The sequence below is a fragment of the Phasianus colchicus genome, chromosome 5 (genome assembly GCF_987193195.1).
Source record: "Phasianus colchicus chromosome 5, bPhaCol1.hap1.1, whole genome shotgun sequence".
In the NCBI taxonomy this organism is placed as follows: domain Eukaryota; kingdom Metazoa; phylum Chordata; class Aves; order Galliformes; family Phasianidae; genus Phasianus; species Phasianus colchicus.
The window spans coordinates 48318009-48390097 of record NC_143440.1 but is presented as its reverse complement, the minus strand read 5'-3'; the positions used below and the strand labels follow the sequence as shown (position 1 = coordinate 48390097).

The 72089-nt window shown below is 37.9% G+C and overlaps 2 long non-coding RNA genes across 2 annotated transcripts; both read right to left on the bottom strand.

The window, feature by feature from the left end:
* Nucleotides 1-25149: 25149 nt before the first annotated feature.
* LOC149917914 (uncharacterized) lies at nt 25150-27188 on the bottom strand. The gene is made up of 3 exons (XR_016467343.1): nt 26979-27188; nt 26804-26899; nt 25150-25374 (listed from the first exon to the last, which is right to left on the bottom strand). It is a non-coding gene; the product is annotated as an uncharacterized LOC149917914 (long non-coding RNA).
* Nucleotides 27189-61852: 34664 nt separating this feature from the next.
* On the bottom strand, nt 61853-68924 carry LOC116228777 (uncharacterized). Its single transcript, XR_004166863.2, has 2 exons — nt 66565-68924; nt 61853-62104 (listed from the first exon to the last, which is right to left on the bottom strand). It is a non-coding gene; the product is annotated as an uncharacterized LOC116228777 (long non-coding RNA).
* Between the last annotated feature and the right edge of the window lie 3165 nt (nt 68925-72089).

The window sequence follows — 72089 nt, the reverse complement described above, 5'->3', positions numbered from 1 at the left end:
TCTGTTTCTTTCAGTGAACTGATTTTAATACAGCTTTTGACTGTGCAGGCAGGTTTGCAAGTAGGTTTATAAGTACTTACAAGCACAAAAAATGAATGTATTTATTGAGGTCACTATGACATGTCAAAAGAGGGAGATCAAAATTCTTTTGAGAGGACTTAGATATGTATTATTATTAAATAATTAAAAATTACTAAATGATTCATGCTTTGTTTTGCTTTCTTCATTCAATGTTTAACAGGTAGGATTTTCTGTTACTTGATTAAAGATATCTACATTTCCTGTGAGTGCACAGTCAGAATTACTGTATAGTATTATCAAATAAAAGATTGGTTAAAATAGGCCCTTTGCAGCTACTCTCTGAACATACCTAATTTTTACCACTGAGATCTTCATTTTGTTTTTTCAGGTAGCTTAGATAAGTAATCTTTTCACTGTACTAGCAATAGCTGTTCTATAACTACCCTCATTTGAGTTTAGTAACTTTTGGTGTATGATTGATCACATGCTATTCGTTTTTTCTTTTTCATCGATGCCTAAATCTTTTATCGTTGGAAGATGAAGCCTTCCCATTAACTGTAATTGCTGCTGGATCACACTTCTGGAAGAAACTAATAGAGTGTAATATAATTCATACCCAAATGTGTTCACTGAGAATTATGCCAGCTCCTGTGAATAGCACCCATTCCTGGTACTAGGTGTTTTTAAAAAAGCTCCTAAAATACAATATTGTCTCACAAGTACAGTATAATACCAACCATATGAGAAATCTTCCAAGAAGAATCTCAAGTTTCATTTTTTTTTCCTTCAAGATTATTATTTATAGCAATATTTGTATAGATAGCCAAGAAAAATAGGAAAAAGACTACCTTAGAAATCAGCAAATGAAAAAAAAAAAAGTGATTTCCATTTATTATAACAATCTTTAAGAGAATGAACTTACACTTTATAGTTGTGTTGAGATAACAGTATGTGCAGTTGACTACTTATACATTAAAGATATGTTTAGAAAAAAAAAAAAGGATAGAACAGTTGTCTACGTAGGTAGCCAGAAAAATAACAGACAAGTCCATAAACAAAATGCAGTTGTACAAATATGAATAGAGAAAAAGGAAAATACACTCTCTTTCCAGATACTTGTTTGGTATAAAAATGCTACACTCTCGTATTTATCAAGGTGACTTAATAAAAAACCCAAAGAGGAATTATTTTGCAAACTAGATAAAATAATCTACTTTTCTTGTTTAATGATACAGAATTCGGGTTTTTAATTTTCTTTTTTTTCTTCCCCAAGAGGACTAGCACAAAGGCCATGTTTTTAGTGCTGCACTAACATATGTGTAGCAAGCATGGAAAATGCCATGTAAATAATCATACGACAAGAATGCTTTCCCACAGTAAACTTGGACTCCCTGCTGTATGCTTGTATTTAACTGAGTTCATTCTAGACATAGTTTTTTTTTAAAGCAACAATACTAGGGAATGGACACTTAACAGGCAGGGCAGACCTTAGAACTGGCTACCCCTCAGGACAGGGGTACTGAAATGGGAGAGCTTTGGTCAGGAAATGCCATTGCCACTTCATTACCTATTATATAATTTATCTAAGCAGGGCTGGTCAGTAAGATAGGCCACATAGAGAAAAATAATATCCTGACATGAGCAAAATGCTTTAGCATGTACCTGATCAAAATAAACAAGTGGAAGAGAAATAAGAGATCTGCTCTCCTTAATTCTACTAACCACAGACTACAAAATGGCAGCAATTATGACCTTTTCATTGCATTTCTAAAGTGCAGAGGCTTGCGTTCAAGACAGTTGGATGAAAGCACAGTGAAGTCCCTTCACCTTAGGTGCTCAGAAGGCAACCAGGCAGACAAACAAGATAGGACACAATTTTTTCCAGCCTGCCACACTGTCTCATTCTGCAAATGAGAGTGGGCCTTGGCCCTGGCACCAACACAACCCCATGTCTAGCAGCGGCCCAGCATCTGTACCCTTACAAAGTCTCAGTGTATGGCACCTGTCTCAGATACAGTATCTATAGGAGTCCCTGCTAATCTGGCTCTCCTTCATTCCCACTTGTTACAGTTGGTGTTTTACAGCTGGAAAGATTATTATGAAAATAGGAAAAGAAACAATCAAGGAAGGAATGCTCACTTGTATCTGAAGATCTAGGTTAACAGGAAAGACTCCACAGAGGAGGAATCTCCAGAATGAGATCCTTCGACCCCAGCAGTCAGCCCTTTAAATGGGGTCTTTCAGTCACACAGGTGAATTGCCTTCACCTGTGCTCCTACGGCTGACTCGGTCCTTTCCTCAGGTGATCAATCAGTGTTCAGACCGTGACTCAACAATTCTCATACATCACTCTGCTCAGTTCCTAGTTATGTGGACTGTTTACTTAATGCCATAATTTATCTTAGATGATTAATTATTTAAACACCTCTCTCCTAAATGCATTATTAGCCCTATATTGCAGATAGTGAAAATTATATAGATTAAGTGGTTTGCCCATATCCATAGGAAAAATGTGTACTGATTGGGATCAGATCCCATCAAATACACGGGGTTGGCTTCAAACATAAAATGTGTAGTCCACTCAAATAAATCTGTAATGACAACATTTTAACTTCATTCTGATATCCATTTTTTTGTGTGTTTCTCATTCAACTAACATTTCCTTCAGTATTGGTTGGAAGGGGAAAACTGTAAATTTCATCTAAGAACATGATATTAGTGAGCCATGTGAAAAAAATCAGAAGGCATCATTACTCAGGAAAGATAGTAGCTAGAGTAACTAGAGTTTTCATGACTTACCCAAGGGAGTCTGTGGCATTGGTGGAAAAATGGACCCAGAATTTCTGAATCCTAGTCAAGTTCTATAACCACAAGATGACTCTAGGACTAACTGTAACCTTCAACTGCCCCTGCCCAAGAATTCAGCCAGGCGCCTCTGAGTCAATGAGAAGAAGTTTATTTCTCTTGATGAAGTACAGATAAATCTCTGGGTGAGTCAGTAGGAACCATTTAGTTTTTCTCCAGTGAAACATAACCTGGCATATAACGTATTGCATTGCTTTCTCTTCCAGAGCAGTTTTCTTCCTTTTCCAGGGGTCTATGAGTTTTTGAAGCTCCATCCAATCTTGAAAGCATACAGGGAAACTGGTTCCCCATTGATACAAGATGGAGATGAACTTTCCTTAGAGAATGAATATGTGTTCTGTTTCTTTCTGATAGTCATTTTTCCAGAATTGAGAATACATAAAGATATTTTTAGGAAACCGCAGCATATGCCAAATACTTGCCTGAGTGCTTTATGACCTTATGGTGAGGCCTTTTTAAGGGGCAAAACATTAGCATAGAATAGTGGCAGGATTCTGTTGGAAAAATATTTTCAAAAATACATGGTTAATTATTGTTTCACTAGAGAGCAAAGCAACACATCCCTAATAAGAACAATATTCCTGGGAGTTTGGGGGAGGAAGGGGAAATACACACATGCTCACATTAAGAAGCTTAATAATTTTCCAGGAATGGAATTTGCAGTTATTGTCCACATAGAAAATTTACTAATCTATAATTTTAGTCCTGAAATAAACTAAGGCGATTCAATCCCAGTAGAACCAAGTACTTCAGCAAATTCCTCGACTTGAACTCATAAATACTCCCATCAATTAAATATAATGCTAATTTGAGTCAAATAAGCAGGACTGAAAACAGGGCAATCAAACTGAAAATAGAAGACATGAAAAAGGCACTAGAAGGACTAGAAGGAAATCCTGATCTTAATATACAGCTTTAAAGTTAGCTAAGAATCTTCATTGAGTCTTCTTCCTTTCTTTCTGGGAGGAAAAAAAAAAAAAAAAGCTGCCTTTGGGCATGAAAGGATTGAAATTAAATCAAATTCTTTCATGGTCAAGGTACAAAAAAAAAATACTCCAAGCTTTTTCCATCTTTAGATTCATTTCCTTTGTAGAAAGAATTGGAGGAATAGGAGTATTTACTAAAAATTTCTTGATAAAATCTTATGGATTGAAATTATTTTCCCTTCAATTTTATACGCATTAGTGCTTCTGAATATGCAGGATCTGTGTAAGGCATATCTTTGAATACATAAGGCATTGCCAGGCTTAATAAAAAAAGGTGGTAGGCGCCCATTCTATAAGTGTTACGGGATGATACCAGACAAAATCCAGGCATTCCTTATGGATTATACAATAAGAACTATTTGCTGTAAATCTCTTTCCATGCGTAGCATGGTGGGAAAAGTAACATCTAAAAGGTTGTTTCCAATAACCTTAAAAATTAATATGGGAATCTTCATGGAAAAGCTGTGGGAAGGAAAGGAGAAAGAAAAGTGGAAAAGGAAAAAGAAATAAAGCAAATTTTTCTGTTCTCCCATCCAGAAGCATTGTTTCAGTTAAAGACTTAAGCACTTGCTCAACTTTCACTGCATTTGTGTTTCTATTAAATTCAAAAACTGCTGAATAAAAGAGCTTGTTTCCACAACTTTGATTTCTGATGCATTGTAAGAAAGAAAAATATTGAAATTCAGGTTTGTCTGGTACACCATTAGTCTCATATTGCAAGGCCACTGTGCCTTTAATTAATAAAAGATTGTGTTACCAAAGTTAAGAATGAAAATTTTAGCTTTTTTTATTTAACTCTCATGTAACACCTGATAACTTCTAACGGGAATACTTAAGATGCAATCAATTCACATAATAGTCACAGATTCAAGAGAGAAAACAAATATTTGATGACTATGAAATATTCTTCCCAAAGCATATTTGCAATATTTTTAATAACAGTAAGTTTTCATGAATAATCAATCAACATTAAAGACAACAGGACAGATTCAGTGCATACTTAATCTATAAAATAATATACTCAAGTGACCAGAAGCAATTGAATTTTCACCAGCGCTTTGCATAGGAAACACTAATGTAGTATATCTAAGGTTACTTAAATACAGTGCTTTGGTATTTCCTCTGTTTAGTGTAGGTTCTACGTGCATCCATATGGGGCTCATCAAAATCTACTGTGGAGCAACTGATCCACATTTTGGCTGAATACAAGAGCAACTGAACTTTTCCTGTGATGCCATAAAATGAAATGAGTAATTTTACAGTCAAAAGTAATTTACAGTCTGTAGATTTAAGCCTTGTTTATATACATAGTGACTGCAGTTTAATTAAACTGGTGCCAACCTCCATTTGGACGTCCTTCTGTTTTAGTTGGTTTAGTTTAAGCCTATTTTAAGCGACTTACAAATAATCCAAAATATGACTGTCCACACAGAGCTTTCCATACTATCCTAATAAAAGAATTTAAAGTCAGATTTTTAATTGATACCAGTACAGTTCAACAGATTGCCAAATCTCACATACAGAAGAGACTATATGAGATGCTCCAAAGGCTGAAGGCCCACCTGATATCTATTAGTGCTAAGTGGAACACAATAATTTAGAAGCAAGTGCTAAAAGGAATACAGATGGAAGATATTAAGTGAAACTAACAGTAATTACAAAGACTAATAATGAGAAAAGAAAATGCCAATTGAGGTTGAACCAAACTTGTGTGTTTTCTGAATGCTGGTCGCTTTAAGCCAAATCCCAAATAACTACAGGTAGGCATGTAGGGGTATCTCCTCTACATTTATGTCACTGCCTTCCATGTTGATAGAACAAAATTTGGAAGGAGTATTCTAAAATGGAAACATCAGGTGTTAGGATGAGTCTTTACTAGGGTCCCTGCTTTGTTATCACTGTTTAGCACTGAAACAGCACCTGCTCATAGAAGAAGAGAAAGTCTTTACAGAGAAGAAACTTCTGTTCCTTGCAAACTTGCAGTTCCTTTGGGGCAGAATGGAAGACAGATATTTATAGCAGGCAATAAAGACCATGCATAAAGGCTGTCTGGGACAGGCCAAATATGTTTTATCAAATCAAATTACCTTGGATTTCCCTGAGAAATCTTAACTCTGGCTTTGCTTACTATATTGGCACAAATTCTTCATCCCAGTGGTAATAATATTATTGTACATATGGCTGCACAGGAAGCTACTGAATGGTTCCTGTGGTCTATTACTTCTTGTGAGTTCATTCACTTCCTTCATCCCACCATTGCTATCTGTAGGAGCAGGATGCCAGCAGATGATGTCAGAATTTTCCAGAAATCTAAGGACTGGTGTACTCTCTACTTCTATCTAATCCAAATTGCTGTCAGATAGCAAATGCTCTAATTTCAGTGGACATTAGGGAAAGTTGTAGTGGCTCATAACCTAGCAGAAAAAGGCTACTGAGGACTTAGATGAATTCTAGTGGTTTTTACAGAGAATGATCAAATCAGAGTATGATCTTTTTGTCCTGATAATTTATGATAAAGGATAAATCCTCTACATTACTTCTGTCCCACGGGCATATACATTTTATTTTAAGTGATAGCAATTAAGAAGTTGAAGAGTTGTAATGCTTAAGATCATCATTTATGCACTAAGAAGTCCTCAGCATACCTTGCTTCATAGAGGCACAAAATGTGAAGGCATCAGAGACTGCATGAGGAAAGCACAAACACATGTACCTTCAATCATCCACACTGACACAATTTATTAAATATCTGCATAAATTAAAAGATGTACTTAACAATAATTCTTAGATGTTTTCCTTGAAACACTTTATGAGCAGAAATGTGGAACACAATGTTGATATCATATATATACATTACTAAAGACACCAAAAGCATCTCTAAAGGTACTGCTGTGTAATAACGGAAAGGACATGTTGACTAATTAGGTTTGAAAGTTGTTGACCAGACAAGTGTTTTTCTAGTGGAGGTACCTAAACAAAGTTGTTGATTAGCTTTAAAAATTGAGAATCCTGTTGAGGTATGTATGAAATCAGACCCTGACAGTATCTTCCTTGCCCTAATGTAATTTATATATTTGGTAGCATGGGCCACTGGGGAATAGTTGCTTAAAGCATATTCTTTCTGGAAGCAAAGAAAAAAAACAAAAAACAAAAAACTCAGGCTTTGCTAGTACTTGATTTTCTTTCCCAGGCAACAAAGAAAGAGGATCAAATCCTACCATTATATTGACCTTAACAATAAATATGCCAGAGTATTCATATATTGTTTTCATGTAATGAATAACAGAGAATCCTGCTTTAAATAGATAAACAGGTAATGGTTAGGACTCTCTCCTATAGAAAGTCATATGTTATACAAGCACAGTCATAAAATATGTTGCAGTTTATATTTTAATCAAGACTAACGTTAGGACATATGCACTCCTTTGTCAAGACTGCTTCTTTCTGTCTGCAGGCAATGGCATTTTTACACTTGAAAGAAAAGGAGCAAAATGGATATTGAGGAAAGTTTGTTGCCTATATTTTTCTTTCAGGCACACTTAGTACATGCAACACACTGTGCTGCAAATCTAAAATGTATTGTATGTTAAAGCAGGACTGAACCAAAGTCCAGTTAATATATGACAACATAATGAAGTCTGGAAATTCTAGATGCTTATGCATAGGTTCAAGTCCATTTCTACAAACAGCTTAGGTAATCTAAAGAAAGGACATTTATTAGAGTCCAGATTTGAGAGAAGTTATTTTATTGCACTGGAAAAGGAGATGATCTAATTTGTGTCTGGCTCAAACTCTGCTGTGCATGTGTCCAGTTTTTATGGTAGTGATGCACATCTTCTCAACCACGCAGATGCCTGCTTAGATAGAAACCAGGATTCCTTAGGATTAAACTATGATTTTTTTCTTCAGCCACAACAGCAGTGAAATTGCTGATTCCTTCCAAATCCAGCATCAGAGAAGTGAAAGCCTAGAGGCAATATTTTAAGAATGCAAGGTGAGATTTTTTTTTTTTTTTTTTCCACAGGAATATTGAATGGTGGGTGGAAATGATTTTACTTCAGAGGATTTGCATTTGTGGTTCTCAGTGTGTCCTAAAACAACTAGCAACATCCAGGAAAAATAGGTGGGTACGCTGTCAATCAAGCTGACTCATCCTGGTCTGTTGTTTTCCATGCTTCCCTCTTTCAATTTGCAATGCAAGATTTGGGGGTAGAGGTGTGGTTAGACGATTTGCCTGCTTTGTGTTTGTCCATTGCTCATGACCTGGACAGTGATGTCTCCCAGGTGCTGCTTCAGTGTTATCTCTGTTGACATCAAGGGTGGCAACTGTGATGCTATAGGCAGGTGATTAAAATAACACAAAAGAACAAAAATGGTGTGGAGCTGAGTCATTTTCACTCTTGATTTGAATGAGAATACTACAAGTAACCAATGAAACTATCAGCCTGCGGGCTTTAAATGCACAAAAGGGAAAGTTTGTTTTCACAAAGCACAATAATTAAATTGTGAAACTTATTGTCATTTCAAGGAAAGCTAGTTAAAAGTAAAAAGGCAGTTAAGAACAGATTAGACAAATTTATGGATGATAGGACCGTTTGTGTCTATTAAGCTCAGTGGGGCTGATGCAAAACCAGGCTCATCTAATTCCTCAGATTATGTCTGTGAGAAACTGAGCAGGAATACCTGGGGGAAGATACCTTTGTATCAACTCTGTTCTTATTTTCTTCTGTCTGTATCCTCTACTCACCAATGCTGTAGACAGAAGAGCAATCCTAATGAACTAGTATTCAGACTGCAACGTGAATAGACATAGCACTCCAGGTGTGGCCTTACACTCACTGAATGGAGGGGAAGGATGCCCTCTCTTGACCTGTTGGCTTGCTAAACATTTATGGAGAACAAACAGTGGATGTGAGCACAGAGGTAGCAACAGAGGCAGTGGGTCACCTCTACTGATGCAGATTTTTACAAATGTGGCATGCAGGCTTTTGTTCATTGCTGGCAAAAATGCATGGCTAATGGTGGTGATTATGTTGAGAGACAGTGTTTTGTAACTGAGAACTTGCTTTATCAAACGATGTTATTGTGCTTCTTGTATCTGTTGTAGTTTCCATGGAAAGAAATAGGAGGCATTACTTTCAGACTAACCTATGTAAATACCTAAAGGAGAACATACACTGTTTTAACATTCTGGTTGGCTCGTTGTTTCCATGTGATCAGAAGTGGTGATAAAATAAACATGTATATATAGTGTGGTGCAGCCCTAAGTCATCAGTTCAGCTACAGGATGCATACAGAATGGTGCACAAATGCAAAAATACCTCCGATACTGCCCAGAGCATCATTTTAGGGATACAGTGATCTTAGGGATCTTTACATACATTGAATTCTTGGCCCCTCTGAAAAGTCTGCCAGCAAGGCTGACAATTACTGTCAACTGTGGTTGATATTTGAAGTTGGCCAGTAATTTAATTGCTGGCTAATAGGTGCAACTTGGAAGTCTGGGAACTTTGCGGTCTCATAACTCTCTTTCGTCCCCATTCTAGCCCTGCCATTTCACTGGGTTGTTTCATCAAGGGAAGTAATTATAAAAGCTGATAGCAGTTTTCTCTAAGTTGTTGGCAGGGAGCCAGCATTATGCTGCAGAGGTGCGGTGCACTGCATCAAGTGGTTGCACTGAGTGACGCTCTGTAATGATGTGATGTGGCTATGTGATTAAATACTGGCTTCCTGCCGAATCATTCTCCCTGGGAAACAATTGTCACTGCACTTAGCATCTCTCCCCATTTGAGAGCAACATGCCTTGCTTTCACCAGAAGAGAAAGGCTTTTATTGCTAAGGTTGAAAACCTGATGTCTTCAACTGGTGCCTTCTTCAGATAAACTCTTCCTGAAGTCAACGGCATGAATGTCTGGTCTCAGAAAGTTTTATTTTCATCAGGATATGAGTAAAAATTATGAAGAAAAGCTACATCAGGGAAACAAAATCTGTGCTCTTTCCTCGTCCATCCGCTCATTTCCCTCTCCCAGCCAACTTATCCTTTCCATGCTCCATAGTCCACAGACTAACTCCACCAATTTCTGAGGAGGGGAAAAAGCCCCTTTTTAAGACTTGCCTCAATGTTTGCTGTGACTCAAAGGAACCATCCACATTAGCTCCAAATAACCGCACAAAGTATGAAGAAAAGCTCATCCTTTGATAAAGGATAAAATTCCTGGACAGAGATGACAGAATGCCAAAATAAAACTAGAGGTCATCTGCTTATCTTATACTGCCTTGTAAAGACCACCAGAAGCAGAGGGCTCCTTTGAGTTCTTAAGAAGACCACATACACATATAAGATAAATTCAAAACTCTGGCAATTTCCTAATTAAACTCCACTGACCTTTAACCTTAAGGACCAAAAAAGCTACTCTAGGTTCCCAGAACATGGTGGTAACACATCTCTTATGCTTACAGATAGAGTTCTGAATCAGGGACAGAAAAGAGGGGTCATCTCTCTCATACAGCTAGCACCATCTAGTGACAGTTACTGAAGGGACCTCCAGCAGGCTACATCATCAGGAACTGCAGTATCCCTAAGTGGCCCTTTGTGACACTAAGAGAAATGCAGAAGTTTCAAAAAAGAGATTCTTTTTTTTTCTGCCTGTTGTGTCCTACCCGTTTCAAAATAAATTTCACGTGCATGGTTTTATTCAAACCTGCAGTCTTAAGATTCATATATGATCAATGAAACCTATCCACAAGCGTGCAGTTGACTTGTGACTCTAATGTTGGTTGGAAGGTCAAAATGACAATGCACATGCTCACATGTTGAGCGGTGTGACCAGTCCTGGAGGCACTGGTAGACGTGCATGAATGTACAATACAAAGACAAGGTCTGAAAACCTCCAAGACACAATGCAATCACATGTTTATGGACAAGTCCATAAACATGCACAAAATAGTACTCCATCAGTGGGACACCCATGTGCTTTTAGGATACTGTACTCTCTGCGAACAGTTAAATATATAATGCGGTTTACTTATATGAACACACAAGATTTCCTATCCTCACTGAAGAGTAGCTCATTTCAAGGGATACCCAGGATCATATTACTGTTGCCTTTCAAGATTATAGGTGCAGGAGATGTTGAGTTAAAGTTTTTGTTGGCTAGTTCTTTGTTTTCTCCTTGTAGTATTCTCCTAAATATTCTTTACTAAACTTGCCAGGATATTGATAAAAAACAATTTCAAGTGCTGAAAGCAATGCTTTCCTAAAACTTCCATCACAAACACGGCTTCTCTAAGGTAAACAGATACAGCTCTTCTGAGACTGCTTGAAAAAGTGTCCCCACAACATCTTAGAGTTATTTTCTTTCCATCCTACTACTTCAGGAATTGAAAGAAACATCTTTTCCGTTCATTAAAAATGTCTGGATCCTAACGTTTCCCTCACATTCATGACTAAATGAAAGGCATATATTTTATTACTGCAAGCTTCATATTTACAATATCTGAAAGAAATCTTAATAAGCAGCAAATATTTATACTGCATAAATTCATTTCACTTTTTCTTACTCTACCACATTTCAGACATATTCATTACCTATGTCAAAATAAACCTGGTTTTTAAACCTACTTGTTAAAAAACCCTCAACTGAAGTTAAATGGTTTAATGATCCCAGATGATTATCTGACTTTAGGATCCTTTATTTGGGAATAAAATACTCACTACGAAGGGTTCATCACCTTCTTCGTCAGACATATATTTTTTCAAGTAGGTCCTGAATAAATGATTATGTGATTTATTTCAAAGTTCCCTTTTGAGATTGTACTGTAGTTTTTATATGAGAAATATGCCAAATATGTATCATCTGAATGGGAGGATGCCCTAATACAACTTAGGGCAGATATGATTTGAAATGCCCCAGAAGCATTAAGATCAGTTTTTACATCCCACATTCAGTCTGCTCGTAGAGTATGGCACATGAGGAATCTCATCCAGTTCTCCCCAAAGCATCTCATTTGAAACAGGTGTTCATTCATTTCTAGTGCAAAATATCTTATACTTCCTCTAAATTTTGTATACTTATGTTTTCTGCTGAATGAGCAATCCATCCAGAAAAGGAACCTCAAGACTGAAGATCAGAATAACTATTTACAGAAATGTAACGCATTCTGAATTGCTCTAATTTTCTGTCGTAAAAAGATACTTAGAGGCAGGGAAAACCTTAATTTGTCTTTATCTTTTTAACTCCACTTTGCTTGATATTAGACCTTTGCAAGTATATGCAGAGATGACTCAAGGCTAAAAATGAGGTGAGCATCCAGTTCTAATATCTGCTCATGTCAATGTATTTCCCTGTCATGCATCTGCATCACTCCATGCATTACACATGAGGGCTGTTGTTCTCTTTGAGGCAAAAAAATTACCCCTGGCTCCAAGCATTTGAACCAGGTGTAAAAAAAAAAAAAAAAAAAAAAAAAAAAGGAAAAAAGAAAAAGAAAAATAGACAGAGAAAATGATATTATTCTTGACACTGGACCAGAATAAATTCATTTCCTATTGATTTATTTATCCAGAAGCTTGATCTTCCATATTAATTTCTCATACAAAAATGAGAACTAGTATGCCTCATTTGCAATTAAAAAAAAAAGAAAGAAATTAAAGTATTAATCAAAATCAGATAAATGAGGCAAAAAGCTCAACCCTGCCCTTGTGCCTAACTAATTATTTTGAACAGCTCTGGTCTGTTCACCTCTGTGCTGAGTTGGTAATGTAACCCCCTTTGGTCGATTCAAGATCTCTAGCAACACCTATGGGAGAGTCTTTAATTAATCCTCTGTTACTGTTGTAATTGCATTATCCTGAGGGAAAGCCTGACTAGCCAGGAATATTATTTTAAACATATACTGTAAACAACATATGTCCTCAGGAGAGTTCAGTTAATACAACCATTTTGACCCTTTCACTGCTGGGTGCTTAACAGTTTATTTTCATAACCACTAGAAAGGTCTTTTTTCGTTTCATGTGGGGTTATTTAGACTTCATTCTAAAAAACTGCATAGTGCAATTACATATCTACCCACCAAATAAAGTAATTGCTTACAGGCTGCTTATATTATTTCCAGCTAAATGAAGAAGGCGCTGATGTTTTGCTCTGTTCCAGCCTGCTGTCTCATTATGAAACACAGTCCTTTGTGAAAACAGATTTCTCTAACTGTGGCATAACCTTTGTGTCTGCTGTACCTTCCATATATTCTGCTAAGCAGAACGATACAGCCCAGCAGGTTCTCCATGCTCTCCTCATTTCTCTTACACATTTGATGTAAAGGCAGGATTGCACGTCCTTTGGAGTGAGAGAGTAGGAGCCTGGAGTGCTGCTCCTGGTCTTGCAGCTCTTCAATGAGTTTTGTTGATTGCAAAAAGTTAACAGAGTATAACATCTGGCTCTAATTATTTTGTTTTCTAAAAATACGAGGACTTTCTTTTATATTACAAGTTTTGACTAACATTTTAAAGGAATTCTTCTTCAGTGGGCTAATCTGTGCCTCTTTTCACAGACTTTATGTTGTCAAAAAAGAGGCACACAGTTTGTCAGAGAATGTCCTGTGGAAAGTGTTACATAAGTAAGCCTTGACCATTTGTTTAAACCTCTCTTTTTTCACCTGTCTGATCTACAGACACCAGCTTTAATAGGTGTAGCATAAAGAGATCAAGTTATTTGATTAAACGCATAGGATTATGGAAGGTCAGACTCCGGCACAAATTTTAAAACCTTCACTTGTTTAAGGCACAATTCAGTGATGTCTCAAGAACATGAGTGGATTTACCTTTGTTTCTGATTTCAAGGAATGATATGACAGTCCCAGATGATCACTGATTGGTGCAGATTTCACCTCCTAAATATATATTTTCTCATTTGTGACTCAGTGACTCCATAAACAACAGCCATCTTATACAGTCATTTTACCAGCTGTTTTAATGCTATTTTTTTCTGCGCTCTGAAATCTCAGCCTGTCCCAGGATCTGAAAGCTTCTTAACATGCATGTTCAGATGCACATTCAAGCAAACCTCTCTTTTCTTGCTAGTTTTTTTTCTTTTTCTTTTTCTGAAATGTTTTGATAACTTTACCTGAAACTTCAGAATGAATGTTGTTTACAGTAGGAGTGAAATGAAATAAATCTTTTTCTAAGTCCAGTTTTGGAAATTAAACATTGTTTGGATTGTATCCTTAAAAGCATGAGGAAAACAGACAACTACACAGAAATAAAACACAAACTCATTACCTAAAATGTGAGGATTAAAAGCTCTTAGACTCAATAGGCCTAAACTGAGCCCTTCCTCATAACTGTCCCTGAACAAGTATTATCGAGCCAACAAGAAAAATTGACAAAAAAGTAAACAAATTCAGTGACTTATATGATGCCAGAAAGACATAGCAGGGGAATGAAAAAATAAGAAAAAAAGGTTTTGTAGTGAAATTATGTTTTCCACAGTGTGAGAAAAGGATCACGGACACAGTTAAATCATACAAGATTAGACCATAATGTATGAAAAACCTTTTTACAAACAGAAATATTTCTTCTGGATTTAGTAGAAGGTTCAACTGTAATTAATTTATAAAAGGAAAAAGCAAGCAGTACATTTCTTAAACTAACAATCCTGAGAGTATAGTATCTGTATCTCTGGAAAATTTATTAAGCATTAGGGGAGGGAAGAGAAAAGAAAGAGAGAGAGAGAGAGAGAGAGAGAGAGAGAGACCAAATTGAATCTCTCTGTTCTTGCCAGTTTTTGCTGCTGTGGTGAATTATCACAAACTTCATAAATGTAAGTAAAATGGGACCCTTGAAGTCTCAGTCACTTTATTTCAACAGAATGTAACCATATTCCAATTTGCACTTGAATTAATGGGAGACTACATAGCTTTGAAAGTCTTAAAGTGCATGTCACACCTATTATAACACATTTTATTAATCAGTGACTTACATTAAGAAAGACCATCCAGACCAGCTTTCTGCAACTCTTTCAGGAGAATAAAAAAAAGAAAAAAAAACACCCTTATTTGTTCTTCGCATACAGTAGCACAATGATATCACAGGCTGGTTCTGTTAAGAATTGGGAAAGTGCTATGTTGAACATTCAGCTTCACTTAAATCACCTTCTCTAACAGTTAAGGCTGCATATGTAATTTTTTTTAAGAGCACTACATGTTAGTTCATTGATATCAAGGGGTTCTTCCACTCTTTTTCTAGAAATCATCCTGAATGCCTAAGCTCCATCAAAACAAACATCTCCTATCTTCCTTTGATGTTGTTAAAGATTAGAATTGGCTTTTGACAATGCTGATGTAGTGTTGTCAGTATTCATATGTGTAACACAAACTGTGCTAGAAGCTCCTGATACATAAAGGGAATACCAGTAATACTAAGTGTATAACAATGAGGACAAGATATTTTCACATGTAGCTCAGAGCAATGCAGGTATCATCATTCTGAGTGCCCTAATGTTGGTATATTTTCATGAAATAGAGAAACATAAGAATTTCCTCTCTTTATTTCCATTTGATTTCTTGGGAGAGCAGGATGATGCAATCTGTATGACCATATTAGAGAAAGTATTAATAACTGCTATGAACATATACTATCCATATTCATTATGACAAATATAGAATAGAGAAACTATAAATAGAAATCACTGCTTCGCTGGAGTGCAGTGGGAATATTGGATATACATAAGGAAAAAAGCAATATAAAGGGATTTAAATTAACAACCAGGCCACGTCTGGGAATATTTATTATATACATGAGCTTTGTCTGATAATATTTATGTACAAGAGGCACAACAGCCCACAAAAATCTTCAGAAACTGTGGAAAGCCATTCAACAACACTTCCAAATAAAAAATAAATATATGTCCCATTACCTGGATTCCTTTCATGTGTTTCTCATTTTCTAGAGTATACCAGTATCATTCTTTGCAAAATGAGTCAATTCTTTCTATTTAAATGTTTGCATACAACCATCAGTTTAAATTATGCCCTCTACAATACATGAGTGGCATGGACTGATAGGTGACAGCCATAGGAATTAGAGCTGGAAAAGACTCAGCAGCACATAATGTCCCAGTGCTATAAATTGGACTGTTCTGTCCACTTCAAGTTTAACTCAAAGCAAGCAGATAGATTTCTGACTCCTCTGCTGGGAGTCTTTTCTAAACATAATCGAGTAGACCTTTCTACCAAAATGGTTTCCTGATGCAAATTTCTTGATAGTAACTCTAAATGTTCCTATTCTCAGTTTCATCTCTCCTATCAATATAGTCAATATCAATATAGTATCAATTAAAAAAAATAATAATAATAACATCAGAAGAATCTGACCTTCCAAAACTGTAATATATAGCACTTTCCACAATCCAGTGTGCCAAAGAAACAGACAGGCTATAAAGACAGCAATAGACGTTTCTAATTTTGTTTATTATTCATTTGTTCATTCTGTGAGGCCTCATGTAATGTCTGTGGCTGACCTTGAATTGAATTATATCCCCACTCTGCTTACATTTCCCTGATGCACCAAACAAACAGCAGAATGCAGAGCGTGGCATTTCAGCATCTTCGTTACCTCTGTGTACATCATAAACTGAACCATTTCTTCTTGCTTCTTGTGGAACACTGACAAGCTGTTGAAATCTCTTACATCAGACAAATAGACTTTATTATACAAGAGAGCACTTCATAAGTGCAAACCTTTTGGGATGACAAAAACCCACTGAATTCTCCACTTTCCACCAAAGCTGCCAGCAATTTCCTGGTTTTGGCAGACTTACTAAGAAAATTTTGTTAGTGAACACAGAAACTCTAAGTCTGAGTCCAGTTGCTGCCAGTCTGCCACACACAGAAAACAGATCTCAACTTTCACATCTGATCATTGTTTGAAGGGGCATTTAAAAGCTTATATATGGGGAGGTTTCTTTCTATAGTTGGAACGTTTAATTCTACTGTTATCCAACCCATTCTGAAAAAGAAATAGGTCCATGGCAAAGTCACTTCAAATTAAACTGATGTGTTATTTCATTTTTTAGGTGAAAAATGAAGGTCTGATCCTAAAAGATGTCAATCATCCTCAAAACTTAGGACTCTGAACACACTGCTGAAAATTCTTAGCACCTTCCAGGTTAGAGCCCTTAACACTGTTAAACATGTTTTCACTTACCGCATATATTGGAATCTGTAGGCCTTAACCATTCTTGGAATTTCCAGGAATATATTTAGCAGAAAAAATACATTATCCTGTTCGAGTGAAATTGCAATGCTGATGTCGATGAGAGAGGCTGGAGATGGAGATAGAGATGATGAAAAAACAAAGACAGAACAGATCTCAGATTCACCAAATAATGCTTACCACCCAGGGCATTCACTTTTAGTATCCAAACAGTGTCTTTTGAGTTGTTACATGTTTAACTGCTTACAGATATCAATTAATTATTTTATGAACTGATGCATATTAGAAGACATAAAAGGAACGTTAATTTTCAAGAAGGAATATAAGAAAAATTAAGAAAATATCTTGCTTTTATTACCTGGAAAATCATTCAAGAAGTGTAGGGTTTTGTTCTATTTTTATTCTCTGATGAGACGCTATAGAATATCCTTTGCCACTACTGAGTTTCAAGGAAGTGAAGTGTCTCGATGGGGATGATTGATATGTAGAGGACGGGGAACAGAGCAGCTAGTCTAGACCTAAACCATCAGTTTAATACCTTCTCTAAATTGTGTGTGATAGATTACCTTCACTGAAGTCTCTATGCTATTCTTTTTTGGACCATAACACAAGGTGTGTATCTGTACCAAAAATACTTTCATACTTGACACGCTGCTAGTGATTGCACTGTGGAGATACAAGCTCCAGTGTGAAGCAGCTTTGCCACTAACTGGGTTGAAGATCATTACCATATTGTAGGCTACACTGTGCCTATAAGGACTGATATCTGGAGAAGCAAGAGAGTACAAAAAGCTCCAGAATTAAAAATAAATCCTTAGACTTTTCTGGCAATAGGAAACTTGAGTGGATCAGGTTAAAGAGACATACAATGTCTGGAGAAGGAGAATGGCCTGGAATAAAAAAATCAAGATATTTATTGTAACATGGAAAACCTAATGTAAGGGATTTGTGTTAGTGCCTTAACATAACTTCCAAGGTTAATTTTTCTTTCCTCTGTTCAAAAATCTGTTGCTGTCTAGTTATGCAGAGGAGTATGTAGCTCTCTAAAGGTATAAGCAACAAATAGTGGGACTTTGAATATAGAAAGCTAAGTGTATTAACTGAGCATCCATCAAGATTACTTTACTTTTCATTCTTCTTTTTTTTAAAAAAGGAGATAAAAATCAAGTTCCAATCATTGAAGTCTCACTGAATAGGGTCTACAAGAACTCTTGTCAGATATTTGGTGGATGGATAACAAAAGTTTAGTTCATATGGTCTCAGGATTTAAGAAGGATTTTTTTTTTTTTTTAACAGTCTTCCTAAAAAACTGGAATTTGTGTTGGATTCTCTATATCCAAAACTACCAAAAAAACTAACCTTTCTTCTTTTTACCTATCTACAACACACACACAAAAATAAAAATGGAATATAAAGACCAGGATACATATAAAATCTCATGGTTTAGAGTTTGTAAAATACTTCTATCTAAATGCAGATTTCTGGGAAAATGTCCTAGAAAATTTACGCCCATCATGCAAATTGGTGCTTTATGGAGGTTTTTCAGCCATGGCTCTTGTGTGAGACATGTATTACGTTTTGATATAAATAAGCAGGAAAACTGAGAAATGCCCTGTTCTCCAGTTATCTGGGGCTCAGATTCACTGCAGCCGGTTATGCTTTTGCATAATAGCCATGCCCTGTATGTTGGCTTATATATAAACAAAGTCCTGTTATTAACATGGTGATAAATTTGTTCCCATAGTTACCACCACAGCCAAAAGTGGAGTCATCATTCATAAAAAAAAACTTCATAAAGAAATAGCCAGCAAAACTATTTCTTTTCATAACTGCACTGGCTTCAGAGGACTTAGGCCAGACTCTGAATTTGACCAAGTTACTTTTAGAATTAATGATGTGGGACTGAACTTTAACATACAAAAATGAGTGAGCAATATCTGAATACATGGCAATTTTCAAAACCACAGAACTTCTGGTGTGGTCATTTACCTAGCAATACCCACAACCCCTTCCCTGCTGCTCTTACAGAGTATTGCACCGACCACAAGCATGGCTTATGTGCCCTTACATTCTTTGCCTTTTCATTCTTCACATCTCAGTGAAGGTAAATGTTTAATGGTCTTGTACTTCCTTCAGTACATGAGTCTTTTAGGCTCTATTTGCTTGATTTATTTGTTGAGTATGATTATTTTTAAAAACAATGTAAACATTTGCAACAACTGTGAACATGTTGACCTGGTGGGCCATGCCAATGGGCTTCTGCATTTATTCATATAAAAAGGTCCCTTGTCTACAAGACAGAACAGTAGTATCTTGTCTCAAGATCCAAGCTTGCCTCTTGTTATAGCTGTAAAAAAATAAAAAATAAATAGGGGAGGCATAGAATATGCCAAAATGGTTAGAATTAAACATGGGAGCAAATTAAGTCCTGAACTATAGAGTCTTCACTGAAGAATGGATCTTGAGTGAGGTGGTGATGCTCTTTTACAGATGTGGTTTGTTTGGAAGGTAATCTAACTGAACTGAAACTGAAAATGGACTAATCCATTTTCATGGAGGTGTTTTTAAAACTACCTTGCATCTTCTTGAAATTCAGTGTAAAGACCATTTTAAACAGTTTGCAACTTAGTTTATCTCACTCTCTTTGAAAGCATCTGATGTACACAGGCCAAGGAGGAGCAACATGTAGGAGAAATATTGGTGGGTTAGGATATTCTGCCAAGTTAGGGAAATTATCTCTAAACAATAGATAAAAGATTATGATTTTTAATAAAGTTTGGATAGTGTGCTGAATTTGTTACAGGTTGAATCTCTAATAGCATCTGTAACCATTAGATCTTTCTCTGATCATGCTATCATCTCTTGTTGAAGTGCCCCGAAAAGCATGAACACCTTCACAAATAACAACTGTGAGATACACAGAACAGTTGAGTTGCCCACCATTGACTCTGAAACACAGTGAATGCTGAGACAAAAGGAAAAGAAAAGATTATACATAAAGGCAGCTTTATTTCAAATGATTGAAACTTTTAAACAGTTTCAATCAAACAAAGCACTTAAACATGAATTGATTGAGGCATAAACATATGTGGTTTTCTTCAGCATAGGTTTCAGTAAAGAGCAATGTTCTCCTTCAAAGACCTCCAATAACAATAACAGTTTTATTCAGTTTAATTTTTTTCTACTCTGTTTTTTTAATTAAGGGCACTGGGACTCCACAGCCAGTACAGCTTGTGGTACAGCAGTGATATAATAAGAAATCCATGCCCAATTGGACACAAAAACTTGACAATTTTGCTTTTCAGTGTGAAAGTGTTCACACAGCTCTACCATCTAACACCACTGACACTCGCTTAGTCTATCTCACACTGCAGCTGTTTGCATGCTGTTTCTTCCCAGCTTCACTGCTGTTCTCTACTTTCTGCCTAGCTATCTGGTGTTGGACTTAACTGCCACTCGAACACTTTTCCCTTCCCTCCACCGACACAACCTTGTGACTTGCTTCCAGTTTCAAATTTAGTATATAAATTTGAAAAATGACTGACTCTATTAGTAACCGAATGAAAATGATGAGCTTAGTTCCTCGCACCTTCTGCAATTGCTTCAGACACTGAAGGATGCAACATGCTATGGTGGTCCCCATTTTTATCTCAGCGTTAGTAAATGTATCTGATCTGACACCTTACAAGCTCCAAGGAACTGACTGGTCTACCTGCTAGATAGATGAATATCTCAGAGGGACAGAATGGCCATTCCTGAAAACAGAATAGTTTTGCTTCATGGTACTAAGGGCATTTTTTAGGCTAGATGCAGAAACAAAATAGCTGTATGAATATGTGGGAGAGGGAGACTGTGGTCATCACTGTGAAGTTTGCAGCAGAGCAATCACTACCTGTGCAGTTCATACTCATTCTGCTTCTGATTCTGGAAATTAAGAACCAGGAAAGTACATTTTGTTTCCCTTTTGGATCTTCCACAGTGTGCATAAACGGTTATCTTTTAAATGACACCCACCAACTGTCCTCTTTTAATATTTCCACCTCCACTCCTTTTCTGCACAACGCATGCACATGCATGCACATACGCACACTCTGCAGCCCTTGGAATCCACAGTGAGATTTGATTTCACTTACAGAGGATACTCTGCCATGACTGTCACCAAAGTTATATAATTGGAAGGAAACAATAAAATGACAGATTGCTTGTTCTAAATAATTGGATAGACAGGGGAGCAAACAGTGGGTTATGAAAAATATTCCTCAAAGGATGTCAAACTTCAATAACTCACATAACAAAAAGACACTGATATCTGTCGTCCTGTCACAATGGAATATTTTTAAGATCAAATTATAATTTTCTACATCAATTTTTAAGTCTTTTTTAAGAAATATGGAGAGAAAAGTCTGAGGATCCTTGCTGAACTTCTATTAAAAATTCATATGAAAATGCTTCACTGTGTATTGTGGGATAGAAAGTTTCTAACCTTTAAACAATGTGAAAATATTAAGCTCAATACTATTAATTAGTTTTCAGTCAACAGAGCACACAGAGACCCTGACTGAAATCACAGTTCTGGTATGAGAGGTACTATGTACATATTTTGCCAAAGATAGTCTTTTTCTACAAGAGATTTTATCTTATAAACTGTTATTGAGGTCAAAGAAAAATAACCGTTTTACTCCTCTCAAGTGTGTTAGTGAAAGAGCTTGGAAGAAAACCCAATTTTCAAGTTGGCCTATCATCTAAACCTCACTTATTAGCTGTTGCTGTTTGTTTATTTTTGTACATCCTAAAAACTAGGACTTGTGCAGTATCCACCAGAATAAAAACTAGCATAACTGAGAGGAGTAAGGTACTTCCATCACCCCATTTTGCAGATCACACTTTAGAAATGGGCACAACAAACTCTGTGTTTTCAATGACATCATTCTAGGCACTATGGAGAAATTTGGGAGCAATTTCTATAATCAGATGCTGATTTTCAGTTACTTGTGGCAGTACAACCAACTGACAGTTGTTGGCAGTCCTTCCTGATCTAGAGACATCGATCTCCCTCAGTTGGAAGATTTTTTGCCTTTATGATTGCCCCATCATAGATTCACCACTGTCTTCACTTATGTGTTACATGCTACTCAGGAGTCACCTCACTGAAATCCACACACAGTGTTAGAAAATGTGAAATGTGAGTTAAGACTTTATCTGTGATTTATCTGTCATTTTTGCCTGGATCACAAATCCACTGGAATAGATGTAAAGGCTTCCACTGATAGCAGTATCCTACTCCACTCTCTGTATAGTATTAAGCTTTTCACCAAAGCAAGCTTACTTGTTCACCTTGGAAAGCAATGTGCTATTTAGGCTCATTTGCTCATAGGCAGATCCTAGCATTGTTCCTCTACTATTGCTCTTCAGGTTGAAAACAAGTTTTAAGACTGTGTTCCTACTCTTTACTTCTTCATTAATATTTTCTGTAACTGTACTCATGCTCCATTCATTTCTGCAGTAAATGAGCACTGGAAGCATAATCTCTCTCTGTCATATCTCTCTCCCACACAATCTCTCCTTGAGTGAATCAAACTTGAAATTTTTATATGGTCAAAGATTACACATAGTGTTTTCTGTAAGCAGCTGTTTCATGCAAAGATTTTTTTTTTTTTCTCTGTGCTGCATGGATTTCTTTAAAAGTGTATATGCTTTTTTAGTTTTATTTGTGGTACTGTATGTTCTTAATTGAACAGAATCTAATGGAAAACAATGTAAACCACGGTAAAAATGATAAAGAACTGGTTTTCATAGCGGGGTGATAGCCCATAGGCAAAACTACACTTAGGTTTCAGGTTGTCTAGAGACAAATACTTTGTATTTCTGCATGGGAGAAGAGTTTTCAAAACTGATTTGGAGTACACAGAAGGCTGCAAACCCCCAGGGAAAAAAAAAGAAAAAAAAAAAAAGTAAGTTAATAATAATTCCCAAATCAATGTAAATAATCTCATATCAGCCCTCATGCAAAACCCAAAACCTGTTCACTTACACTATTTCATTGCTTTTTGCCAAATTCTTGGCTGTACACAACTGAGAGTCTTTGAGTCAAGACTGTACATTAATTTAAAGAGATACAGGTTATACTAGGTTATACTCAAGTTATAGGCATTACACAGCAATTCTCTGCTGTGGTTTAAAGGATAGCTTATGCCACTGTGGCTTGTGGACAATCTAACAGATAACACACTATGTGTAACTGAAAGCAGCAGCAGCTTCATGCAGACAGAAATATTGTTAGAAAGCTCTCCAAACAATATTTTACCTGAGAACTGTATTCAGGAGAGCATAGAGTGAGATAGTTATACTTCTGGATTTAAAAGCGAAGAATCGAAAAGCTTTGGTATATCTAATATTTGGAGATTCTAAAAAAGAAAAGAAAGAGAGAAAGAAAGAAATACAAGAAGAAAGAAGAAAGAAAGGCAGAGAAAGAGAGAAAGAAAAAAGAAAGAAAGAAAGAAAGGAAATAAAAGATCGTATATACAGCAGAAGATAATGCCTCAACAGTGTGTGCATGTTTAAAATGCTGCTGTGTGTGGTAGCATGAATGATATAAGGTGGTGGTCCGTATGAATTGCTCATCCCTCTACAAATAAAGTGCAGTTGCTGCCAAGATATCATGGTAGTTTGTGTTAACTGCCAACCATAGTTGTCTCCAATAGGTTACAAAAAACATTCATGTTTAAGATATATTAATGGCACTGCGTTATCTCATAATAAAGTACTTGCAAATATGTGTCACTGCTGAACAACCACATGGCACCCTGTTCTAGGGCATATGGTACTGTGTGCTTTTACTAGGCAGTGAGTGGACTAATTAGATTGTGCCTTAAATAGGTATTTAGTTTTAAAGAGCTTCAAGTATACATTTGGTTTAGTGAACAGAAGATGCATTTTCCTATCTGGGTTCCACACTAGTAATTCATATTTCTGACCGTGTATTTTGGTAAGCATCTCAGAAAAATGAGGTGTTAATTTTTAGAAACAATTATCATCCTGACCTTGATGATTAAGTATGATAATTAAAAGACGTTGTGAGTAATATGTTTTATATCATAAACATTCCTTTCTGATTTACTTACTGAAAAAAAAAATGCCATTTTAGAAAAGAAATTAGTATTTTTTTAACATGATTAGCAAGCCATCTGTTGACATTTCAGTTCAGTCTCTTATGAAAGTCCCTAGCTTACTGCTTCAGTTTTAACATAGGAAGAACCCAAAATAGTAATGTCTTTTGCAGTTGAATCAGAATAAGGTGATTTAGAAAGGGCAGACTTGGGAGAACAATAAAGTGCATAGTTCCTAGAGCTCTGAAAACTTTCACAATGAAGCCTGAATGTGAGGGGAATTCACCCGATTTTGTCTTTTCTCTTTTTTCTTTTTTTTCTGTTTCATACTGGAAATGAGTCCAGATTCCACAAAAAGATTAGCTGATGCTTGCAGACTTTTCAGCTAACCTCATCAGAGTTTCAAGGCACATTTACTAAGTTTCAACATGGGCCATGTCTGTGTGAAACCCATACTGGTGTAGGTTTTGCCTCCCTGAAGAAGAAGATATATGGCTGAGTAGAAACTTACATTATATCTGCGAGTCCTCAGTATCTCCCATGCTGAAGGGTAGAAAAAGATGTTTTAGCAAAAGGGTGCTATACGCTTTGAAAATAGGACAAGCCATCTTATATGCCATGTATGCTGAAAGTGTCCTCATGAAGCACTCACACAACAGCTAAATAGCAATTCACAGTCTTGCTTAGCACACTCTGACTTCTCCCTAAATGCACACTGAAGATGAATGAAAAAGCACTGAAGTCAGTATATCCTTACTCATCTCATATTTACATGCCAGACCCATCCCAATGAAATTGATAGCAAATTCCTCAAACCTGTTTCACCACTGTGGCACTGTGGTAGTCTGCATAAGGACTATAAATTGCCCCTGTTAAATCCCTGTTAAAGACAGAGGATTCAACTGAGCTTTCCTTTGAGATCTGGTGTTTATTTCAACCTGAAACTCAAAAGCACTATCTAGCAGAATAGGTAAGTTGTACACTGTATGTATGCACAACTCCAGCAAGTCCAGCTTCAGAGGTTCCTTACTTCGCATTGGGAACAAACTTGAGACAATATGGTAGAACTGATCAGAGCAAAAATGCAAGTCTGGTGTACTTCATCATAGCAGGTCTCCAGTGATGCTCTTCTTGGTTCTGGGAAGTGATGGGAAAATGTACCCACAGAGCTCACCGTCCTCCGCAGGACCTGCATCAGGAAAACCCAGCCTGCTTCACACCTACAGAACTTAAGATCTTCTAAGGTCCCACACTGCAAAAGCAAACATGCGAGTAGAATCCATCTTCATGAATCTAAAGCCCATCTCTTAAACTGTCCAGATTCTAGTCTGACTTTAAATGAACATATTCACATTTTATTGTTTTGGTTTTGTTTGTTTTGTTTTTAAGCTAAATACACTTCTGAGATCCCATTCTGATTTCTTGATGTAGTTCATATACAATTTTTCTTCTCTCACCCATCCTATTTTTAGGAAGATGTGCAGGAAGGAAAAGACAGAAACCACCTAGTTCACAATTGTGAGAGGAAAATAAAAAGAGAAACTGGTGGCATTTTTTATTTATTTACTCATCCTAATTTTCTTCTCAAGCCTCAGTTAAGCAAAGCTTTACAAAGACACCGTTGACTTCCCTATTGTCTGTGAGACTTTTGCAGATAGAGAATAGCTCCAGGGCTACTCTAATCTCCCCAGGCCACTCAATTAGCATTCGACCCATTGTGAAAAGCCTGTGCATTGAATTTTCAGTCACCTGGGCCTGGCGGACATCTGTGGATGATGAATGTTTGCTTGTTCTCACGATACAGGGGTCCTGAACAAGTGGACAGCATATGTACCATAATTTCCTGGCTAAACACTGCAGTCCTGTGCTAATTATTAAGGATGCAGAAGCCTTTTTCTTTCTCTCACCCTGTCGCTCCCTCTGCCTCTCTCACTTTCTTTATGTCTTTGTTCTGTAGCAGCCTCAGCAATGGAAGAACGGCAGTTTAGACGCCTCAGTGTCTTGCTTGATTGAAGTGGGTTGAGTACAATATCCTTTCTTTCTCTTATATTTACAAACCAGAACAGCTGAACTGTACATCAAAGAGCAGCCAAAACATTTCTTCTGTCACTTCACAGGCAGCATATCTCACCAATGTCTGCTTGTATGAAGTAAGCAATTAAGATTGCATTGAACTTCCCTAAAGCACAGATACATCCAGTTCAAGCTTCAGCTTCTCTTAGATCCAATCATCTTAATCTAATCAATTCTTGGTTGTTGGGTTTTCTGTTGTTGTGGTGGTGGTTTTGTTGTTTTTTGTTTGGTTTTTTGGTCTTTTTTTTTTTTTTTTTTAATCTTAAACTAATTAAGTTTGATTTATTTCTGGTCATTTTTGTAATTGAATGTACCTGGATAGAATGAGATTTTAAGAAATGTTAGACAGACAAGGGCAAAAGGATGAAAGGACTTTGACCTGATGCATCATTTTGGTCATATCCCACTTTTAATCTTTTCTACTCTTACAAGAACAAAATATATCCTAACATATAAAATGAGGTAAGCAATCAAGGCTCTGTTACAATCTCCAGTATGCCACAAAAAGAAGAGCAACCTTGCCTTTCTTCCCACATGTGACTTACAAGCATTGTGACAGCTTGTGAGTGACAGTGGTGGTAGAACTCAGCCATCACCTTGGAGGACCAGTGAAGAGGAAGGCTCAGTGGAAGGCTTGAGTCCTAAACAGAGCCAGACAGTGGAGTATTAACCTGGTTGCCACAATTCACCTTCTTGCTGGGATCAGATTGCCACACTCACCTTGAGCCACCTTCCACCATCGCTCTGCCCAGTCCCAACATGACAGTAATGCATCACCCATGGTGTCACATGGTTAGGGGTAATGCTCACATCACAATTCCCTGGAGCACTGCAAGGAATCACCAGCAAGAACTGACCTTGCAGTTTTTAAGTCATCTCACTGTTTAAGCCTTTATAATCAGCGAACCTGTGTCTTAGCAAATCCCACATCTGCACAAATCTTTCAAAACCCTAAGGCTGTAAAGAGTGAATCCCACTGAACTTCTTTTAATGTGGTCTTCTAGCTGAGGTCAGGAGTAATGCACTCCATCTAGAAAATGTTTTAAATGCTTTCCATGCTCATTGTGAAATAACAATGTCCTCTGATTAAAAAGCCATATCAAAGCTGAAGGGGTGGGTAGCACAGCTTTCTCCAAAGAATGTTTCAATTAGATTTGAAATAGTATCAGTAAGAGAAAAGAAGTGACCCATGCACAGAGATTTTCCTCTCTGCCTGATCTCTTGCTGAGCCTTATGCAGTTACATACCCCAGAGAAACGTTCTTTCTTTAGAGCAGTCTGTGTTTGTGAGTGCACAGGGCTGGGAGTGGGAGTCAGAGGTTACACCACACAGCAGCTGAGCCAGACATTGAGCTCCATTGCAGCGCTTAAATGATTGATCTTGGCTATTTAAATGAGCTTCTAAAATTACACATCTAACTTTTCGGAGGTTGCACAGCATGTTTTATTGTTAAAAGAATAACTTTCTACAGAAAATATTTTGGTGTTGTTCTTTGTATCAGTGGAAAAAAAAAGTAAGTTACTGGCTTGGAATCATCAGGGTTGGTGCAGATGACTGCAGGCACAATTATCGCTGCTCCTGCAAAAACACAGTGATCTGTCCCTTACCTTAAAACTGACCTGCACAAACAATGCATCAATCAGAAAGCAGATCCGTCTATGTACTTACTTGTCTGGCTCTCATTGCTATATGGCTCTGATCATCACAGTAGTTTGAAACCTTTCCTAATCCACCTACTGTCCCTCCTCTTTTCTCATTCATTTTGACAGTGATAACTGCTCAAGCCTTTCCTGTCATCATTTGCCCTTGACTCTGTGGAAAAGTTTGGAGATCTTTCAAAGGCTTGGCCTGTTGTCAGTATCAGACTGTGGCAAGGAATTGGATGGTAACAATGCACAGAAAGGTCTGTGCTGTGGATCTTGCTCTACAATTAATTTGTCTATTCTGCCTGAGAATTAACAATCCTGAATCTATCTAGGAGCATACGCATCTGAAACGACACAGTATATTGAATGGGTTTAAAAAATGTCTCCAGGAGCTAACCATTGATGACAACAAATTGTGTTTGTGTGGAGATTACTACAGCTTATTAAAATATTTTCCTTTGCAGTATATCCTGCAATCCCGTAAGTCCACTTTTGTTTAGAATCTTTAAGTCTTTTTTTTTTTTTTTTTTTTTTTTTTTTAGATGACATTGCAGGTTATTGCTGCTTGATGCAGTTAGAGTTGGCGTTTTAAAATATTCATTTCAGATCAGAAGTGATGTATTTGCTTGAGACGTGAGTGGTTTATAACTGCCAGCATTGACTTTAAATTTAATGACACAAAGAATGTCACGTACATGTGACACAGTCATCATTCCCTTCATTGTAATGCAACTTTGTGGCACAGACGACATCATTTGTATGCGAGTTTCCATGCAAATAATGTCATTTGAATCCTTTTAACAGAAGATAATGACACAAAATTCCAGGAGAACAGGGAACAGGCCATGAAATAAGGACTTTCAAGTGACAAATGGCAAGTTACCTTCCTTATTTACATTTCTCTAATTTTTCTTCTTTTTCTTATTGCTCGAGGCCAGTTGGACCCAAAGGAACGGTCAGGCAGGGAATAAGAACTACAAACACCTTCATATCCCCATTAATACATAGTCTGGATAGAGGGGCACTCCCACTGGGCTGCACTCAAAAGTTTCTCTGATACTTTTGTTCCATTCAAAGTTTGTTGTTTTTCTTTTCTTTCCTTCTTTTTTTTTTTTTAAATCCTTTCACCTTTCATAACAGAAATGTCACCATCACCCAATACAACGGGCCCTACAGACACAGCCACAATCCCAGCCCACCTGGAAGAGATGATAAGAACCTCAATATACAATACTTCTTTTTGTCTTATTTTTATCTGATCCTTCACAGATGAGATATAGTCAGATTTCTTAGGCCGCTCTAACAACTTGTCCACTATCTTATTCCATTACTTTTCCTTCAAAATAATGGCCTTGCCCACCTTCACTTTGTGCAGCCATTCTCCAGCTGAAGTGAAATGAAATCTTGTCCCCTCCAGATAGCAGAGCTTTCCTGCTCATCTTGGAAAGTCCCATAGCCCAGAGGAAGTCATACATGGATAAATAAACGCTGTGCATTTCAGCACTCTCTGTGCCATGTGGTTGGCCTAGGATTGATGCATAGACAGTGCCTTTAGGATAGACTGCACTCAGTTAGTCCAAGTTTATTGATTCAAGTGTGTCTCTTTATTTCTGAGAGAACTGAAGTGCATCATAAACTGAATGAAAAAAATAGCACATTAAAGAACTGGTTTTTTGTTTGTTTGTTTTTGTTTTTGTTTTCCTTGAGTAATTTTACCATCTTTAAGCATGGTGGTTTGCAGCTAATACTAGGAAATAGAATAACTATTTTGGAATCTCCACCCACCTCCCCCTTTAATTTCTGAACACATAACTTTCTAACCTTAGCAATCTTGAGCAAAAGACTGGTTATGTTCCCTCTCGTGAGCTCTGCATCCTGAGATGGGATTTGACACAAGGAATCAAATAGTTGCTCTATCATGCTCTGCACAATGTTTCCAGAGGTCCTTGATGTGTCAGTGCCTGAAACATAAGGACATGAGGTTTCTGTATTTTTTCAGTAGTTGTGTGTTTAAACACTGCTCTCCTCTGTGGATGAATATGTTCTCCATGAGGAATTACATTAGGGTTCAACAAGGCGAGTCTCTGCATCCAATTTGCATAGTTTTCTGGCACAAAAAGTAGCTTTCCCTGTGGAAAGGGAAGGGGTCAGAGGATTACATGGGAAAGGCCATCATTCACAAAAATAGGTTTGTCTGTTATATCATTTTTCACAGCTTTAGGCTCCAAAATTTCAAACATCAGAAACAGCCCTCTTGAGGTAAAAGACAAGGATCAATGCTATATCTTCAAATGATGAGAGGATAACTCACTTCACTCTAAACGGTACCAGGACCTTCCCAAATTTGAAGATATTTTAGTGTTTATATTCTGTCATTTTGATGATCCTTTCACATCCCCACAAGAAATGTGCCATGTCATCTTATGTGGTCTGGCTACCCCTTTGTGGGGTGCTCACCATGTTCCTAGGTGGCTGGTCCTCCCTCTCTGTCACATCACACTTTCTGCACAGTCAATATTTGAGCCACTGCTTATGTACCTATACCTCCCAAGGTATCAAAGATCACTAGTAACATCATGGTGGACATGATAGACAAAAGCTTGATTCCTGGCATAAAGTCCCATCTCAGAAAGGAGATGCGACAGAGGCAGTGTAAGCCCTGCTTGGGGGGGAATGGCTGCAGCATGCTGCAGTTTGCATGTTGGAGGCTTCCAGTTTTCTCACCAGATGTTCACTGGGCAGAAGAGAAAGGTGCACCCTGATGGTGCCTGATCTTGCTGCATTAAACCACCAGTAGACTCAAAGCTCTGAAGCACATCTGCCTTGCTGCATGCCCCAAATCCCAAATATCCAGTTTAGGAATGTGTTAAGATTGCCATGGACCCCTTTCGTCTATTAATCTAGGTTTTCATCCTGGCAAGGTCGTGCCTAGGTACAATCAGAAGCTAGGATTGCTATCAATACAGAGGCAACTTTTAAATATCTGACACACAAGGCCCCACAAGCACAATGACTTAAATTGGAAACATATGAAAGGCACAGATTTCAAGGCAGAGCAGAGTACTTCCAATTTTAGCTTGTAGCACTGAGGCAAGTGCTGTAAATTTTGAAATCTGTGTAACCTGTGAAACACATCCATTTTTGCTGTGCAGATAACAGCTCAGAGCAGCTCATAGGCACTGAACTACAGTAGTGTAAGGCAAGATGATCCTTGACCTATAAAAGTCTAAGAGTTTCCCCAGCTGCTGCCTGTCTCAGCCTATATGCATAGGTTTCTCACCAAAATGTAATTAAAAGTGCCCTTGTTGAGGTCCATATGAAATAGAGATACATACTGCCTCTCAATTTTTTCCAGACTTCAGGGTCAGACGGTGACCAGACACGCAAATAACAGTCAAATTATACAGGAAGTTGTCAAAAGGGTCCTAGCACAGGCAGAAAGGACTTTTGACCTTCTTAGGTGTCAAAGGTCTGGTTCAAGTTTCTTCATAGTAATCTGTAGCTATGGCAATGAAAACAGAGCCTTTGAGTGAATCAGTTTGTGGATTTTTCTTTGAAAGTTTCTTTGACTTTCACATTTGAATTGAATTTTAATTAAAAAAAGTTGCTTAAAGCTATAACCCAAGAAAGACTTTATTTACAATAGAAAAAGAGCTTAGGCTGTCAGCTGTAAGGGTAGGTGCAGGAAAAGGAAAATGGGTAAAGAAAAAGCTCAATGTTGTCTCCTCTCACCAGAATCTAACCGAGATTTCTTTCTTATCTGTCTCTTCCTCCTTCTCTCCTTTTGCCCAGAAGCTTAAGGAAGAGGTTACCTGCCTCACACTTTCATAGGACCTAAAAATATTTTCAGACACACAAGTAGCCTGTGAGAAAATCAGTAGGATGTGCTGACAGTGTCTTCAAAGTCAGACAGAAAAAGAGAAGGCTAAAGGCAAATTGAAATGGTTCACAAAAAGCAAAAAAAGGGATGGAATTTTTTTCCACCATGGCCACTCACCACTCATCATATTCATAGCCATTCTTCATTCTTTTTGTTGTTGTAATAATAGTAGTTGTCTTACAGATTCATTAATGCAAGAATGAGAAAAGATTAAGAGAGTTTGGATTATGACATAACTATCGATATTGGTGCCTGACAGCAATATTATCAACTCACTGATATAAATGCTGAGCATAGGTGATTTTTAAGGTGTAACTGATTAAAGGAACATAAATAGTGGTCCTGGCACTAATGCTGTCAAGCATAAATCTGGGACATTGACAGTATTGTGTGAACACAGCTTCTGACTGGCCTGAAACCTTCCTTTTATGCCTCATTGAGAACATGCTTGTCACCAATCTTTTTTTTCCTTGTTTTTAACTGAGGACAGCAAAAATATTTTTATCATTTTTAAATGCTGTCCCTTAGCATCTACCATATTTTACAATTTTCCTCTTTTTTTTTTTTTTTTAATTAAAAAAAGAAAAATGGTTGTAGGTGTTCTCAGTATTTGCCAGTGTAGTGCTAGAAAATGCTCAAGAGAAGCTTGATGCTACATGGTTCTCAATCAAGGAGGTATTTGTCATTAGGTTACCACATGTCCAGTTTTAACTTGATGTTTTTTGTTTTCTATTCTTTTCTGGGAATTTTCCTACTTATGGCTACTTAAGTGTCTACAGAAAAACTCAGTAGTACAGACACCCTGTGTACAATGCATTGTGTCCTTGTCCCATTAAGTTAAGCACTCATTAAGCTTTGAGTGCATGCAGATCCTTTCTGCAGCACAAGTTCCATTCAGTCTCAGGTTTATCGATATCACTGTGCACAAATTTCCAAGAAAGAAATTTAAGACCGTGCTGTACAGAATACATCCAGGTTTATCTCCACAATTTTCATGCACCTCCAGCCAAGAGAAGATCAGATACATGGGGAGAGCTTCAATGATGGTGGGTGTGAATGGCAGGGACAACATGGAACACTCTGTCCTCTCCCTGCCTCACAGCTTAGACTCAGCTACTGCTTACCAAGGGTTCAAGACCAGAGAGAAACCACAAGACATATTGCACAATGGTGTGGAAGGGAAGCATCCAGTGTCCTGGTGGTAATAGCATTCATCCTTACAGAAATTATTCTCTATCTGCTCTTACATTCTCTTTCACCTCAGTAGATACAGCCACACAGACCCATACTTTCATCTGTAACATACCTGAGCCGATAGGTCAGAAGTAGAGATTAGGAAGATAGTTTTCTGTGAAATCATCATCCAAAGCTGTCCAAAAATTTGTTATAACAGGGCCTGTTCTTTATTTCCCATTGCTTTTAAGATTGGGTTATGGTCCTACTGTTTATCACATTCACCCTCCAAAGATAGCCAAACAATTGAATCAGACATCCAGACTACAACTAATAGTGGAAACTGCAATATCTGTGTACCATGTGGCACAGAGGAAATGGTATTCCTAACATCACTAGCAGTAATAAGAGGGAATATGTAATCTTAAAGTAACATATACACACACTATGTTCTTTATTGTGCAAGCATGCTATCAGCTATCTAAACAAAGTCAGTTTGGTTCCACATAAAGACTTGGTAGCTATTTTCCTCTTATACTTTACAATATCTTTTGTTTGAAGCTCTCCTGACATTCTGTCATTGAAAACGAAATTATGATCCCTACATACTCTGAAATAGTAACTGTTATTCCTTTTCTGCATATAGAGTACTGACTTCTGACCTCCATTGTATATACACCACAACATTTGGGTGATTTTAGGGGAGTGAGGGATCTAGTAGTAATGGAGACTAATAAGTGATGTGCTCTAGTAAGGCAAAAGGTGAACATTTTCTCAGCTAAACTGGAATACTTTGTCTGTGTCCCAAGTACAAGTTGCCTTGGAAAACACCATCCCAATGTAATAAATCAGAGAAGTGTAGAAAACAACTTAATTAAAAACTAAAAGCATTGAGAAAATATTCCTTCTTAATCATAACTAGCAAGAAATTCTAGCAATGTTTTATCAAAAGAAAGGAAGAATAAGACAGTGTCACACTCCCTTACATGTTCTCCCAAATCCAGAATATCTTTTTATTACAGAACTCACTTGTGGTACTGGAGACTTGTGGTGAGATCTCCTCTGTGCCTGATATAGTACACTGTTTTTAATCTAGATCACTTTGATGAAAATCACTGAGTTACAAATTATTGTAGGGCAAATCTCTGAAATCTTCCCACCATAAATTCTGCCCAAAAGAAGAGGAACCTTTCTGCTCTATCACTATTTTGGCTCTTGTGAGGCCTCATCTGGAGTACTGCCTTCAGGACAGGGGACCCAGTACAGTGGTTCAGAGGAGAGCCACTGAGATGATCAGAGGGCTGGAGCACCTCTCCTTTGAGGAAAGGTTGAGGGAACTGGGATTGATTAGCTTGGACAAGAGAAGGCTCTGGGGAGACCTCATTGTGGCCTTCCAGTACATGAAAGGAGCATATAAACAGGAGGGTTTTTATGAGTGTGGATAGTGATAGGACAAGAGGGAGTGGTTTTAAACTGAGACAGGGGAGGTTTAGGTTAGATATTAGGAGGAAGTTTTGCACATGCAGGGTGGTGACACACTCGATCAGATTGCTCAAGGAGGTTGTGGATGCCCCATCCCTGGAGATATTCAAGGCCAGGATGGATGTGGCTCTGGTCAGGTTGATCTAGTGGTGGTATGGTGCACATAGTAGGGGGGTTGAAAATCAATGATCACTGTGGTCCTTTTCAACCTGGGCCATTCTATGATTCGTTTTATGATTCTATTTTGGGAGTGCAGAAGACGGGATATTGGAAAATTCCTGACCAGATCCACTTCAAAAGTTTGAGAATATTTTGAAGCAAAAAAATAAAAAAAATAGAGCACTGTTCACATCTAAAAAAAATCGAAGGATAATTTCTGCAAATCATAGAGTACAGAAGAGAAAACAAATACAAAGAAACACTCAGTAGTTGAACTCTTAGATTACTAGTTTTAAAGTCTGGATCTGTTTTTTAAAAGATTTTTCCCCCACTTTCTATTTTGTTAAAGTAACCATTGAATATGAAAAAGAGGAAATTTAAAATATAACACCTGACTATAATGTTTTGATTCAGTGAACTAATTTCTCCTTTTATTTAGACAGCATTCTTGACTTCTATTTACAATGCAAACAAGATATGTCCTGATGCTTTTCAGACTTCAGCTGGAGATATCTCAATCAAGGCATGGAAATTGCATTATGATAGATTTGGACTGAGAGGGTTTCTCAGAACTCTTAAATTTCTCTGCCTCCTATTTTTTTCATGCCTCCAAATTTTAGAAACAAGCCAATTATAGAATCCTATGGTTATAGTATTTTATAATATCAATGTGATTATGTAGATTTGGATGGAGATTCAGTGTAGTTGTATTTTTTCTCCTTGGTTCTTCTGAGTTATGAGATGCAATATTTTTTCCATTGCAACAAGTTGTCTGTAGCTGACAGGTTGGAAGGATGATACCTGTTTTAGCTCAGGAAGGAAATCACTGAGAGAAAGCAAAAGCTGAGATTGCCTTTTCGTTCTTTTTTCCTCTTTCTTTCCATGCACAGTGGCTAATTGCAGTTTTGGCAGGCATTGTGTGATGGGACAGACCTTATTTAGAGTGCCCCAAACAGCCTTCCACTAAGCAAATATTAGTTGGGCTTAAAGGAAATATTTGTGCTCCTTATGCCAAAATAGAGCTCTGATCTAATTCAACGAATCAGAGGTACTAAACAGTGCTTGGCTTAGTGGACTTGTCTACTGCTGTTTTGCAGAGAGAGCTGTAAAATGCAACCCAGGCTGTTCCAACTGCAAGGATCATCCTTTGAATGGATGGTTAAACCCAAACATAGAGCGGTTAGGGCCAGGCGGAGAGCCCAGTTCCTCAAAGTATTGATTTTGCAGCTTGAGGAGTAGAGGTACTTACTATGTAAGTAAGAAATTACTATGTGTAATTTCTGTAAGGTAGAGGAGATAGGAAGACTATTAATTTCCAACTCAGCATCGGAAATGCCTGCCTGTGTGTTAACCTTTATTATTAAGAATGTATGTTTTGCATTAAGTATGAGCGTGTACAATTTGCAAGTTCCCACCTGCCTGATTTCAGCAAAATGGGCAGAAGGGCACAATTTAAAATAAAATCTCAATTCACAGTTTTCATCTGAATCCTGGCAAAATCACACAGGGCACCTTGCAGCCCTCTTGATTTGACTGATGCTGTGAGTGTACAGAAGGATTCATTTAAAAAGAAGTGCCATGTTAAAAAGAGACAGGTACCCAGGCATTAAAACTGAGGGGAGAAAAGAATTTCTGGCACTGCTTCAACATTCCAAAGTTGATTGTATTTTTTCTTTTTTCTTTTTTATTCCTTCTTTTAAAATAAATAAATAACTGTTAATAGAAGACTTGAAACTGATTCAGCAGTGTAGATCTGAACCACTGCCTTTCAATGGGACCAAACTTAGGTACTTATGGACAAATCTAAATCCCACTGAAGAAATCGGAAAATTCTGGCTTTGGTGGGTAAAGGATCAGCTAAGTCTGATTAACTTTTGCACAGTGCGTGTCTGAGATCAGTGTCTTTCTCTGTATCATCCAATTAATAACACTCATATTATATATTATGTAAGCATGTTTTCACTATCTTCTTACAGTGTAGCTCAAATTTCTTTTATTTTTCATTTCTTTCACCATCCTTATAATTTTTTTCTCCATTCTTATTAGAACAAGAACTATATTTTCCAAGACTCATACAGGAAGCGGTTGGTAATATATGACCACAGTAACTTGGGAAGGACCACTCATCTCCCAGCAGAGCTGTCAGATATGTCTGACCTTCCCCACTTAACAAGAATGTACTTTTGATCCGTCCTCATTTTTTCAATCAGGAGTTTAAAACTGTGATGAAAATGAATGTCTTTTTTAAGGAGTGGTAGTAAAAGAGCTGTTAAAATTATACCTATCAGGAAAAGGGAAAAGACTATGGTTAACAATCAACAGATTAATGTTAATGTTTGCAGTAGCTAGAACAAGAGTAGTATACTTCAGTCTTTGGTGCCAGTTTAGATCTTCCTCTCTTCATGCTAAGGCCTTGTTTAGAGAGTTAAGGTGAATCACTAAGAGGCTTTAGTAATACATAAGTTTAATCTACAGGATATCTGTGTGGCTGCTTTTATTCGGAAGCAGCCTGTGTTTGACTCAGCTTCATGGTTTGTCAAGGTAGCTATGTGACCTTACACAAAGGCACAACCTACTGGCTATCCAGGTAATCATGAAAAAACAGTAAATATCTGAGGGCTAACTCTGCAAAATTGTGTGCAGGTCTTGATTAAATTTGGTTGTTACTATTAAAATAATTTGACATTGTAAGGTCTTTAGATATTGACTACAGAGACGTTAATGTTCCCAGAGTCACTTTGCTCATCCTAAAATTGTTCTCTCATTCCTACTGATGGTGTTGTAGATTATGAAAAAATCTATGTTGATATTTATTTAGTCATGTTGAAGAAAGCCTTTTTCTTGCAGCAGTAACTTCCAGTTACTTAAACTTTCTTTCTTCTGAAAGAGATACTCACTACCAAATCTCTTTTGCTGGCTATCTGCCTGTTCTGCCTTGTCTTCATTCCAGTTTTCCTGTTCTTCTACACTGTTTCTTTCTCTTCTGTCTGCGTTTCCTCATTAAATTTTATTTCCCTAAAAAACAATCACATTTGATAAGAGTTGGGCTCCACAGTGCTTATTCAATCTGAATTTTTAATACTTCCAAAGTGTTTTACCAAAGTATCTAATCTTTTCCTAAGAGCAGTATGTACTCATTTCAGTTCCTGGACAGTGGGATCAGGTTTAAAGACCATGTTTTGAATGCAAACACGAGTTATGTGTTTGATGTGGACAGAAGTAACAGGAGGCAGGTATGAGGAATGTGATTTTAGTCAGTTTTAGCAAATTCCATGCCTAAGGGACTTCCAGTTTAGGTAGCCACTCCTATGTTTCACACTGAGTTGCCTATGTGTAGAGAGTCTTGTTGCAATATCAGTCCAAATGGCCAAAACGTGATCACCTACATAATTCTCCCACAATTTCTTTGCTTAGAGCTTCTTGGAAGAAGTCCTTTCAAGCATACAGGGCAGAAAGGTGCAGAGGAACTTCCTAGTCACTTCTCGAACTCTGACCTCATATCACAGCTGTGTCTCTTATGCTCTCAATTTGACTCATTTGTTAAGGTTCTGTCAGTACAATTACAGCAAGTTTGCCAGTTACTTCATAACATTCCAGTATTGATATTTCTGTTCCACAGATCCCTTCTTGAGTTCTCACACATTCATCTGACTGCCTGGCTTGTTTCCAAGGACCCTCACCATAACTTCCAGGAACTCATGGTGTATGTCCTTCTATACATGTTGTCCTAGGACCAGCTTGGAGAAGGCAGCAACAATAGGAAACCACTTTGTCTGCCTCTGATCACGGAGTGTGGTAGAGTAAAAGATGGACAATGGGGGAAGCCCTTCATTTCAAAGGACATGCTAGGCATGTGAGTCACATCTAGGGGACCAATGAGCCTATTAGTCTCTATAAACCTTTTCACAGTCTGTCTCACTGAATCACAGAATCACAGAATGGCCAGGGTTGGAAGGAACTTCAAGGATCATGAATCTCCAACCTCTCTGCTACATGCAGGGCCACCAACCTCCCCATTTAGTACTAGACCAGGATGCCCAGGGCCCCATCCAATCTTGCCTTGAACACCTCCAGGGACGGGGCATCCACAACCTCTCTGTCAGGCAGCCTGTTCCAGCACCTCAACACTCTCTCTCTAAAGAACTTCCCCCTGACATCCAACCTAAATCTTCCCTCCCTCAACTTATAACTATTTCCCCTTGTCTTGCTGTTATCTACCATTTCAAACAGTTGATTCCCCTGCTGTTCATAGTCTCCCTTCGGGTACGGAAAGGCTGCAATGAGGTCACCCCGCAGCCTTCTTTTCTCCAGGCTGAACAAGCCCAGCTCCCTCAGCCTGTCTTTGTAGGGGAGGTGTTCCAGACCTCTGATCATCTCTGTGGCTCTCCTCTGGACCCTCTCCAACAGCTAGCTCCCTGTCTTTCTTGTACTGGGGGCTCCAGACCTGGTCACAGTACTCCAGATGGGGCCTCACGAGGGCAGAGTAGAGCTGGACAATCACCTCCCTGTCCCAGCTGGCTACCCCTCTTCTGGTGGAGCCGAGGATACCATTTGCTTTCCGAGATGATTTTTCACAACAGTCCAAAGGATGTATATTACTACAGCTCCACAGACTGTGGCAGTCACCAGCACTCAGAAAGTGTCCCCACAGTGGGAATGAGAGGGCTCACCATTATCTTGCTTTGTGTACTCAGGAAAACTCAGCTGGAGAGCTACAGAGCTAGGATTTCTACCCTGAGCAAGGTGTCACTATGAGGATGTTATCAGGTTAACCCTTTTACCTTGAACCTTCCATGAATAATTCAGACTCTTCATGTTTAATATTCATCCACATAACCTCAGTTGTCACTCACCAAGGGTCACTATTTGCTACCCATGTCCAATTTTACTTGTTCATGAGTCATTCCCTCATATCTTTATTAAATGGTCACACGTGGAAGGATGCATATGACCTCTTTTGCCAGCTCAGTTCTCAAACTGGAGATTACTGCATCAAGTCACAGGAAGTATAATTTGTGTATGCATTCATTCTCCAGACATGAAAGGATACAAGATCTATTTTCAGAAATCTCACATTAAATGTGGCATTTATATGAACATTTATATATCACGTGCAGCCTTCATGTTACCTCACTCTCCTCATAGCAATCTGGAAAGAAAATTTTGGAAAACTAGCTCAATGGAGCGAACCAACTTAGTCCTTTGGGTTTTCAAACTGATCTTTCTGGTTTAGCAGCTGTGTTTCTGGTTAGTATCACCAAAACAGTTGTTCCCAGAAAACAAGGACAGAATTTCTAACGTTACAGGAGAGGATTTGCACAAGAATATAGATATTAGACTATTTTCATTAAGAAATAAGATGAACATATATCAAAACAACAAAATGTGATTATAAGAGCAAGGCTGTAAATCACACAACTTTCAAATCATTGTCAGGCCAGATTGTAGACATGGTTTGGTCCAAAGGTTTCTTTTTCTCCCCCCATGGCTTCTGTCTTAGACAACATGATATTGCCACTTCTCTTATGAATGTATAATTTCCAGTTCTCATGTACTAATAAATACTACTTCCCAAATTAGAGAAGTTGATGTAGCCATCCAGATGTTCATTTTCACCTGAAACTGATAATTCTGAGTTGATCCAAGGTAAGTAGAAACAGACTGCAGAATTCCTGATGTTGGCTGTGAGGTTCATCCACCAGTCTGCAGGTGAGGCAGACCATGAAAAACTAAGAAGTGTACTGAGAATCCCAAGTTCATCTAGAGATCTCAGAGTATTTCATTTACAACAGATACAAATAAATGCACTCGCTGAATTGCTCCTACTAAGTTGAATGTGAATGAGATACTATGAAAAGAGATACGCAATCTTGCTGAATGAGACAATAGCTAGCTCAAGTAACAAAGATAATAATTAAAAAAACAAAACAAAACAAAAAAACCCACAGCTTTTAGAGTTGCATGAATTTTCACCCCAAACTCTATCCCAGGCAGGCTGGGAATCCTCACTGACTGTTCACTGTGGCATTTAAAAGAGAGTAGACAAAATTGGTGAGTAGGTAAGTGTACTCAGAACAAGTTTACAGTGCAATATATCATAACAATGCAGAGTGTTGAAGACAGGACAGGATTTGCCTCCCTTCCTGCAGTGAGTAACCTCGTGTGAAAATACCACAAGAAATGGTGATTTTGCAGCCTTACACTTACTTTTTTCAATTCTACTTCCAGCTGGAAATAACAAGTCCAGGAGTTCACAAAAAAGGCAGTGAGACTAGAGAGAAGTCTGATTGAACATCCAAAAAAGTGATTTTGTTGGATGTGCTTCCAAACTATGAGCAAAAATTTGCACTGAGTTGGTCCTTGTATTGTCTGGACTCTCTAAATTTAATTGAGATGTATGTGAGTGGGATAGAGTGAAAAAGGAAATCTTACTGCACTGAAGCCTGTTCTCAGAAACAGCAAGCTGTGTAAAGGGATCCCTGTAGTAAAGGTTAAGTGTACACTGTATATTACCTTTTTTTCTTTCTTTCCTCCTTTTTTTTATTCCTTTTTTTTCTTTTTTCTTCCTTTCTTTTTTTTTTTTTTTTTCTTTTTTTTTTTTTAAACAAAAAGAAGAAAGGGGAAAAGAAAAAAAAATGTGAAAGTTTAAAAGTATGACCTCTAGAACCAGACATGCTGAGACTGGGCAATATTGAAGCCAGAAACAGAAGGGGTTGGATAAAAGGCTTTGTGATATGAATCTCTGTCTCTCCTGCCCTCAGCAGAAAGGCTTAAATATCTCCTTCTTGGACAAACAGATCAATACAAGCTTTTTAACATCTTCAATGAGAGCTCATTAATGCTCTCATGGTGTCCTCTTTTGTGCCCTGATGACCTGGTGGGAGCCAGAGAAACTGAACTGCAGCTCGCTAATTATCACAGGAATAACACTTCATATCATCTCCTAGTGAAATGTGAATTGTTTTCCTAATTATTCAGGACAGCAGCCAGTGAAAGTGCAAACTAATTGAAAAGACATTATGATTTATTTGAGAATGTGAAATTGGACCTATTAGTTTGGGTTAAATGTTAACCAATAGAATATTTGCTATCACTTTGAACAGCTGAATACCAGTAAAGCACAAGAACAGAAAACTCAATTTCCAACAATCACTTCCTCATTATAAGTAGTTTATGAATTTTCTTTTGCCATTGAAAGCATCTGAGTGTTTCCCCTTAACATTCTGGTGTTCAGGCTGGGTTCAGGTTCTTGAAATCTGTGTGGACCTGAGAAAGAGGGGTGGGATATATGGTGATGATTTTTGATAAGACAAATAATGAGCAAAGTGTGTATTAAATAATCAATATGCCGAATAACAGAATAAATAACATTTAGCATGATTTAACAGTATGGGTGGAATTTTATATAACCTCTTCTATGTACAAACTAATTAAATTGTGTCTTTTTATATCAGTTTTATTCTACACCTCATTAAAGAAGAGACAAATAAATTTTCAATTCAAAATATTTTTCCTTTAAATATAAAAAGTACAGAACACACACAAAAAGAAAAGATTATCAGAGCAAGAATGTCCAATGTAAAATAATCTATGAGGTTACTTGCTGCACATATTCAAACTGACCTGTTTGATTGATCTCTTGAACAACAGAGAAAAGAGGCATTCAGACCTTTTAAATGAAGTTGCATTTTCCATAAACACTGAGAATTAGATAATAAAACCAGTGTGTGTCTGATTTTGAGTCCTGGAAAACAGGAAAACTCATAATCATTCACTGATTTTGAAAATTGAAGCTTTTAGATTAGAATAGATATTTAACTTATGTAAGATATTTGGTCTTTCAAGCATCTGTCCCAAGCAGATCATTGTTATTTATCTAAGTTACCACAGCGCCAAGCTATTAGCACTACTGTCTAACACAGCAGTAGTAACACTGTGCTCATGGAACTGGGAAAATTCTATTTCATCTTCACAAATAGTTTGTAATTTTGGGGGTGACCCATGTTAGCCTAGAATATAATAACTAGTCATGATACAATGAAAAGGTACCAGAACCCACAATTTTAAATTAAAATAGAAATATAGAGGAAAAGAAAAGAAACAACAACAACAAAAAGCTGTTCTGTTCTATTTTAGTCACACTTTATAATCCTGTTTTTAGTTCAAGGATTTAATTATACATATTTTCATCATTTCTTATATTCTGACATATTAATTAAGGATGATCTAATTCAATTCCTGTGGCACTACTGGCCTATCCTGTAAAAATATTTTCCTGTTTTTGTACAAATACAAAAATGAAGAGGAAGGTAAAGGCAACACCTCACTTTTCTGCATACATGCTGCCATTCCTTGTACTTGAAATAGCAGGCTAATTATTTTATAAAGTGATAGTTCCCATATCCATACAGTACTTGGTGGCACTGACACATAATAAAAAATATATGGGAAAACAGCAGTTTCTAGAAGGTTCTTGGGCTTTAATGTTTGTCTGTCTCTGATGGAAAAGCCATGAAAACTAGGTAAAATGCCTCACAGTTATCATAACTGTACATGGCCTCTGTCAGCATTCTACCCTCTTTGAAAACTTTGTGAGTATTAAGTAAGGTTTGTGAACTCTTATGTTTTTCCAACTAGAAGGCCTCATTTCGAGGCTAAAGTAGATGGTTAAACAACCTGATTTCTGTTGCTTTTGTCTTAATAGTTTTAATCTTTCTTTCAGAAACCCAAAGTATGGCAGGTTCAGTATGCACAAGTGAATGTTGGCAATAACTAATACAATGGTATGATAGTAAAGAGTGTTCAAGCTTCAGTCAAACAAGTATCACAGGCAACATTGGCATCCGTAGATGGTAGGATTCAAAAAGCAAGGTGCCTAGCACCAAACCCAGACACTTGACACTGCAGCTGAGATGAGGAGGTTACCACAGAAGGTCAGACATGCTTCACATTGCAAAGTAAGGTCTGAGCACAGACCCATGCCATAGAGCTGGCAACATGCACTCCTAATAACAACCTGAGTACAATCTTCAGTCTGGGTGTGCACCCATTTCTCTAGTTCCTGCATTAGGGAGGAAGGGAAGGGAGAAGAGTGATGTTTTCCTATTTGTCAGTTATCCACCACTGTTTCTGCTGTGGTTTGTGTTAAGCTAAATGCATGCTGAATCCAAATCCAAACACCTCAAAATGCTCAGGGTGGTTTGGGAGCATCACTGACTAATAGGGGATGCAGAACAGTGTGGAAATCAAAAACAAAAATTCTCTGACACGCACTGAAGTGGGCAACAAGGTTCACACAAACAGTGATATATGCACTCAAGGGAAAGAGAAAAATATCCTTGGACTCTTCAGTACTGGCAGGTGAATTATTGTCTGTAGAAGTTGCTCAGGTATCATTAACATATACCTGATAAGTATGGCAGTGGGATCTCAAGGTCTCCACTGTAATCCTGCCTTTTCCTTTTAATTCAAAAGAAACTGTTGTACCTTCAAGCGATGCAGACATGCAAAAATCATTTAGTCGTCCCCTGTTCCTGTCAAAGGGACATGAGCTGGTTGTGAATCATTCCCTCAAGAAATCTTGGTAATCTTGTCTATTTTTGAATTTCTTAATATATTTTGATTTAAAGCCTAAATTAGACTTAAGCCACTGATAGTGTGTCTTGAACCACTTTTGAAAATAAATGAGATATGCTGATGCTGAAATGTTGGTAAAAGGGGATTAAGAAGGCTAGGCTGCTTTCCACCCCAGTGGCTTTGCGTTACTATTAAGAGGGATGGATTAATATCAGATTTCTGGTATCCAGTTCCTCAGTGATACTGCTTAATTATCCAGATAAGTGATCAGAGTCAAAGCATGAGTGGCAGCATAAATATAAAGAACATCATCTTTTTTTTTTTTTTTCCTTAAAAAATGTGTATATTAGTTTTAGTATCATAAAAATACATTTTTAAAGTACTCATTAAAGTTTAAATTTAAAGTAGTTTTTAGATACTCAGTTTGGTTAGTCATCCTTTAAAAAGAAAAGTAGCAATTTATTTATTCATTAACAGGCACAGCCAAGTGGCTCATGCTGAAAGACTTCCAACAACACTGGCCTACTTGTCCTTGTATTAAGCAGTTTCTCCCACTCATTTTTCCACAGCAGATTATTCCATATTCTTCCTTTTCACTCTCAAGGCCCCGCTGCAGAGACCTCACCTTGTTGAAAGGGTGGGCTGCTGAGCTTCCCCTGACTCACATCAGAGACTGAAAACATCTGGTCTCCCTGCTCAAGCTGTGGAGGAGAGGACCTTGAATTCCCAGGTTGCTTCTGAGCACTGATCTACTTTATAGCTCTAGTCTGTGCTGACTGGTAATTTTATACAGTAATACACTTGATACATAAATGAATGTGAATGCATTTATGTGACAACCTCCTGGCTTTCAGTGTAGATATATACTTTCGTTGATTAGGATCCTAACATGGGAGAAAAAAATTTGGCACTTAAAATTGAATCAAATAGAATAACTTTGGTTGATTTTTTTTATGATTATTTTTCCTTAATAAGTTCTTTGTTCAAGAATCTCATATTGGTGTCAGATAATGAGATAAGATGATTGTAGCAACAACTTCCTACTGGAAGTCTTTTGTGATCTATGCTTGGTCTTTCTTAATTGCCATCAGAGCAGAATTTCCAAAATCCTGAAAGTGAAAGGTGTAGCGGAAATTTATATTTGGAGAATATTTTTCCTCAGTACCATAAGAGCACGAAAGATAAAAGATTCTTGCTGGGGATTTTCCTTCATTTCTTATGAAGCAGAAAAGAAAATAAGATGTCCATATTGATCAGGCTTAAAAATAATAATAATAATAATAATAATAATAATAATAATAATAAAATAAATAGACATTTTGTCCACAGAAAGATTAAACACACAATAGTCAGCCAAATCTGAATATAACTTAAATCAAAAGCTAAAGCTCCCTTTGTTCCCCTGAATGCACCAATTTCTTCAGCCATATATATTTTAGACCTCATTTGTTTACTAATGAACTTACCATGCCTGTGCTATACATTGTAGTGCACACCAACCAGAAAATAGATAGCTTTTATACCACAGAACAAGTGTTTACATTTCCTTTCCCAGTATTCTGTATTTCAATCACTCATTCTAACTACTGCAACTTCTCCATAGTTCTTTCCTTCAGCTTACAAAGAAGATGGAGAAATCAAAACGCAGTTCAAATTCCCATTCGTACTCCACCATAACAAGCAAATAGCAAAGCATACAGTGCTAACGGAAACCACTGACTCAGTAAACCTACTATCTTGTTTTTCTGCCTTCTTTAAGTAGGGTGCTGAAACCTACAGTGAGTTGCAGATACAAAAGAGAATTGAAAATCGTGGACTTGAAAACTCCATGTATTATGATACAAGTCTAGACCTCACCCAAACTGTTTTTTCACTTTATTCTGTAGGTGGGGAGACTATACAGCAATGACTCAGATTCAGGGAGGAAAGACTCATCATTCTGGTTCAAATCTGAGTGTGATGTGGGAGGAGGATTACCACTATAGGTCTAGCACTTGCATTTCTGCAACTGAGACAAATTAGAGGCTAAAGAAAACATCTTCTAATGTGCTCAGTTTACGCACTATAGAAAATGGCAGGCCAACATGGCATTAGGTCAGACTAACATATAAAGCAAAATAAATACAGAAAAGCATGTGTCAGAAATTCTTGACAGTAGTCTGTATGGGATAGCTGGAAGACTATGTGGAAGAAATGACCTGGGGGTGTTGGTTGACACTTGGCTGAACATGAGCCAGCTGTGTGCCCAGGTGGACAAGAAGGTCAATTGCATTCTGTCTTCTATCAGAAATAGTGTTGCCAGCAGGAGTAGGAAAGTGATTTTTCCTCAGTACTCAGCTCTGGCGAGGCAGCACCTTGAATACTGTGTTCAGTTTTGGACCTCTCACTACAAGAAAGACATTGAGGCCCTGGGGCTTGTCCAGAGAAGAGTCACGAAGGTAGTGGGGGGCCTAGAGCACAAGTCTTATGAGGAATGGCTGAGGGATCGTGGGTTGTTTAGTATGGAGAAGAGAAAGCTCAACAGAGATCTTATAGCTCTACAGCTACCAGAAAGGAAGTTGTGGTGAGGTGGGGGTCGACCTCTTCTCCAGCATAACTAGCAATGGGGCTGGAGGGAATGGCCTGAAGTTGTGCCAGGGGACGTTCAGGTTGGATATCAGGAAAAAATTCTTCTCCAAAAGAGTGGTCAGACACTGGAATGGGCTCCCCAGGGAGGTTGTTGCATCACCATCCCTGGAGGTATTCAAGAAATGTTTAGGTATTTTACTAAGGGACATGGTTTAATGGAGAAATATTGGTGGTAGGTGGACAGTTAGACTAGATGATCTTGGAAGGGTCATAGAATCTTGGTGATTCTATGATTCTGTGATCCAGTTTTTCTTCAAGTTCTTTCTTAACAATGCTGAGATCTGATCAGAACACAGACTCCTCGTCAGGTAAGTTTAGTCAGCTGAAAGCCAAAAAAAGTCCTTTAAACTGTTGTCAGATGACACTCACTTGAGCTACTACCATCCTAGCATGGTGTTATAGGCATTTCCACTGTAGAAGTGGCATCTTTCAAAGAGGACATGATTAGTCTTTGGACATCCTCTACCATTTAATTTTACTGTGTTCTCTAGTGGGACTGTTCATATGTTATAGCTTAATTGCATTTTACTTCTATTCACAATGCTTACCAATATGCACTTTTCACATACAGTCAACCTGCTGTGGATAAAGAAATATAATTTTATATTAATATATTTGAACTTCAGTGCTAGGAAACTGGTAAGAGAAAAGTCTCTGTTCAATACTGTTCACCTGTGCTCTTTCTGCGTCTTACATAATTTATCCTCATGAGGAAAGTATTGAACATTTTCAAAGTATTGAACATTTTCACAGATGCTGCAAAGGGTGATGTAGCTGACCAGGACACTAAAGTGCTCACAGTGCACATTCTTCATTCTCAGAAGTAGAAGAGCCTGTGATCCCTTGAGTATCTATCCTCAGCTTCAACATAATCACACGGCCATATGGCTTCATCACAATCCTGACTCATCTGCTAATGCCATTCCTTAAAAAAATACAATAATAAATAATCAGAAAATTAAATTAGAAAAGAATTATTGTTTGCAGCAAGAGTTCATGTACTTTTCATTAGCTGGTACTATACTTATACCTGAGACAGATGGTTAGACAGGTGAATCTTAGGATTTTAAAAAGCCCTCATAGACCATCACTTGTAAACAGTGCCTTGCGAACTGCTGGTCAACTCCTGTCCTTCCTCTGTTTATTTTGAATTGAAAATACCACTGCAGACTTACTCAGGGTTCATCACTGCTTGTTCTTGTTGCCTTGGGAGCCTTTAGACTGCCCAGAAGGAGCCACCAAGCCCTGTATTGTTTGTCCAGTGGGGGATCTCCCATGGCATCCCAAGATGCTACTCTAGTCAATCTAGAAGGAATTGAGGTCCACTTCTGGGAAAATTATACAGCATAAGATGAAGAACAGTGAGGGAGCTTGATTATCAGAAATTATCTGATAGGAATAGTATATAGTTCTGTGTCACTCAATTATCTTGCTTTTCATCTCAGTTACTATGTTGTGCTGGCAAGGCTGTTCCTGGACTTGATCAAGTTTATCTCAGTTTTAGACATACCCAGAGACAGAAATGAATATTTGCTGTCTAAAGGGTAAGTCAAGTAACTCTTAAACCCCACTTCATGTAAATAAGAACAAACAGAAAATGCATACAGATATGAATTGTGATATTTAAATTATTTGGAATGAGCAAATATAAAGAACAAAAAAATTGTGTTGAACATACTGCCTTGGCCATTAATATGGTACATGTATGGTAAATGTTTCTGGTGAGCATGTTTTATACCTGTAAGCAACTAAGACCTGACTTTACTAACAACATATAAATTGACATTGATGTGCATATACACTGATATATTCAATACACATATACAAAATCAGTGCTAATAATATCACAAGTTTAAAACACAAACAGGAGGACTTACTCTTAAAGGCAGTGTCTGATCACAGAAGTAATCTTTCAGATTCAGAATCTGCCACTTGTGCTTCAAAAAATTAAATGTCTTATTTCTTCCTAAGAATACTAATTATAAAATACATACATATATTATTTCCCCCATAATTTTTGTGGTTGTTTGTTTCACTGATAATCTAACCAAGGCCAGGAAATAGAAGAAACACTCTTGAGAAGTATAGCATAATACATTTGCCGACTTCTTTTGAAATGTGTCCAAGTCATCACAATATTGTTTTTTGAACAGTTCCCAGTTTTGAGGGCTGTTGAAGTTTCAGCTAAGTATCAAGATTTACTTTCCATTCCAGAGCTTGTTTCATGTTATTTTCATTATTTCTCTTGGAATATTTATTTATTTGTTTATTTTTAATTTACACCAATACTCTATGGAAGCAGTTTAAAGCTGTTCATCTTCTGGAGAAAAGGCATTGTAAGGAGTTACCTGTTGGGATTCTTATATGGTGTATCACTAGAAAGAAACAAAACAAACAAACAAAAAAATACTGGGCTTAGTGTGAGTGTCTAATTTTAGTGGTGATGAGCCAAATTATATAACCTCAAAACCTGGTGTGTCCGTAATGCCTCTGTCATCAGAAGTAGAAACAGGATTTGTGATAGAGTCTGTACTTCCACAAGGATTCAATGCTGAAGCAAGGCACTGAGGTTTCTAGCAGGAAATTTATTTCTAGCACCAAACTCTAATCCCCTTACACAAATGCACAGCCCAGATTTAGATGAGGAACCTCACACTACATGTAGTGCCCTGACGTTTCAAAACAGCATTTCAGTCTCCAGCACTATTTGCCTAGCAACTTTCACTTCCCTAAAAGAACTTCTTTAAAGAAAAGTGAAAACAGATCCAGGAAAGTCTCATAAAGAAGTAAAGAGCATTTTTGTTCTCCTGAAGGGTTTTAGGGAGTCATGACAGAAATATTTTAGAAAAAGGCCAAACTGCTTCTTATTGCAGGACTGAGCCTCAGTGAACACACAACAAAAGATCTTACAAATTCTGATATCTCAATAAATATGTTTCATTTTTTTTAAACAGATTCATATATTAAAGTTAGATCTAGAGCTGATGTAAAATCCATTTAGCTGCATTGAGGTTAATGAACCGAAGATGATGTACACCCATTGAGAATCAGCATTTGTGCGTGATCAGCTACAATGCTATTTGTTTTTGTTGGCTTAGCAATTGATGTGTTACTATGTAGCTCTGCAAGTTTTCTTAAAGTATGAGTGTTAGCGTACATGAAAACTATGATTCTGTGGAAATAACACCTGAAAAGGTCTCTCCTGAAACAGGATTTGCTTTGAGATGAAGGTATGTTTACATACTGCAGAAATCAGAACTTTTTTTAATTGAATTTGCTGCAAAATGAGTGTTACCAGATTTTTCCTCAGAGGGAAAAAGCAGAAAATTTGCTAAATAAATGCATCTTTCATCTCTCATAACACAGTATCTGGAAGTAGGGAAAGATTAAGGTGAAAAAATAATACCTGATGCACACAGGATTAAAAATAATAATAATTCTACCTTATAAATAAATGCAAAGCAGTGTAAAAAAAAAAAAAAAAAAAAAAAAAAAAGCAACATATTATGAATAGACATCTTTGGAAATAGATTTCAGAAGCCTTGAGAGAGCTTGAGAAAATAACTAGCTTGCACAGCATTAAGTGGAAGGAATTCCCCTAAGGGAATCAAGGGATCAGAGATATCCTGTCTTGGTTAGTCTTTGATAAGTTTGCATCTGTGTCTTTTTCACACTGCTGGTAATAAGTTGAGAGATGCAGTGTTACAAGGAGACAAATGGCAAAATTGTTTCTTAGGATATGAATGCTAAAACTGACTGATTTTATTGGAATTACATTAGCACAATTTCACACCATATTCAAGAAGCACAAGGGGAAATGGATTCAGGGTTTGCTTTCTCCCCTTCTCATGACCTCATTGTGTAGCCTTGAACAGAAACACTCAGAACTACTTCAAGTATAAAATGAATCTGTTCTGATGAAATGAAACATAAGCCATCCCTCTTTGCTCATCCTTACTAATAGTTTTTGACAGACCTGGAGAAACATCACTCAGTTTTTTAAGGATGTAGAGAGGGATATGTCAGCACATTTTCATAATGTCAGAATTCTTGTGGGCAGATGAAGTGTGCACTCTTCATCTCACCTAACTTCATCTCACTCATCTCACCTAACTTCAGGCATGAGCACAGTAGATGTTTATCTCCACATTTGGTTAGATGGAAATCACTTGAAAAGATAGGAAACTAAAGCTCTCCCTACAATTGGCCAATAAAAAACTATGAAATTACTTGTTGTACATAAATGCAATTACTCATTTAGAGGTAATGCAGAATTAAATGGATCCAGTTGCAAGGTCTAAGTGTCATCTGGAAGTTACATCTCTTTTCTGAGAGATTCAAAATAAACATGCATTTTACTGAAGTCTGAGGTTTCATTATATCATTTTATCCACTCCACTGTATTGTGCTGTGCTTTATTGTATTGTATTTTCAAGAATAGAAGTGTAGCTATTTGATCAAGTCGTCTTCGGGTTTCTTTTCTTACCCAAGTTTAGTTACAGATTTGCTTCTTTAAAGACAGTCTAGACCCAATGCTTTACTCATAGCTGCCTGAGGCCTGAGACTGAAGTATAATTTAAATTGAGCTATTAAATTCCATGTACCTGCAACCTCTTATTCTGAGAAACTGAAGTACTTGAAATCAGAGATTTAAGACACTTCATATACTAATAAACACAGGAGCCATAAGATTTATATCAGCTAACATAGCATTAAAATTTGCCCTTCTGGAAACTGAGGTGCAACACTAAAATGGAACAAAATCTTATGGTGTTGCACTGGAAACACAAAAAGAGAAAGAATATTCTGAAAATATACCTGTCACAGTGTTGGCAGCTTTTATTTTCAGTATTTGCATATGTTGCTTCATACAATCAATTAGTATTTCTTGAATTTTCCCTCCTTTTCTTTGGGGTATATTAACAGTAACACAATACTTCGAGGAAAGAGTAAATTTTATTAGAACTGGTTGGAAATTATAGAGTGCTGCTCCACAAGTAATGTCTCCTGTTTCATAACGCTGGCCCACAGTGTCAGAGGCAGATATTGGTGGTATGGCAGTAGAGGTTAAACCTTCCTGCCAATATTTCATCACATTTTTTTTCCATGTGACATATGGCAGCAGAGCAGCAGTCTGACAAAATGACATCTGACATGGATGTGCATATGAAGCAAAGGTGTGGCATTGAATTTCTCCATAAAGAAAAAAATGGCATCCATTGAAATCCATCAATGCTGGCTGAACATTTATGGAGCACAGTGGATGTGAGCACATTGAGGCATTTCAGTAGTGATGACAGCAACCTCAGTCACCTCCACTGGTGCAGATTTTTATGAGTGCAGCATGAAAGGTCTTGTTCATTGCTGGTGAAAACATACCGTTAATGGTGGTAATTATGTTGGAAAACTGTGTTTTGTAGCTGAGAATTTGATCTATCAGGTAGTTCTATTGTGCTCTTTGTGTCTGCTGTAATTTCCATGGAAATAAGTAGGAGGCATTACTTTCTGAGCAACCTACATACATGAAATTACTTTTTCCTGCTAAGAAATTAGAAATCATAGAAGAGAAAATAATTCCTGATAATAACATCATTTGTGTGGACACACCACTTTAAAAGAGAAGGAGCAATAAATTGTAACACAGTTGGAAAATTCCAATTTGACCTCTGAGGGCAGAATATTTAGTTGTCAATTAGAACTGTTGTTGTGTTGTGATTAAAAATAAGTTAACATAGAAAAAAGACAATTTGATTTCAACAAAAGACAGAAGTTAAACATGAACATTTTGTGAGCTTTGTTTTGCATTGAAAAGCGTTGATTTCATTTGTTTTGAATAAGAGAAGAAAAACAGAATTCTTTCTCTTTAAACAGAAAAAAAAAAAAAAACAACACAATTAATTCTTATTCTTTAAAAGCAACTCAAATTGTTAACAACTCAAACCTACAGTTACTCAGAGAAGAATCACATACTTAAGAATCCAGAAAATCATTTAATACAAGTCCTTTAAAGACCTAATTTTTATGGCTCTAATTCCTTCAAAGCACTTTAGTATGACGTAATTTATTTAGGTGCTAGGAACTTCCTAAGAACAGGAAACAAGTATGTAGAAAAGACACAAAAAAAGAAACCTCTACAAGCCTAAGCATGTTAATGACTTTCATGTAATAACTGGAGGGAAACACAATATGTACTGTATGTTTTGTATTAGTTATTTATTTTACATTTATACATATACTAGTAGACTTTTTTTTTCATCTGAAACAATTACATGTCATTAATGTGGAAATAATACAGCACATGTTTTGGCAATAACTTTCAAAATCGCAGGGATATCTTTGTTCATCTGATGAATTCAAAATAACTCCATACGTGTAAAATTAAGAATAAAAATGTTGAAATGTGGCAAGGTTTGAATTTGACCCAGCCCTATATAAACGAAGTTAGCAATTACCAAGTATGTAGTGAATACAAAAGCACAGGAATCTGCAATACACTCCCTTTCTTTTAGCAAGTTATCGGATGAAGATTTTAGCAACACAGAAACAAAGTTTTGACAGCAGCTTATCAACATCTGAATCTTGGTCCTTGAATTTCAAAGAAATCCAAGACAAATGTTAATAATAAATTAGAATATAAATAGACTAAACACTTACCTCCACTTTTCTACTTTTCATTATGTACCAACATATGATAATGTGCTTACAGAGAGAGTGGGGTTGGTCCCTTCTCACTGGTGACAGGTGACAGGACGAGGGGAAATGGCCTCAAGTTGCACCAGGGTAAGTTTAGGTTGGATATCAGGAAAAACTTCTTTACAGAAAGGGTTGTTAAGCACTGGAATAGGCTCCCCAGGGAGGTGGTTGAGTCACCATCCCTGGATATTTTAAAATCCGTTTGGATGTGGTGCTCAGGGACATGATTTAGCAGAGGGTTGTTAGGGTGATATGGTTAGGTTGTGATTGGACTCAATGATCTTTAAAGGTCTTCTCCAACTTGAGCAATTCTATGATTCTATGATTCTATATTTTGTCCTAATTCAAATATTTACCTTAAGTAAAGAGGGAGGTTTCAGTGAGGAACAGAAAAATCACAACAGTATCAGCACATATTTAACAAGACCAGGTGGGAAACAATATGTGGAAGCAGACAACTTGGGTTACCGATGGGAGGACAGAGAAGGGTACTCACAAGAGGTTTTGCTGTCTTTTACAAGAGGTTTAATCACAGAATCACAGAATCACAGAATCACAGAATGACCTGGGTTGGAGGGGACCTCAAGGATCATGTAGTTCCAACCCCCCTGCCTAGCAGGGCCACCAAACATACACCTTTACTAGATCAGGTTGCCCAGAGCCTCGTCCAACCTGGTCTTGAACACCTCCAAGGACGGGGCATCCACAACATCCCTGGGCAGCCTGTTCCAGGACCTAACCACCCTCCTAGTAAAAAACTTCCCCCTAACATCCAACCTAAATCTTCCCTCTTTTAACTTAAAACCATTTCCCCGTGTCCTGCTATTATCAGCCCTTATGAAGAGTTTACTCCCCTCCTGGGAGTAAGTTCCCTTCAGATATTGAAAGGCTGCAATGAGGTCGCCCCGCAACCTTCTCTTCTCCAGGCTGAACAAACCCAACTCCCTCAGCCTGTCCTCATAGGGGAGGTGCTCCAGCCCCCTGATCATCTTCGTGGCCCTCCTCTGGACCCTTTCCAAAATCTCCATGTCTTTTTTGTACTGAGGGCTCCACACCTGAACACAGTACTCCAGATGGGGCCTCACAAGAGCAGAGTAGAGAGGGACAATCACCTCCCTATCCCTGCTGACCACCCCTCTCCTGATGGAGCCCAGGATCCCATTTGCTTTCCGGGCTGCCAGAGCGCACTGCTGGCTCATGTTAAGTTTCTCATCTATCAGGACCCCTAGGTCTTTCTCTGCCGAGCTGCTCTCAAGGACAACTCCCCCCAGCCTGTACAGGTGCCTGGGGTTCTTCCGGCCCAAGTGCAAAACCTTGCACTTTGCCTTATTGAACCTCATTAGGTTCACCCGAGCCCAGCTTTCCAGCCTGTCAAGGTCCCTCTGAATGGCCTCCATTCCCTCCACCGTATCGACTGCACCACTCAGCTTGGTGTCATCAGCAAACTTGCTGAGGGTGCACTCCATTCCCTCATCGATGTCATTAATAAAGATGTTAAAGAGCACCGGTCCCAAGACAGACCCTTGAGGGACACCGCTCGTTACCGGCCTCCACCTGGACATAGAGCCATTGACCACCACCCTCTGTCTGCGGCCTTTCAACCAATTGCTTATCCATCTAGTTGTCCACCCGTCAAATCCACTTCCCTCCAGTTTGGAGATGAGGATGTGATGGGGGACCATGTCAAAGGCCTTGCTCAGGTCCAGGTAAATGACATCAGTTGCCTTCCCTTCGTCCACCAATGCCGTCACTCCATCATAGAAGGCCACAAGATTAGTTAAGCATGACCTTCCCCTGGTGAAGCCATGCTGGCTATCTAGGATCACGTGCTCTCTTGGATGCAGTCCCTCCTATTTTGTCTTTTGTTAATCTCTTTAAAATTCATCAGTGACCTCAAACTAACACAAAATAATTTGTTTGCTGGAGTCTCAAGTACTGCTCTGATATCTCACATTCTGCTTTGCACTTCTCTCAACTATGAGATTATTACTGTAATGATGAAGAAAGGAGGTAAACTCATTATAGACTGATTCTAGTCACATTTATTTCAATTTGAATATTACACCTACTGTCCCTGCTTCAGCTATTTTGTGTTACTGCAACCTAACTAACCAAATATATAGTGTATGTATATAAAAATAAATACAGTAATACCTGTGTCTTATATGCACTTTATCTAACTATTATGCTGAAGTATAATAAAAGTAAATGTAACTTTAGAGTCTTAAATTGATACTGAAGAATGTTTTTGTGCTTTTCATGGATTTTTTAATGAGAATTTTTTAAGATTTAAGCATTTTCTGTTCACAAATATAGTTATTTAACCCTAGTAAATATAATCAATCATAGCAAAATAACAATTATGCAGGGAAGCATCTTCTAATGTTTTATCTCATAAACCATTCTTGCCAAACAAAGGAAGTTAAATGACCTAGTTACAGGAATTCTTTCCTTTCTGCATCCTGACAAGGATCTACAGGCCCTAAAGGAACCTGGATACAGCATTTTCTTCCCTGGAGAAAAATTATTAACACTAATCCTTGTCTTTGAACACAGCAACCTTTTGATTGGTGTAATTGAGCTACATTACTTTACTTTTCTACTTCTGTCACAGCATCCTGTAGATGTAGCACCGCTGAATTCATGAGCTTCTGTACTGAAAGGGTCATAGTATTAATATGTTAATAGCGTGCTGGTTTGCAAATTATGGGGTTTTTTTTGTTTTTTTTTTGTAAAGTCTCAGTTAATTGCTTTGTAAGGTTTGGAGGCCAGACTGAATTTTACTCCTTTAAATTTGCAATGTCAAGTGTTCTAAAGTAGACAAAATGAGAGAATTCCATAACAATTTTGTTAAAATATGTGTACCTCATTTTAGCAATTGGCATCTGCTTTAATATGATTCCAAATAGCATGTGTCTAACTAGCTATTACATGCTGAAACATGTAAAATCTAAAATGCTTGCTCCTAGGCCACTCTGCAAATTGAAAAGAACAACTAAAAAGAATGAGAAGAGGTCTATGAACATCAGATTTCAAATTTAACCTGGCTGTGCAGTGAAGGAGGAAAAAAAAAAAAAAAAAAAAAAAAAGATATTCCAGAAATGGGAAAACTGAAAAAAATCAAGATGATACGACTGCAGTGAGTAGGGAGGAGGTAGAGCACTGGATAAAATGGAAACAAAAGTGCTTGGGGAAATGACCTACAATGAAAATTAAGAAAATTAAAAAAAAAAAAAAAAAAAAAAAAAACCTGTAGAAAAATTGGAATAGGGATTTTCCCATCTATCCATTCTGAAAATGTCATAAATGCTTCTAATTTAAGGTGGCTTCACTCTGAGTCATATGCTTAAGGAATATGAAACCTCTCTGCTTAGAATCCCCACATATTTTTCATACAGAAATTCTCTTTGTGATGTGCAGATAGACAACCTTGGAAGTGGTGTCAAAGGTACTTTTTTAAGCATTTCCTTTCTCCTGTTGAATCTTCTTATCATTGTTTTTCAAATCAGCACAGAAGGTAACATCCAGGAAAGAGCAAAGTTGAAGTCACTTCTTGGTTTTGTTTCTCTTGAAAGCCACAGGCCAGACTCTCTACTTATGTTTGAAGTTAAGCAACTTTGAGTTCAGTTTGCCAGTTTGCTCCTTTCTTTTTGTGGTACAGATAATACAAAACTAAAAGCCCAGATGGACAGACTCATTCTTCCTGGCAAGTAGCTGAACTTCAGAACTCTCCTTTAACCCACTCAAGATCTCTGCTGTAATTTGAAACAGGTCATGTCATACGGAATTGGTCTGAACTAACTTTAATGGTCTGCATTGTAGGCATTAACAATTGAGCCAATTAGTTTTGCACCTATTATCATTAATTAGAAACAATTCATCTGGTATAACAGTATCTTCTTTAGAAGGAGATACATTGTACATGTTACAAATGTCTGTGCCTGATCAGTCGATCAAGATGTATCTGGTTTACACAGAGCCAGGTGAGCTGTTTTACATATTCAGCTGGAGAGGAATTAACAAAGGTATCACAGAAACATAGAATTACCAGCAATTCAACCAAGATTTTCTCTTGTGCTCTACTTCAAATAGATAGGAAGACTGGAAAATAAATATTTTCTGATTTGGCTTGTGGAAGAGAAAAGATATGTTTATGTTCAACATACAGCACTACAGGGACTCATCTACATCTCAGGTCTCCAGGCCAAGGAATATAAATCTTATTACTGTAACACATGTAGGTCTGCTGCTACTACTATATATTTATGTCAGTGGGATTTGAAATATTAAATACATCATTACATTTAATCTTCAAAATAGTGAAAGCCTGTCTTTTATTATGGTCTTCTGGTGTGTCTTCATAATGGTAGTGTACTCCCTCTTCTAAAGAAGTTAAAAAAGACCGTGTTAATTTGAGAAATTACCTCCTAAGATCAGTGATAAAGCAAAAACTGAATACAAATTCATTGTATAAATGTCATAAAGTTTGTAGCTGATCTTAAGAGAAGTTTTTGGGATACCAGTTCCAATGCTCAAATGATTTGTTTGCCTTCCATCCCTGAGTATGAAAAGAAATTTAGCCTCCTTTTGCCTTTGTTTCCCTCTTCTGTGCTCACCTACATATTGTGTAAAACCTTGACCTCAAGGACTGTCTATGACTAAATATTTGAATAGTGCCTGGCATAAGAAGGCCTGAACCCTTTTTTGTGGGACTATTGTAGTAATAATAGTATTTTTGAATATGCAATAAAGTACCTTCCATGGAATGGAGTTGGAGTCTCAAGAACATTAAACCACAATATAGTATGTATGCTTGTTAAGTCCTGCAATGAATGGAGTTAAATTGTTGGAACAGCAAATACAGTTCCACCAAGCTCTGACTGTTTCAGCTATTATATATAAGGAATAATGAGATGGTCAAAGTGGTAACTATTTCTGAAGGAAAAAGGATCCACAGAAAAATATGGGAACCTCTGCAGCCATCCAAGGGAAAGCTTAACTTCCTTGTGAATAGGAGCCCATGGTGTTAAAACACACTTTCCTTACTGGTAGCTTACATTATAATAGAACATTTTCTGTTCTGTGTATCCTTTTAAATAATCTCAAAGCCAATAGCCAATGGCTTTTTATCAGGTCGTAATCTAGACTGATGGTGTTAGTGATCTTACTGATACGCAGTGTCAGCTAACTGCTAAGCAAAAGCTATACCTGATAATCAGGCCATTTCGACACCTCAGCTAATACACTGGAACTTTGTAGACACAATAGGCTGAGGAACATCAGTGTGCCAACTCCTCTAACCTGACCACGCTGGTGACAGGTTTGGGTTTGAGGTGTTGTGAAATAGGAAGTATAGGCTATTTGTCCATCTGAAGATCACAATCTACTTCCAGAACACCTGATCCCTAGTGCAGTAGTGAACAAGAGGTTGCCTCTAACTTTCAAATAAACGTAAAAATATGAATCAGGATAAGATAAGATGTCTGGAGGAAATAGGGATTTACATGTTTTGTGGGAAAAAATATGTTCTTGACTTGACTACACAGGCAAATTTAGACATGGGTCTACAGTGGGGAGTTCAGATGCAGAGCTGGATATAAAGACACTACAAGTTTCACAGGTTGTGTTGTGGGTCAGGGTGCTCACTGGTGTAAGGTACAAGATGCTATCTTTCTCATTCACTGATCAAAATGCCTGACAAAATAGGGACACAGAATGAAACACAATGCATTCCAAAAAGATTGTCAGTCTCAGCCAGTCAGTGAGTTTCATGTGAATCATTTAGTTTGAAAATATATATGAGTCCCATTCTGCACACTTGGTGTCAGCAATTCTTATTCACTTGAATAACCATAATGACAACAACAGGTCTGCTTGTGTGGATATCTGCTATATGAGCAAAGGCTTAACAAAGCCATTTATCTGTGAACATTTTGATACCCTTACCCCACAGTGTGGGGCCCAAGCATCTACAGTTTCAAACTACCATTTAGTTTCAATATATCATATGCCAGCACTTGTTTGTCTAAACACATCATTCAGGGAAACACATTAGTGTTTTTAGTCAATTATCTACTCCATTTGTTTTCTTAGCTGCATGTGCTTTTGAATGGTTATCTCAGCTTGGTACTGTGGTTCTGTGAGGTGCGTCCAACACTTAGAATACAATATTTCTCGTGCTCACTGAAGCAGAGAAAAAATAGTTGAAATCAGCAACAATGAACTTCACATACGTCTGTTGCATACAGCACACGTGTTTTGGTCTGAGCCTTCAATCCTTTCATATTAAAAATTCCCAGGAAACCAGAGACAATCACTGCTGAATCTAAAAACCCTGCAGGATCAGTCCCTTAATGAATGCTTTAATGGCTCTGCAGGTGTACTGAAAATAGCTAGATGTTTAGGGATTTCTGACTAGTTCTGATATGACTGATATGTAATTCAGTGAAATGCCAGAGCTTTGTCTGGGAATAGAACTATTTCAATTCTGTAGTCAATGGTGGATTTTCATAAGTTCAAAGAAAACAGGACTAAAAGGACTTCTTGTGTCATCTAGTCCATCAGCTTGCAATAGTGCTGATTTACTTCCCCTCAATGTTAGCAAGAGCAGAACTACAAGCAGATAGAGGTCAGCCCTAAGATTTAAGTTTTCACAGGATTCTCTTACACTTCTTGCAGAAATTGGCTCTGAAGAGCCACAAAAACACAGAGGTCCTTGTCCTTTCCACTGTTCAACAGGCTCCAAGGACAGAATACCACATCCTCTTCACTCAAGATCTCAACATTGATTTGAACTATAGTAGCTGAGGTGAAAGAGTTCGATAAGGCACACTGCTGCCTTCCCCTACACAGATGGAATAGCATCACAATCTTTTATTCTATGCATCTCTCACACACTTCATTCTGGTCGAAAATAATATGCTTTCTAGTGAGCTGAGGTTTTTTTTTTTGTTTTTTGTTTTTTTTTTTTTTTTTTTTTAAGATAATAGCAAAGTATCTCTAATTCATGCCAACTGAACTAATTGGACAAAAAAGGATGCAAACAGCCCGGCCTACCAGACTGTATTTAAAACAATTGTTAGCAACCAATAAACCCTGCTGGATTGTTTGATTTCATTAAAGAAGTATTTGTTACTAAGCAGCTGGCACCCAAACATCTGCTTTAAAATGAGAGAGATTTTTCCTGCTCTGCTTTATCACGTTTGTTATTTTATTTGCATTTTCAGAGACAATGACTACTGAATAGAATCAAAATGCAGATAAGCCTACCCCATCTTTTTCTGAGCATGTGCTGGGTCAGGGTAATGGATAACAGAAATAACAGCCTGCTTTTCTTTCTTCTGTCCCTGAGCATGGTCTTTCTGGCTTTCAACAATCAGTCCTAAGTGAAAAACCAAGCTTTTGACTCATCCACTGATAAAATAATGAAATTAAAATATGGCTTCTTTTCAAAGCCTTGAATTTGGCTTTCTGTGAACAATGACTTGAACATACACATCCATTGAACAGATTTGGCCAGCAAAATAAGAATTTCTAAGTTGTATGGTGGAGTCAGCTCCTTTTAAAAAACCATTTGAAGAATATATACATTATGTCACAGAATCATGGAATCATAGAATGGACTGTGTTGAAAAGGACCTCAAAGATCATCTAGTTTCAACCCCTCTGCTATGTGCAGGCTCACCAACCACTAGACCAGGCTGCCCAGAACCACATCCAACCTGGCCTTGAATGCCTCCAGGGATGGGGCATCCACAACATCTTGGGCAACCTGTTCCAGTATGTCACCACCCTCTGTGTGAAAAAAGGTATCTGGCTGATACCTTTGCATCTTAATGTAACAGATAATGAGGCTAATATTTTTTGTGGTATGTTTTTGTAGTAAAACAGGTAACATTCCTTTATGGTTAGGTAGGAAGCAAGAAAACTAGGGGCTGGAGCATAGGATAGCTTTTAGGAAGGAAGTCTAATACAGATAATAAAACAGCTGCAAATTTGAACTCAGTCCCAGAATCACTTAGGTGCATGAAGCTAATCCAGATTCCTGGGGAGCAATTTGAATGCAAGATAAACTTGGATTTTCTTGGTTTCCAGCCAAAGTTAGCCACACTGTGGTCATTATGATCTTTGTTTTGCACTTACATCTTTCAGCAGATAGACAGTTAACAGAAAGACCAAAGTGACACTCCCTTAAAGTTCTGTAACCTGGCTATATCCTTCAGGTGTAGAAAGTTATGATTTTCTCTCTTTCTCATCTTCCAGTAAAACTGAGCTTTTGAGCTATAGTTATGTTTTCAGAAGCACTACTGACATAATAATGAAGAAAAGTATCCTTTGTTGTCATTATAATCAACATCTACGTTAAGTGCAAGCTTTTATTTAAAATCTGAAAACCCTTTCCTGTTCTTCATCAGACCTTCATTGTTCTCGTATCTTCCTTTGTTTTCATGTCTGTGAGTTGGCTGCAATGCACATCCCCCATCTTCAGTTAAGATGCTAGTGGTTTAGAGCTTTTCTTCTCTCATCTGGTTAACAGCAGTTACAAATTGGCTTCTTCCAGAGAAGGCCCAGTAACTCTCTTCAGTGGCATTCCCAAACAGTCCACTGAACTGGAAAATAAATTTGGATCTTGGAGTCAATGCAGAGTCATAATGACAACATTCAGTGTAAGATGGAGGGAGATGTTTCTTTTTGAATGCATTATTGTTTGAAATGCATAAATTATACAAAGCAAAACCCAGAATGGTTAAACTAGCAGTAAAATATATTTTTGTAAATAGCAGAGGTAAAATTGCCAGAATTTGAACTTCTGATGAAATAATAACAATGTGAAATTGTACAGTTCCAAAAACATGGATAAGAGTATAGCACATGTGTTACTGAGGTGTTATTCACTGCTATAGATTAGAACTTTCCTGAAGTTGGATCAAGGACTTTTGTTTTATGCGTACTGTATGAATGGCCTGAGCAGCTGAAACCTCAAACTAAACCCAAATTAAAAAGATCCCTCCTTGAAGATAAAAAAAAAAAAAGACTGAACTACATTGATGCTGATTTATTTTAACTTCCCTTTGAATTTTATGAGACAGATCTTTAGTTGACATCATTAGATCTATGCTGATGTACATGACCCCAATTCAAGAACAACTCAAAAGCCTAATTACTGAAACATCACACAGAAGTGTATTCTTCCAGTGTTTCAGACTCTTTGACAATCAGGTGGTGGCAAGAATCTCCTAAGAAGAAAGCTTTTCTGTCAGTCCTGTCTCTAGGCCAAAGAAGTTTGGATAAACACACAAACTGGATGAATATTGCAAACATTTTGCAGTCTTCCTAGCATTAATTATCTGTTACTTCTCAGCCCATGGTCATGCAGGATATTTGCAGCCAGCTACAAGAAAAAGGAATCAGTAGGCACTTTTTTAATACCCATCCATTCATCTGTAGTTTAAAAAAAAAAAAAAAAAAAAAAAAATCCTATTTTATACAGAGAGAAAGTTTCAATGGAACTTTAGATTCATCCTAACATCTTAGGTCCTGCTGTGCTGACCCTCCCCTCTCTCTCTGCTCTCTGCAGAATGTGTATGCAAAACCCACAAAAAGATTTTGGAACAGGACATCCACCCAAAAGCTTTTGACAAGGAACAGGAACTACTTAAAAGAAAAGGTCTTCTGAAGCAGCTTTTTTTGTATGTTTTTTTTTTTTTTTCTTCCTGTCCTTTTTCCCCTTGAATTCATACACCTCTTACTGACTTCACTGGCACTTTAGCCTGTGTGGACTTCGTCCAGCACAATAAACAAAAGTGTACCAACTCTCTTTAATACACTGTTGAAAGGTAAAGGCTGCGTATGCAAAAACAAAAACAAAGTAACAAACAAAAACAAACAAACAAAGAAACAGATTTGCTTAGGAGATATTTGCTAAGTATGTTTAGTGGTTATCAGCTTCTGTTGTAAACCAGAGGAAAATACGCTTTCATAATAAAACATGTATTCTACACAAGATTTTGGGACAGATGTTTACAAGAAGAGAACTTAACATAATTTCTCTAACCAAAACCTGAGCAAGAATTGACTTTTGAGCAAAAATTGAAAGAATTAATTTTTTACATTCCCCTGCAGATAAGTAGGGAATAGAGAACTAAGATAGGGCATCTGCCCACAACAATTTCATGCAGCTGAATGTTACATCTAAGGCTTAATCTTTCAGTATCCTGTCCATTGCTTGCAGTGGGCATCAAAAGTTTAGTTCATGTCTAAAGGAATCAGACTATGTATGTACATATGTCCATTGCACCACATCAGTAAATCAACAGATACTGATGCCAAAATAGAAGGAATTTTCATGCATTATCTTTTTATCCTGGTTGAATTTAGCGTGGCAGAGATTTTTCTATAGCCAGTTAAATCTTGTGTGTTTTTCCAGTCCCATAATACCCCACTATTTTGGCTTAATTAAAAAAAAAAAAAAAAAAAAACTAAAAAAAAATTAAGAACAAGGTAAAGCAATCTTTGTATATACAATTTAAATGAAGTTTGACTGCAGGTTACACTTTGCTTGGACCTTATGAATTTTTTTAAGTGCTAGGTAGGAGCTGGGTGACAGACTGTCAGACTTATTCAAAAGTTACTATCTGAAATTCTGACTGATATGACCTAACACATTAGGATGGTGAGGCACTGGAGCAAGTTGTACAGAGAAACTGTGGAAAACCCATCCCTGGAAGTGTTCAAGGCCAGGTTGGATGGAGTTTTGGGCAACCTGATCCAGTGGGAGATGTCCCTGCCCATGACAAGGAGACATGGAACTGATTGATCTTTAATGTCCCAATTCAAACCATTCTATGATTCTATGGTTTCCCTATAGTAAACCCTACTGGTACTGTTTATCTGGCTTACATATTATGAAAATGATGTTTCTACACACAAAATAACTTATTTTGAAAGCTCAGACAGGTGGTTGAGTGATTATAGCTTAACATGTTAATATGTATATGTCCATCTAAGCCAGGCATATGGTAACAGCAATTGTATATGGCTATGGATTAAGATACTAATTATTATTTATTGACTGAAAATCTCATTCAGTTGCATTTAGTATGGTCTAATTTTGTCCAAGGGCAGTTATGACATTTCAATTTATACAGAAATACATTAGTGAGTTTAAGTCCCAATTTTAATGATGTTACTTTAAAAGAGAGCAGTCAGCCATTGCATGACCCTGATTATATCAGTTTAAAGGTTTCATTTGTGAATTTAAATTAACCCTGTTAAATTAAAGATATAAGCTCTGTCAATAATATTCAGAGTTCAACCGAGGGAAAAGTGTCCATCCTGCTCTTGCTAACATTTAAGTACAACATTGCCAACTTTGCTTGAAAAGTAGACCCACAAGAACTTAATGAAATTCAACAAGGGCTAGCATGAGGTGTTTCACATGAGTTGGTGCAATCCCAAATGTGCGTATAGATTGGAGAAGAACTCACTGAGAGCAACACTGTGGAGCACTGTCAGGGTTATGGAAGGATGGAGGATTCTACAATCCCCACCCCCAGTGATGGCAGAGTAACAATATGTTTTGTACTGACCACACATCATAAAGTTTCAGCAATGTGCTCTGGCTTTGAAAAAAATCAAGTGCTTCTACCAGAAATGCTTGTGCTAATCCGGGTATTTCTGACAGGCCCATATTAGGTTGCACCTAGGTGTGTCTTTCAAATGGACAAAAGTAAAACATTTTTTATCATGGAGATGAATTTAATGGAGAAAATAGATTGAAGGTTCAAGCTTAGTTTTTCTGTGCTCACAGCTGCTGAAAAGCTGTGCAGATCTGTAACCGCGTTAAAGAAAAGGCAGACCAAGCTGCGATATTCTGCCTCTCTACAGGTTCCCAGCTAAGAGAGCTGCATTTGGGCAGCTCACAGTTAAGGCAGTGGGAGTTCACATCTGTCTACAATATGTTAAGACAACCTATTTTTCTTGAAATGATAAAAAGAGGAAAAAGATGGGGTATGAAGAATTTGTAGGAGAACATACAACACATCTATGCATATCAGACCAAACTCAAATATAACATAACATGAAAACACACTATTTTTGTAAAGCTTTGTAGATCTAATCTCTCCCCAACGCATATATGTACACTTTTACCCTCCTCCCAGACTCTCAGTTTTAAATAAACCTATAGTGCTTCCTGTAAATGATTCACAAAAGTCTCACCACCAGTCACACAGCATTTAGAGGCAAAGAGAACAATTAGGAGGAATATTTTACAGCATCTTTTTCATTATACTTTGGGGAAACTTTTTTTCTAATTTCCTCGATGATGTGTTGCATTGTGCTGTCACTTTGGGGCTTGTCAGTCATGCCTGCTAATGTAATCCAGTATGACTGACACAACATGTGACTTGTCACCATGAAATATATCAGTTGGAAACTTTGGCAAATGCATTAAAGGGAAGTAATTGCAGCAAAAAAGACTATTTTCTTTATTTCTTTCTCTCTCCTCTCTCTTTTCTTTCTCACATTTTCTTCTTTCTTTCTTTCCTTCTTCCTTTTCTATCTCCTTTTATTTCCTCTACTTTCTTTTTCTCTCTCTTTTCCTCTTTTCCTCTCTCAATAAATGGAAAATATAGGCTAATAGGGTAACTTCCATCAGTGGCCTAAAAAAAACAAAAAACAAACAAACAAACAAACAAAAAACACCAATGCTTTTAAGCTGCCATTAAAATATTTTTTAGTTGACATAATAGATAGAAAAGCTTCTATAAAAGCAAGTTCTTTCCTCTGTGAAACTGCTAATACAGATATAGAGAGAGCTTCACATTTTAACTATCTCATTCTGATGGCAAAGTGGAAGTTTCATAGTCAGAGAAGCTCCCAAGTACAAGACTGACAGCAGCTTCTTCATGATGATGGAAAGCATATTCAGTTCTCATCTGTTCTTTTGAAAATACTGGAAATGCCTGAGTTGTGTAGCTGGTGGAGACTTGTCAGAAGGGGTCCATATTTCACTCCCTAGAGTGAAACACACAGCAAAGTGCATTAGTAAAAACAAGGGTGTAAATACCTCAGAAGTTAGCAAGCAGGAAGACCTGAGCTTGTGATTCCAAACAGCCAGCATGGCTTCACTAGGGGAAGGTCATGTCTAACCAATCTGGTGGCCTTCTAGAATGAGGTGACAGCATTGGTGGACAAAGGGAGGGTGACTGATGTCACTTACCTGGACTTGTGAAAGGCCTTTGGCATAGTCCCCCACCACATCCTTATCTCCAAATTGGAGAGATGTGGATTTGACGGGTGAACCACCAGGTGGATAAGGAATTGGTTGAATAATCACAGAGGGTGGTGATTAATGGTTCTATGCCCAGGTTGAGGCTGTTAATGAGTGGTGTCCCCCGGGGTCTGTCTTGGGACTCTGTCCTCTTTAACATCTTTATCATTGACATTGATGATGGTGTACTAGTAGACAGTCAACTGAGTATGAGCCAGCAGTGTGCCCAGGTGGCCACCAAGGCCAATGGCATCCTGGCATGGATCAGGAATGGAGTGGTGAGCAGAACTAGGGAAGTAATCCTGTCCTGTACTCGGCATTAGTGAGGCCTCACCTCGAGTACTGTGTTCAGTTTTGGGCACCTCAGTACAGAAAGGACATGGAGGTGCTGGAGCAGGTCCAAAGAAGGGCAACAAGGCTTGTGATGGGCTTGGAGAATATGCCTGATGAGGAGAGAGACTGAAGGAACTGGAGATGTTCAGTCTGGGGAAAAGGAGGCTGAGGGGAGATTTTATTGCTCTCTTCCAATATCTGAAAGGTGCTTACAGCAAGAGTGGGGTTGGTCTCTTCTCACTGGTGACAGGTGACAGGATGAGGGGAAATGGCCTCAAGTTGCACCAGGGTAAGTTTAGGTTGGATATTAGGAAACACTGGTGCTCAGGGGCATGATTTAGCAAAGGGTTGTTAGTTAGGTTGTATGGTTAGGTTGTGGTTGGACTCAAGATCTTTCAGGTCTTTTCCAATCTGAGTGATTCTATGATTCTATGATGATGGAATTGAGTGCACTCTCAGCAACTTTGCTGATGACACCAAGCTGAGTGGTGCAGTTGATGCAGTGGAAGGAAGGGATGCCATTCAGAAGGACCTCAACAGACTTGAAAGGTGGGCCCAGGAGAACCTAATGAGGTTCAACACAGCAAAGTGCAAGGTCTTGCACTTTGGCTGGAGGAATCCCAGGTATATATACAGACTGGAAGGAGGAGTCTCTGAAAGTAGCTCTGCAGAGAAGGACGTGGGGGGTCCTGGTGGATGAAAAATTTAACATGAACCAGCAGTGTGCTCTTGCAGCTCAGCAAGCAAATGGTATCTTGGGTTCCATCAGAAGAGGCGTGGCCAGCAGAGACAAAGAGGTGATTGTCCAGCACTACTCTGCCCTCATGAGGCCCCATCTGGAATACTGCATCCAGGTCTGGAGCCCCCAGTACAAGAAAGAGAGAGATCTGTTGGAGAGGGTCCAGAGGAGAGCCACAGAGATGATCAGAGGTCTGGAACACCTCCCCTACAAGGACAGACTGAGGGAGTTGGGCTTGTTCAGCCTGGAGAAAAGAAGGCTGCAGGGTGACCTCACTGCAGCCTTCCCATACCTAAAGGGAGCCTACAAACAGCAGGGGAATCAACTGTTTGAAATGGTAGATAACAGTAGGACGAGGGGAAATAGTTATAAGTTGAGGGACGGAAGATTTAGGTTGGATGTCAGGGGGAAGTTCTTTAGAGAGAGAGTGGTGAGGTGCTGGAACAGGCTGCCCAGAAAGGTTGTGGATGCCCCGTCCCTGGAGGTGTTCAAGGCCAAATTGGATGGGGCTCTGGGCAGCCTGGTCTAGTACTAAATGGGGAGGTTGGTGGTCTTGCCTGGGGGGGTGAGGAGAGAGTGGGTTGGAGATTCATGATCCTTGAGGTCCCTTCCAACCCAGGCCATTCTGTGATTCTGTGATTCTGTGATTCTGAATTAACCTGAAGAAGCCAATAAGCTTTGTTCCCAAATGCCTTATAAGACTGGGCATACTGTGTTTGTAACACCTCAGAGCTACACAGAATTACCCCCCAAACATGCCCTCTGACCCATTGCAGACTAGTTTTGAGCATAGATGTTGTCAGATGTGAAGGGTTTCAAAATACATTCCTCTGTATGCCTCTGATCTTTGGAGTTCATTACAAAACCTTCATGAACGAAAGGTACAATCCTATACTCAAACACAAATATGAACACCACAATACAGTAGGCACAAAAACAAGGGAAGCTAAATAGTTTGTTGCTGTTATTAAAATCATTGCAAATTTTGCATTCTTTCTTTCTGTTGAACACCATGCCTAGACACTGTTATTTCCATATTTTTGGACCACAATTTTCAAGAAATATATTGAGTGTATAAATACAAATATGCTATATATATATTTCTTGATGGGCCTTTAAATGCAGCAAATCTAATTCAACTTTCTTTCTCTCATATTTGCCTCTTTCTCTTTTTCCTCTTTCTCTCTTAAAACTTTCACCAAAGCTCTGAGAGAAACATTTCACTCAAGTACCTTTGTGCTCTCATCTATGTTGCTTTAAGAAAAGGTCCCTGAATGGTCTTTTTGCTGTCTCTAAGGAAATATTATCAGTATATTTCAGAGTTCAACTTTTTTAAGCACTGAAGGTAGAATTTTTTTTTTGGGGGGGGGGGCCGGAGGGGGGGAATAGGGAGGTTGCCTATAATGGAAAATTTAAAAAGTGGTGCCTGAAAGTAGCTCTTCTATGAGTAACAATTTATTATGCAGTTTATCCAGTTGTTTTCTTTTTCCTGCTGCACCTTAATCTGTTATTTTTTTATCTCTATGGTGTGGTATGGAAAAAAAATGTTTGCTTTGTAACTAACTGTTAGAATAAGAGACACCCTGAAGTTTAACTGACTCCATCCATTACCGTGTGAACCACATCTTGCAAGTGTGCATAACAAACTCTCTCAAAAGGTTCGTGGGAAAGGTATGAGGAGAGTTGCACAGAGCCTAGTAAAGGAAGGATATTCAATGCTGCTGTTCTTACATACTTGTTCTCTTATCACTTCCTATCATCTCACTGGTCGTTAACCTCAAAAGTAGGACAAACTGCTAGAAGTGCTATTATGAGGCACTTACAGAATGTCACACAATTGGTTAGAACCAGAAACCAGTGCAACAGTTAATAGCTGTATTACCAGCCAGTGATACTCAGCAATCATAAAGTCCACTACTCCTTACTACCCAAAGTGATTTGACTTATTTTCACAAAGCATCAAAGGACCTTGGTAAATGCACAACAGAAAAGCATTTAGGCTCTTAATCTGATATTTACTGAGCAGCTCTATGTTGCTGCTGTAAGAGTTCTTCTGGGGTTTGTATTATCTGAAGTCCAGAGTGTTTGCAGTTTTTTCCAAATACAGCAGAGAGCAAAAGCCATCCTGTACCTATGAAGATTTCCGTATGTGTTTTAGTGCTGCCTAGGAATAGAATCCGTGGGATAGAGGACAGTCATAAGGGTTAAAAATGAAGTTATATGTGAAGAGGCTGGTTTCAATTGATCAAAAGAAAAGTTAAAAAAAAAAAAAAAAAAAAAAAACATAAAAGGGAAAAAGACAAAGAATACCGAGAGCTGAGTTTTGCCTCTGAGCATTCCAGTCTGAGGGGCATAGCCAGCAAGATGTAATGATCTTGACCAGAAAATCATTTTCATCGAGGAGTCAGTGATCTATGGCAATGTTAACCTCAGTACACCCATGTCAGTGTTGTATTGCACATACAGCTTGGCTTTCAGCCTGTGTTGTGCTGCGAAGTCCCATGTTCACAGGATAACCTCCACCAGCTTGTTGCAACAGAGGAACCTGCAGGCAGACCTCACTTGATACCAGTGAATGCCACCTGTGTGGCCTTTCCTTTATCTAACAGTGCAGCAAGAAGTTCTCATGAGAACATCCTTTCTGATTGACTGTAGAAATGACAGAGTTATTTCCTTGTAAGAAAATCTTATAATAGCCTGAAAGACAGAAAGGGGAGAATCTCTGCTATGGATGGAGCCTGCACATTGTGCGGCACAACAACCAGAGTCTTGTTTGATGCTACACCATTCAGGGCATTCCAGCATCTGAAGGAATGTAAGCTTTTCTCTTTTCACAGCATTAGCTCTAATAAATTTTTATATGATAAAAGCAGCTCTAATAAAGTTTTAAATGATAGCTTACAGAATGTGAGTACTTTTCTTACCAGGGTCATGACGGACCTGCACCTCCTGCAAACAAAGCAGGTAGCAGATGTGGATCAAGGACTGTAAATGGGCCTTTGTAAGCCCCCAATCAAGAGATAAAAAGATCATAGAATAATAGAATCATGGAATAATAGAATGTCTTGGGTTAGAAGAGACCTTAAAACCCTTCCAGTTCGAACCTCCTGCCATGGGGTGGTTGGCCACCACTGGATATGACTGCCTTGAATGCCTCCAGGGATGAAGTCTCAACAATTTCTCTGGGCAGCCATGTGCCAGGGACTTCTTACCATCCCCTGAGTAAAAAGTTTCCTCCTAACATCTTTTATTATACAGACATTTCTCCTAGCCCTATCACTATTAGATCATGTAAAAAATCAGCCTCCTTCCTGACTATGAGCTCTCTTTAATACTGCAGGGCCACAATAAGGATTCCCCAGAGCCTTCTGCAGGCTGGACAATCCCAGCTACCTCAAATTTCTTTGCAAGAGAGGTGCTCCAGCCTTCTGATCATCTTAGTGACCTCCTCTGGACCATCTCCAACCTCAACATCTTTCTTGTGCTGGGTACCCAGGCCTGTATAGCGTATGTATTAGAGCCTTAAGAGGGCAGAGTAGAGGGGGACAATAACATAATTGATGAGAATGGGGAAAAGATTCTGAATCCACTTCAGCAAAATCACAAAAGCCTCTTCTGGGAGGAAGGATGGTAAGTCTCCATCCTATCCTTGAATGCAAAGGGCTACTGTAGACCAATCAAGGAGGATCTCTGTTTCCAAATTAGCCTCTTTTATGAGTTGTGCAGGCTCTATGGGCTTTGATATATGAGTCATGTGATGCAAGCTTGCACAAAACATAACGCTTTGGATTTTTCCTAGGGAAAAAAAAAATGTTTCTGGTTTCTAATTTCACAAATGAGTATAAAATCAGATAGGAGAAGGCCTGCATTGCCTGACTGCTATTTCAGTGCTCAGTAAACCATATGTGTATGAAAACAATTACCTTTGGATGAAAGAATTATGAGCACATTACGTGAACATAGATAGTAGAAGATGACTCATAAAGTATTCTGTTGTCATTAATGCACAGAGTGGTGAACTAGAGGAATAAAGAATTAAAAGGTTGGACCTCTCATTGATACTAATCTTGTCCACATTTTTCTAGATTTTACAACTACCTCGTGTACTTACATATATCTCATTTACAGTTGAGGGCTAAGTAATGTCCACTGTAGCTAATGTTTTTGGCATAATCATATGTTCCTGAAAGCTTATTTGGAGACTAAAACATTTCAACATTCTTTCACCCATAGTTATAAGGAGATAGAG